Consider the following 72,089-nt stretch of genomic DNA (forward strand, 5'->3'; position numbering starts at 1 on the left):
TAGACACACACAAGAGAGAGATATAGAGATAGGAAATATGTATCAACCCTAACCCTAATCCAGAGCTCCCTCTGAAATTTTTTGTAACCCTAATGCCAAGAGAGGAAGCCTCTTCTTATAGGCAACTCCCTCTTGTAAGGCTTCCAAAACAAGCCATCCAAGAGGAAAATCCCTCCATACACGTGTATGGAGGGGAACAGAGTGGGTGCCAGCTATCACATCTGGCACAAAATATCTACTAAAAGTAGATGAACAGTGATCGGCCATTCAAAATTGTCATTTTTGGCAAAATAAATTGCCGACCGGCAACAAAGAGTGCCGACCGGCAATATACATTGCCGATGGCATAAAATCGCTGGCCGGTGGCCTCAAGCCATGGCCGGTGATGTGTGGGGATGCCTCACAAGGCATTCCCTGCCCCTCCAAGGCAAAACACAAGTGTTTGGTGCAAAACCAGACACAACACGGTCGAGTCGAGAGATCCTGAGGTAAGGCGTGCAACCGAGACCTCCGGGAACTCAAGACGAACACAAACAAGGGTAATCACCAAGTGTTCCAATGGTGACGTCCAAGTCTTGAGGACGGTCAAAAATTGGGTGTCTACAGGGAGGTTGATTTTTACCTGTTTAAAGACCTCCATCATTGCCTCCATAGATGCCGCCTTCTTATTAAAAGGGGACGATGTATAAAGGCATTGCGGAAAGGGTGCCTTAGGCACATATGGTGCCTTCGACTCAAGTGAAGTGCAAGGGACTAAGTTATCCCTCTTAAGCGTTTCCTCCTCACCCTTACTCTCATTAGGTGAACCACCGTGGTCACCCTTCCTAACTCTAGTTGCATCAGACGCAACTGACTGAGGCTCTAACGTCTTACCACTTCTTAAAGCAACTACCGCCTGCACTTGCTCATGTTGCTTACCATTCCCACCCGAACTCTCTTGTCCCTTAGGGTTGGCCACAGTTTGACTTGGTAATTTTTCCTCCTTTCTCCTATTCATGTTGATAGCCATTTGACCCAATTGGGTCTCTATCTTGGCAATAGAGTGAGTGTGGGAGTGAACTATCGGCGCTAACCCCTTAAGTTCTGAGAGAACTTCCAACACCTGAGTCTCAAAGGCAAAGTTGCCTTGAGGAACAGACGGGGGTTGTGGTTGCCGGTACGGTTGTGGGGGTCGATAAGGTTGCAGTGGTCGGTAGGATGATTGGTTGGCAAAATTATTGAAATTCTGCCTTGGTGGTGGAGGATTATAAGAAGTGCCTTGTGAAGGGGGTCTTCATGAGAAATTAAGGTGATTTCTCCATCCCGGATTGTATGTGTTGGAGTATGGATCATTACCCGAGTTGGAGAATCCTTGAGCTGCATTCACATGCTCTTAGACTAACTCAGGAAATTGTGATGCCGAAGGGCACTCACTCAAGTCATGAGCAGGGCTCGCACAAATAACACATTTCTCGTGAAATTGAGGCTGATCTTGCTGGGTAAGGGCATGTCCCGTAGCTAATAATTGGTCCATCTTGCGGGACAGGGCCTCTACTTGTTGGGCTAACTCTAGGTTTTGCCCGACCTCATAAATGCCCCCTCTTTTCGGGGCTCCAACTACTGGTTGCCGGACTTGCCGGGCTGCGGAGGCATGGTGAAGGGAATTATCACTTAAGTTCTCAAACAATTGCCATGCCTCGGCATCATTTTTAGACATGAATGTCCCACCACAAGACGAATCCACCATTTGGCGGTGTGGCTCAGTTAAGCCATAATAGAATGTTTGAACAAGTTGCCAATTAGGCACTTGGTGGTGAGGACACTGTTGGAGAAGGTCTCTAAGTCTTTCCCACGTCTCATGGAATTGCTCGCCATCCATTTGAGCAAAGTTTGTGATGGCTCGCCTAAGTTGGTTGGTTTTACCTATGGGAAAGTACTTCTCCAAGAACCGTTGCTGTAATTGGTCCCAAGTTGTGATTGAATTAGCAGGTAAAGAATTTAGCCAGTGTTTGGCTTTATCCTTTAACGAGAATGGAAACAATCGCAACATTAAGGCCTCATTTGTGAAATTCTGGATCCTCACTGTCGAGCAAATTTCCAGGAATCCATTCAAATGCTTATAAGGGTCATCATGAGTTTGTCCATGGAATGATGGGAGCATTTGTATGGTGCTGGACTTAATCTCATAATGAGCAGCAGTGGTATTGGGTAATTGGATGCATGATGGTGATGTATATGCAGTGGGTGTAAAATAATCCTTAAGTGTCCGGTTGGGCACATTCGGGACATTAGGATCTGCCATCTCTAATGACTCAATGTATGAATATGAATACTCAAGCCTAGGAACACGGGCAGAAGCCCTAAGTCTCCTAAGAGTCCTTTCTAGTTCAAGGTCCAAACTCCACAATTCAGGGCGACAAGAACGACACACGTGCATACACTACCTACACACACACAAAAAGTTCAACTCGGTGCACTAAGTTACGAAAGCAGAATGCTAAAAGAGAAATACTCACAGCGATTCAACGAAAACGCTTTACTCGTCTTGCGGATGCTTGATGTGTAGACGTTGTCTCCAACCTCTATTTGAGCTTTGACTTTTGTTTGAGCATTTTGGTGCTTTGCTTGTGAGTGTTTGCTTCTGTTTACTCACTTTGGTGCTGCGGTTTTTTTTTAAAGCTCGGCTGTGCTCCGCTTGCACTTCAATGATAGCTCCAATTTCAAATGCTCTGCACACTTAGCAACACAAAAGCATAAAATCCTAAACTAAAAATTAAAATAAGAATGTAACTTTAAATTAACTAATTTCGCCAGAAGTCCCCGGCAACGGCGCCAAAATTTGGTGGGTCGTTGAACACACCAAAATTAAATACTAAACTATACCAAATTCTATTAGAATAATGGCAAGTCCAGGTATCGATCCACAGAGACTATTGTGAAATTAAACTAATTTAATTGTCAAATTCCTAAATTAATTTTGATAAAAAGATTGGCTGTTTATAACCTAATTTAATCACGAATAAATTAAACTAAGGAATTAAATTATCAATAATATATGAAATTGGGTTTACTGAATTGGGGGAAAAATCCTAGGGTAGAGAATTCACCACTAACCACATAATTAGGGTTTCCAATTGAAATCAATTATGCTATGGTTTGAACGGATTAATGCTTCGCAACTACAAGCTCAAAGCATTTAACAAGAAAATCATCACATTCAATGTACGAGCACGAACCATCTCAAGTAATACGAATCGTTCACTCTAAACTAAAGTAGTGATACGACTCGTTCCTCGTAGTATGGTTCGTCTCATATCTTGAATGTGAAGGAATAGAAAACTCATGTATGAATAATATTCAACAATCACAGAAATTCAAATATTCGAAGAGATAATGAAAAATATAATAAAGAAACTCCTAAATCACCATACAAATGTTCAAACCTTTACATAATTAAAGATCAAAAAGAAAACAAAATAATTACATGGCTAGGGTTTCATCAAAACCCTAGAAAAGACGACTAGCCACTCATGGAGGAGTGGAAGGAGGAAGATGGAGAAGGAACCACCATGGGAGACATCCTTGAAACTTTTTGTTTTCTTCCTCTTCCAAACCCTAGCCTCCCTCTTTAGGTCAAAACAACTTCCGAACCCTAATCCAGCTTTTTACTTGCATTTTTATACTTCCAATCTCGTCCAAACAGGTTTAAAACGTCGGTTTGACTTTCCTAGAAAAAGTCAACGCACGTGCGGAAAAGTCAACTCTGTCCAAATTCTGTCTTTTTGCCCATTTTATGCTCCGACGATGTACAACCTGATTGACACTCAACACACATAAAGTATACAGCTTGACCAACAAGTGAAATTAAGAGATTCTAATTAACGGCCTCAATGATGTACATTTCGGCCTTAATCAACCCCATGCCTATGTGAGACATTTGGTCATTTATTTGGTAGAAAATTTAGTATTCCTAACATTACGCATTAGTCGAGTTGTGTGTAAACTAACCCAAACCCTATCATACAAAAAAAAATTCAAATAAGGGTATACTTTGGTAAGAAAAATTTAATAGCAAATATAATAAAGAACTACCAATTCTCCCTACACAATTTCTTTAGATCCCCCACCTCTCAAAATTATTTTTAAAATTTTTTCTTTAAACACCCACCATAATCCCAACTTTACCCTTTCTTTGAAACCTCACCGTTGCAACTCTGGTAGCCTCCCACCCCGTACCTTCATACAAGTGATGCGGATAAAATGTAAATTTTATTAAAGGGTAAAATTAGGAAAACATTATGCCACACCATTTTAAAGGGGGTATATCATATATATACCTTATAATTAAAGAAAAAAAATGACGTAATTTTATATTTTTTGAGTCATAATTATAAAAATATATATATATCATAATTAAATACAACATGAGGCATAATTAAATATCTCATGAGTTATAACTAAAATAATATCATAACTAAAAGGAAAAAATTAATCATAATTAAAAAAAAAATAGTGTCACTAAAAATACATATGATATACTTCTTTCAAAAAGTATGTATATTAAAATTTCCTCTAAATTTATAATTTTATTTTTGAATGGTGGGGCCAAAGAAATTTTGTGGGGACATTTGGTAGGTCCAATATAATAAATGCAAACGGCTGGAAAAAAGAAAAGAAATGGAATATCATGTATAAATTAATTTTTATGATTATGATTTTATGGATTATTGGTATATCACTCATGTTATGTACGAAGTAAAATAATATATTATTTAATAAAAATATAGTAATTATATTTAATTTTTTTATATTATAAAGAATAAAAGTTAAATGGAAGCTAATTAATTGAAATTTTTTTAATTGTTTAAAATTAAAAAAATCAAAAAAAAATAGTATGAGATATTAATCATAAAGTTTCTCACTAAAAATCTCATTTTGCTTATATAAATGGGAGTATAAGATTCATTTTATGTAAGTAAAATAATTCACTTTTTCTTTCTTTTCTCGATGTGAGATTATAAAATAAAAGTTACAAAAATATTTTGGAACTCTAATTTGTAAGCTCTAATAGCTCTAAGGTGTATGTGGGGCCCATCTAATGTGATGTTTTGGCCTTGTTGTTTTTGACTTTCCACCTCACTAGAGCTCAATTCGAGCTCTAGTTTTAGAGAGATGTATCATTGTTATAAAAGTTAAATGAAAGCTAGCCAATGGGGATTTTCTTAATTGTTTAAAAATTAACAATTGTTTGGGCGGAAAGTTTATTTCGAATTAAGCAATCTTAGCCGTTTAATCTTTAATTTATTTCGAATCAAACAAATTTAGCCAATATATTTTGATTAAACCGCTAAAATCATAATTAAACTAACGAATCAGTTAAACTGAAAACGGTTCACCCTATTGGCTTGGTCAAAGGACCGACCAAAGGACCGACCAACTTATACAAAAGTTAATTAATTAAAACTTTTAAATTTTATTTTAATTTTAAAATTTAAACTGTCTTGAACTGAAACATACATAACACTACAATATTAAATGGGAGCATAAAGTTTATATAGTGAAACAACTCATTTTTTCCTCCTTTTCCTGATGTGAGATTGTAAAATAAAAATTAACAATGGTTTGGACGGGAAGTTCATTTCTAATCAAGCAATATCAGTCGTTCAATTTTTAATAAGGTCAATTTTAGTTTATTTCAAATCAAACAAATCTAAACAATATATTTTGATAAAACAGCTAAAACCGTAGTTAAAGCAGTGAATCAGTCAAACCAGAAATGATTCAGCCTAATTGGCTAAGTCAAAAGACCAACCAATTTATAACAAAATTAATTACCTAAAACCTTTAAATTTTATTTTAAAATTTAAACCGTCTTGAACTGAAACATGCACAATATTATAATATTAAATGAGAATATAAGATTCACTTTATATAAGTGAAACAACTCACTTTTTATTTCTTTTCTCGATGTGGGATTGTAATTATTTTTAAGTTACATATTATGAGAGTTTCAAAATCTCATATAAAATTATTTTTAAAATCAAAATGTCTATGTGACATTGTACAATAAAAGTTAAATGGAAACTAACCAATGGAGATTTTCTTAATTGTTTAAAATTAAGAAAATCAAAAAAAAAATAGTATTGATTTTAGGATTTTTCACTAAAAATCTTCTTTTGCTTATATAAATGGGAACGTAAGATTCACTTTATATAAGTGAAACAATTCACTTTTTCCTTCTTTTCCCGATGTGGAATTGTAAAATAAAAGTTGAATGGATATGCACAGTGGATTGCAGATTGAAACTGTATTTACAAAAGCACCTTCACATTTCACCTTCATATAGCATGGGTGATATGCTAAGAGTATTGTACATGTATTCTGAAACAAACAAACAAAAAAAATTGATATTAATTATAAGACTTCTCACTAAAAATCTTATTTTACTTATAGAAATGGGAGTATAAGATTCACTTTATATAAGTGAAACAATTCACTTTTTCCTTCTTTTCTCGATGTAGGATTGTAAAATAAAAGTTAAATGGAAGCTAACCAATAGGGATTTTCTTAATTTTTTAAAATTAAGAAATTTCAATAATTTATATAAATTGAAGCATAATATTCACTTTATATAAATGAAACAATTCACTTTTTCTTTTTTTTTCTCGATTTGAGAGTGTAAAATAAAAGGTAAATGAAAATTAGTCAATGAGAATTTGGACCTTCTAGAATGCTTCTTCCTTAAAACTCTCTTTATAAGATTCATTTTATATAAGGCAAATTACACTAACAGTCCCTATAGTTTTGGGTTTGTGTCACTATGATCATTGACTTTTCAATTGTAGCACATTTGACCCTGAATTTTGAATATTGTTCCAAATAAGGACAATTGAAAGTACCATTGCTTAATTTCAAGAGCAAAATCGTCAATTTGATAAAATATAAACAAATTTGACAAAAATAAGGCCTGGTTTGGCATGTTTAAAAAAAGTCAAAAAGTCATTATCCTATTTAAGTCACATCATCTTATTTAAATCACATCACCTCTCTAACACATCACTTCAAATCCAATCCAAACCCAACCCATATTTCATAAAAAGTCAAAAAGTAAACTTATTTAGATCATCTCAAACAACTCTTTAAAATGTCAAAAAAATATTTTTGAATTTTTAAAAATTATTTCTACGCACTAAAGATAAAATTATGCAAAATTGATAAATCTTTAACACATTATTTATTTATTTATTTTACCAAATTAATTTTTGTTATGTGTTTAGATGATGATCATGTAATCAGTAGTTGTTAGCCTTTTAATGTGTAATCGATATATTTAATATATGAAATGTTTTTAGTTTTGAATTTTTTGATTTAATGGATTAGTTTAATAATGATATCAAAGTTGTCGCCATATTTGACTTTTAGAAAAATAGAAACTAATTTAATAAAATAAAAATAACCACACATTACATGATCACCATCCAAACACATAATAAAAATTAATTTGGTAAAATAAATAAATAAATAAATGTGTAAAAAAATTATCAATTTTTCATAATTTCATCTTTAGTGAGTAGAAATAAATTTTAAAAATTTAAAAATATATTTTTGACATCAATTTTTGTCAAATTAGTTTATATTTTATCAAATTGACAATTTTGCCCTTAAAATTGATCAATATTATCTTCAATTGTCCTTATTTGAAACAAAATTCAAAATTCAAGGTCAAATGTGTCACAATTGAAAAGTCATAGATCAAAATGACACAAGACTCAAACTATATGGACTGTTAGTGTAATTCACCCTTTTATATAAGTTAAACAACTCACTTTTTCTTTCTTTTCCCATTGTGGGATTGTAACGCTTTATATAAATGAAGCAACCCATTTTTTCTTTCTTTTTTCGATATGAGATTGTAATTATTTTAATGTTAAATATTATGAGAGTTTCAAAATCATACAAAATTATTTTTAAAATCAAAAATATATGGGATTGTAAAACAAAAGTTAAATGAAGACTAGCCAATTAAGATTTTCTTAATTGTTTAAAATTAAAAAAATCAAAAAAATGAATATGAGATATTGATCATAGGGTTTCTCACTAAAAATCTATTTTTGCTTATATAAATAGGAGCATAAAATTCACTTTATTCTAGCCAATGGGGATTATCTTAATTGTTTAAAATTAAGAAAATCAAAAAAAAATAAATATGAGATATTGATCATAGAGTTTCTCACCAAAAAACTCATTTTGCTTATATAAATGGAAGTATAAGATTCACTTTATATAAATGAAATAATTCACTTTTTCTTTCTTTTTCGATATGGGATTGTAAAATAAATGGTAAATGGAAGCTAGCCAATAGGAATTAGAGAGGCATAGTTTAGGTTGTTGAATTTATCATACTCGGTCATTTTGTAAACTCATATACATATTAAAAAAAAAATCATTCTAAAGTCATGTTCATGTGATTTAGTGTATTTGTCTTAAAAAAATGTAACGCCCCCAAAATAATACAATAAAGATAATTCATATGCGGAATAAATATGAGAAACAACATACTTTCATACATCAGAGTTTACTGTTTAACAAACAAATAAATGCCATAAAGGCTTACATCTTTCCAAGTCATTACTTAGTTACACAAATTGAGTCTCGCTCATTACATTTTAAGCCCTTGGCTTTACAAATACCAACAAACACACACAACAAATACATAATTAAGAAGCTCTTGCTTCCTGAAAGTCCATCCACGCTATTGCCTTGGAGGAAACATCCCATCTGCACCTGAAAAATGATATTCCCTTATAGGGTGAGCCAACAGCCCAGTAAAAATAATCTAACACAATTTATGAAGTTTAGCAAAGGTATAAGTACCACGTATATAAACAATACCGATATGAAAGCATCCACAAAGCCTACGTATCCATATGCCACTAAGGCCAATCTTATCCCATTTTCCATCAGTCCATTTCCAATTTATACATTCTACTCAATTCATGAGTTAAATTCATTATCTTTCAACAACCGAGATGAGACTGCAACTCAATGGTTTTCCAAATATGCAAAACACAGGTAAACACTTAACCTTTGCCATTTTACGGATATTTCGCTCTAGGGAACCAGCACCCATTTATATAATAGATTTCAGATCTTTCACCCAGGACACTTAGGCCAACTTGCCTTAAATAGAGTCCATCCCCTTTCTCCTCCTCAAACAAATATGCATATGCAATGTATTTATAAACATAATCATATATGGAGTACATCCCCTTTCTCCTCCCAATAAACATACATATACAATGTATTTATAACATGGTCATATAAGGAGTACATCCCATTTCTCCTTCCAATAAACATACATATACAATGTATTTACAACATGGTCATATTCAATGACACCAACAATAGATTAGCATTAAATCGCCTAATCCTCATACAATTTCTACAATAATCATAGCTATCCTCCACCGATAGCCCAATACGAAAATATATTCAATATCGGATTTAATAGTTTGTTCAAAACTTCCATAGGTGAGATAATGCATATCCAATATCACCATCTATATCAATAACCATCTAATTCAACATATTCAATGTTAATTCTAATTATTTATACAAAATAATCATTTTATCAAATTAGGGAAAATATTTCCCTTTTTCCAATATTGACTCAACCACCCAAAATCAACTATTTTGGTACACCAAGATCTTATATTCAAACCCATACATCTTTTATCTCTTATACATCAAAAACCCCTCTTTTCATATAACTCTCAAATCTTAGATTTGTCCAAACCACAACCAAATCTCATCATCTATACACAATAGCAAATAATTAAGCTAAAAACCATACTAGAGTGTAGAAACCCTACCTCAAGCTTAGAAGAAGAAAAGAGTTGAAACCCCCAAACAAAATCAACGGCAATGAAACTCAATCTTCACCGCACACAACGAATCTCTCGAGAAGTTACACAACTTTTACGAAGGAACTATGGCCAAAATCCCAATGAATTTAGAGAAATCAAAGAGAGAAGTTGATTTCTAGAGAGAGAGGTTCTAGATCTGCAGATTTTGAGACTTTTAGAGAGAGAGAGGAAGCTGAAAAATGATCTGAAATGTCACTTTCACGACCTGTTATAACACGGTCCGCTCGAGCGTGGAAACCCCCGCTCAAGCGTAAGACACAAACTCCCGTTCGAGCGTGAAACCCTGCGCTCGAGCGTAAAATACGCTCTCCCAGTATTTTTACAGACACCGTCCCCGCTCGAGCGCCCAAATGCCCGCTCGAGCGTAGAACACAATTTTGTGAATCTCGCTCGAGCATGAGAATGCCCGCTCGAGCGGAGGAGCCAAATTCTAGGCAACAAAAGCTTGGAAAAACAAGTAACCAACCTGTTCCAAACACATAACTACAACCCAATAGCCAACATTAAGGGGAAGACAAGGGAAGCAAAACATGAACCACCATCCAAACAAATACAAACTCGAGTCCGGAACACCACAAGAGATGGGTCAAAACTAGGGTCGCTATAAAAAATATATGATCTATTAATGAAATTATATATATTATTTATTTTAAAAAATTAAATATAATAAAATTGCATGCTTATAAATGATAGTCTTGCTCAAAGTAAATCGAATTTTAATTTTTTCAGAATGTTACTAATAAAAAATGAAAATAAATGAAAGTCAATCAACTGACCTTTTCTCTTCTCCAACATGTTATTTGTTACATTGTCATCCATTTGGTCATAATCGTGAAATTAAATTGCATCATTACATTTGGAGCAAAATATTGTTTTAAAAATATAATTAATTGTAGTCATGCAAGCAAGATGGACCCAATTAGGGGAGATAGGTGATGGCCTCCAAATTTCGAAACTCTTTTATTATAATAATAATAATAATAACATTAATTATTAAAAAAAACCTAAATTATATAAGTTGGCCTCTTATTATAGAGGCATATTTTCCACCGTACAGTTTGCTGAACCAACTTAAACTATGATAAAAGCTTCTAACCTAAACTATCACAACCTAAACAATTCACTTTTTCCTTCTTTCTTGATATGGAATTATCAAATAAAAGTTAGCCGATGGAGATTTTCTTAATTGTTTAAAATTAAGAAAATTAACAAAATTAGTATGAGATATTGAAACTCTCATAAAGCTCCTCACTAAATGGAATAGGAGTATAAGATTCTTTTTATATGAATAAAACAATACATTTTTTTTTCTTCTCTCGATGTGGGATTATCAAAATTAAACAACTCATTTAAAATTAAAAAAATCAATAAAATTAAAATGAGAATTTGGAGCTCCTAAAAGGCTTCTCACTAAAAAAATCTACTTTCCTTATATAGATAGATTTGCTCACTAGAATTAAAAAGATAGGAAAAATGATTCATTTGCATAATGTTTTATTCTTTTCAAAATCTCTCGAATCACGTGGGGAATAAAATTTGAAAAATTAATTTACGCTCTAATATTTTTTCAAAATTTTTTCTAACATGTATTGGCTTCGTTTGGGAAGTGAAAAGCGAGGTTTTTTTGGTTATTTTAGTCAAAAAAAAAAAAGTTTTTTGACCTAATAAGATAAAACATCACATCCAACTCATAATTATTACATTCTTTTTCTCACAAAAAATTCAAAAAAACCAAAAAAAGCCAAAAAACCCTTCTTAAATGAAGCTTTTTAGCCTCAGGTTAAAATAATCAAAAAAAGTCAAAACGACAAAAAACCAACTCACTTCCCAAACGAACCCATTATGTCTTGTCATCTTATTGGGGGATTATAAAGGAGAGAAATTATTCAATATGACACTGTTGTAAAAATAAGGATTTATTACATATTCTACCCCTAAATTATTACTAAATTGTCTACTTAATCTCTGAACTATTAATTGAGTCCACTTAGTCGCTAAAGTATATAAATTAAAATATATTTAGTCGCTAAACTATTGATTAAATCTATTAAATTTTTAAAACATTTAATTCAAACCTATTTAATTCTTGAAAAAATTACAAAAATAAAATATAAGCCCATAAATATAATAAATTAGTAAAAGATACTATCTAGTTAAAATTTTATTTCAAAAAAAAAATCTTAAAGTTTTATATTGTCTTCGAAAAATGGATGTCAGTTCTTCTAGTGAATTTTTTTTATAAGGACAAAGGTAATTATGTATAGTATTTTATTACTTATATACTACAATGGCTACTTGATTTCCTTTATTTAGTATTATATACTGAATTTCGTTTATAATTTCTTATTGATTGTTTTTAAGTTTTTCGATAAATTCATTTTATAACTTAATTATCTAATTCTACTTATTTTGTATGTCTAATACATAATTTTGTTGACAAGACTAAGAAATCAGAATCTAATACTAATTTAAACACGCAACAGGAAAGAGAAAAAAAAAAAAACCTTTTTAAGATAAAATAGAAATTTAAGATTTTTCTAGAATAAAATATTAACTTGGTAGGGGTATTTTTTTTAAGGTCCCTGATATTATGATTTTATAGTATAAAGGACATCAACTATTTTCATGATGTCTAAGGTCCCTCAACATCAATCCAGAGAAATTTCAGTCCCAGAGAAAATTCGATCCAGAGAAAATTCAACCAGAGAAAATTCAATCCAGAGAAATTCTCTGGTCCAAACCAGAGAAAATTCAATTCAGAAAAATTCAATTCTGTCTAAAATTTACCTCTCATTCTAGCTAAAATGAGGTGTACAGTTCTAGAAACTAAAGAACGAGAAAATGAAAAACATGAGTTGCAGAGATAAATCTCTCAACAGCAACGGTATACGGACACAGCTCGTTGCCTTGAAGGTGGCATGCACATAATCACCATGATGAGTATGAGAACAATCAGCATAAGAGTTGACTTGATATCTGGAGCTTCGTCTTCACCTTCTGCCATGATCAACACTTCTTGCTCAAGCTTTCTTCTTCTTTAGTTTGTTTCTCTGTAAACTATCAGTTTGATGCTTTTGCTTGTTCTTGTACTCTGCCCAAAATAAAATGTAAAGTTGTGGTTAACAACCAAGTTGACTTGTTAATTATTTTGTGCCTGAGTTGGGAGTGTACATTGAATTTGCATTTAGTTTCTTTGAATTTGCATTTAGTTTCTTTGAATATTTGACCTAAAATTCAGTTCAAATGAAAAAAAATAATCGAAATAGACGTTTTGTGAGCTAAATTACCAGAGAAATTCTCAATCCAGAGAAAATTTTCAACCCAGAGAAAATTCAGTTCCATTGCCAAATACTCTTGGAAGCTTGAACCCAGAGAAATTTGAATTTTCTCTGGGTTGAATCCAGAGAAAATTCTCAACCCAGAGAAAATTCAGTTCCATTGCCAAATACTCTTGGAAGCTTGAACCCAGAGAAATTTGAATTTTCTCTGGGTTGAATCCAGAGAAAATTCTCAACCCAGAGAAAATTCAGTTCTATTGCCAAATACTCTTGGAAGCTTGAACCCAGAGAAATTTGAATTTTCTCTGGGTTGAATCCAGAGAAATTTGAGAAATTCTACTACTAAGAAGGTGGAGAATTTTTAAAAACAGAAAAAGAAAAAAAACCTATTTTAACCTCCTTCACTTGTGCATGTGTTTGGTCTCCGAGAAACCGTGGAAAAATTATTGAAAATTTTTAGATTCAGTATTGTATTTTGGTTGTAAGTGGCTGTACTGATGTTTCAAATTTTCAGATTCAAAGCATCAATCGGAGCTCCGTTTGACGAGATCTGGTAACCCTTTCACATTGATTCCCTTTCCAATCTTCTTCTTGCCCAACAAAACCACCCACCTGAAATCGAGACAGAAACTTGATTTCTAGAGAAAGAGAGAGAGAAAAGGAGGGACAGAAGGGAGTAGAGAGAGAGAGAGAGAGAGATGTGGGTGTTCCATCTGATCTCGCTACCTCTAACATTGGACATGGTGGTATTGACGCTGTGGTACTTCGCTGGACCATATGTGCCTCGCTACGTCCTCTTCACCGTCGGCTACACCTGGTTCTGCTCTATCTCTGTATGTATGTATATATGTACATGTCTGTGTGTGTGCGTGAGAGTAGACAAAAGGAAGGGGCAGAATTTCTCTGTGATAAATGAGAGGGACCTTAGACATCAAAAAATAATTTTGTGGATCTCTTCCATTATGAAAAGTGGGAGAGGGACCCTAGACCAATTTTCCCTAGGATTTTTTACTAATTTATAATACTTATGGGTTTATATTTATTTTTTTAATCATTTCAAGAATCAAATAAGTTTGAATTAAATACTTTAGGAATTTAATAAATTCAATTAATAGTTTAAGGACTTAATTTATATATTTTAGGGACTAAATAGACTTAATTGATAGTTCAATGATTAAATAAATAATTTGGTAATAGTTTATAGATAGAAAGTGTAATAAATCCTAAAAATAAATTGTAAATCTCTTTAGTGCAATGCAAAATATTAATGTGTTATTCTGCCATTGGGTTAAAGTCATCTTTTTGACTTTTTAATTTTTTTTAATCATATTTTATTTTTTATATTTTTTTAAAAAAATAAAAAATAATAAAAAAAAAAGAGTAAAAAAATCCGCTTTTGTTACTCCTAAGTCTAATGAACCCAACAAAATCTGTGGATCCATACGTTATGACTTCCGCACCAAGTAAATATTATGCAGATTTTTTTGATAATTTATTACTCTCACACACAATATTAGTATTGAATAAAATTTTTGATAATTTTATTTAAATCTCTAATGTTGCTAAATAAATAATAATTGTTGTAACTAACAACTCATCAATTTTTTTGAGTTCTTATTATAACAAGGGCAATGATTGGTGGCCACAAATTCTGTGGCTCAAATGGTCCGAAAATATTAAAACGACGTCATTTTAGATATAAAACAACTCTGAAAATGCCAAAACGACGTCGTTTTAGCATTTTCGGGCTATTTGAACCACAGAATTTGTGGCCACCAAACATTTTCTTTATAACAATTATAATTTATTTAGTGATGCTAGGGATCTCAAATAATTTATCAAATTTTTTATCAAACCTCTCAAATGGATGTAAGACCTACACATGTGAATTTATGTAGGTCCCAAACCCATGTGAAAGATTTAATAAAAAAATTTAATAGATTATTTTAAGTTTATAGCATTTTTTTTATTTTATTTATGAATTTGTTACAGCTAACAATCCCATGAATGTTCCTCATAACTTAAAATCTGTCATTAATACTTTCTGTTATACAAAATGAAATGCATTTAATGGTAAAAGTAAAATGTCTAAGATGCGTGTAAACTACACTCTTTGAAATTTAGAAAAAATATAATAAAATTTATATATATTTTTTTTTTTTTGGGTAAACATAAAACTTATAAATATAATTATGATCCCCTTCTTAATAAAGTTAAATGAATCAAAATTAATAAAAATGATATGAAGACAAAAAAATAAATAAAGTAAAACATATATTTCAATGTAAAAAATATAACAATATTATTTTTTCATTTATATTACTAACGAATTTTTAATCAAAATGAGATTGTGTGAATTAAAATATTAAAAGAAACAAATATAATTAAGTCAGATTTACAAAACTAATTATATTTTATCCAGAATTTAAAAGAAACGGTGTAAATGACCCTTAAAATATCAACATCACATTTCAAAACCACCATCCTCAACACCTCTCTGACCTACGTTCTCTGTTTTTCTTTTTCCTTTTATATATATATATATATATACACTACTCCTTTTTCATATCTATTGTGTCTCTCCTCATTTTTCAAATTTATATATATAAGTATATGCATATATGCAAAAATATGCAAGACGTATGGGTAATGCTATGGGTGTATACTATATACTACAAGTTATGAAATTTGTGGAATTGATCATCACAAATTTCATAACTCAATCCTATGAGAATTATAACCGGAAAAGAAAAAATTGTATAACCAAACAATACAAGTATAATCAAATGTTTTTGGATCTTAATCAAATAATGTTTACAATAGATCATAACTAACACATTAATAAGTCATAATTGAGAAGTTTATAGAACTTCCTAGAACACGGGACATATTAAATGTATAGAAATTTATCATAGACAACAACTAAACCAGAAAACAACTCACATTTAAACTAACCCTACGGAGTCGAGATGACAATGGGGTAGGGTTGGTTTGTAATGCTCTACCCTTGTTCCTAATCATATCATATGCAGGATAAATTGGAGCGGTAGTGAAAGTAGGGACGAATTAATTTTATAATCTTAAAAATAACAGCATTAATAATTCCCAAAAAATGATATATTTTGAATATTAATTTGTAAGTGATAAGATATAAAAGATGTACAATGAAAACCAAAGGAGTAAAAATGAGTATTTGTAATATTTGTTTTATTATATTTAAACATTTTAAATTATATAAATTTATTTAATAAATTTAATCTAGATGGTGAGGAGATAAAACCGGATGGCGAGAAAAATCTGTTCCTACATGAAAAGATTTAAAAAATGTAAAAAAAATAAATAAATAAGCGAAAATAATTGTTTTAAGTGTACTAGTTTAACCTTTAATTTTATTATATTAAAAAAATAAATTATATAAAATATATATTTAATAAATATAATCAAGACTGAAACTGGATAAAATAGGCTGGGAGAAAAACCCATCCCTGCCTCACTTTTTCATTAGGGCAAAAAAAATCCATGCCGACACTTTTTTATTAGGGCAAAAAGAATTCATGCCGGCCAAAACAATGGATGCAAGGGCGGGACATCCCTACCTACAATTGTGGATTCAGTGATCATCTCTATGAAATGTTCTCCCAACATTACCACCGCCTACATTTCACAAAAAATATAAATCATAAAAAATAAAAGAAATTTCATTTTCTAATCCAAACTATACCCATCTAATCAATTTCACATACGAACTTTTGATATTTCAATTTACCACATAACCTATTTAAATAATGATCAATTTCTACCATCACATTTAAATGGAAAAAAGTTACTAAAAAAAATTATATTTTGGCCCCAAATTTCAAATTATAGATCCAAACTCACCCTCTCCTATCCAAACTCACCATCTCTTCTCTCTGCACCTCAACAACTCCGCCAACCATCACTGTCGCCGGCTAGCCCTCATCCTTCCATCATTGGACGAGGCGGGGAGGCCTTCTTGGTAACGAAAAGATTTGAATTTTGGGTGCTCGAGGCTCAAAAACGAAATCAACCAACAAGACTTGAAGAACCAATCACTAAAATATCAAGCATAGAATCAGTTTGAATCTTGTTTAATGCTGAATTAGTCGAACCTTTTGGGCTCTTGAGCTTCTTCACACTATCTTCCAACATTGCCAAGCACCCAAATCTTCCTTTCCACCCGTTAACACCAAATGTTGTTGCTTCAATTTCAACCCAGTCTAATCAATTATCGCCATTGAATTGGGTTGGTACGAAGACGAACAAGTACCAGGATTTTAAGAAGTTTGTTTCTGATGATTGTTAGAAGAAGGAGAAGCTAAAGGAGGTAGTACTATTGTTGTTGTTGGTGTTTTTGTGAGGAGGAAATGGGTTTAGCAATGGTGATGAAATTGGGGCAAGTCCCTCTCTTGAGATGCTCCGAAACAGTACAAGAAGGGTTCGAAGTAGAGAAAGAAGACTCGCACAAAGTGCACTTGACTTTGACTGCTTTAGGAAGGTTTTGGATCAAAATGGGTTCAAGATGTGCCCAGTACCAAGCTCCTTCCCCTTTAATCGCCTTGGTTCAAACCGTGACTAGACCTTCGTATCACTTGTTCAATGCTTTGAGGGCCAAGTCTTGTGTAGTTGAAGATTGTGGAGCTGAAAAAGTATCAGTTGGGGTCCATATAGCATTGTGAGCCATTGAAGATATAGGTTGGTGTGTGCGTGTGTATATCTGAGAGAAGAATCCGAAGCAAACCCAGAGATTGTTGGTATCTATCATTGTAGTTATATGTTTACGGGTGTTGGTGACTGGAAGCCGAAGGGGAGGGGGGGTTGTGGTGGAGGGAGGAGGAGGGCTAGCTGGCAGCAGTTGTGGCCAGCGAAATTGTAGAGGTGCTGAGGAGAGAGAGTTTGACAATATCAAAAGTTTAAATGTAACAATAAGGGACAAATTAATCATGATTTAAATAGATTAACGAGTGAATTGACAATATCAAAAATTCAGATGTAAAAAATTGCTCAGACGAGTATAATTTGCGAGGAAAAATGAAATTTCCTCTAAAAACCAAGACCCAGATGTAATAGAGATTCAGAAGCCAAGTGCATTTTGATCCTGAAGAAAAGTTTTATCCGTAGTACAACAAACATGAACACTTAATTCTACTACCTCAGGTCCCAAAAAAAATATATATATATATATATATAACATTTTTCTCCAACTTTAGGTAACACTTTTTATCTCCTCTTGTTTGAAGAGCTCACAAAGATATTATAATAGCAAGAATCAGTAATATGGAAGAACTTCTGGATATGTTCTACCTACAAACTTCAATTTGTGCTTGCACTTCAGACATTTGTGAATACTTCTGGAATTGATCCTCTGAAAAAGCAGATTCTTCTTTAATCGTAGAGCTGAGTCATTTATTTCCTCTTTCCTGTGCCGATGGTTAACAGCTCAAAGCTCCGAAGAGGATCATCACGGCTGGCCCTTGTGGCTGCAGCACGGGTGAAAGATGATGATTTGGACTCGAAACCAGGTTGAATCCTTTGGGTAGTAGACAGACGACCGCTGCCTGAAATCAACCGGCTTGGTCGATTCTCACTGATGCCACCGGATGAACTCGGTTGGCTGCTTGACGTGACAACCCTTTTCGAAGTACTTCCATTTCGAGAAATGCGACCTCGTTCAGAGTCAGCTTGCTGAAAGTAGAAGAGGCAAAGAACAATCAAGAATTGAACTTCCAGGGATGAAAATGAGCATCAGATATATATAAAAGTAAATAAATAAATAAAATATAAAATATAAAAAAAATTACTAACCACATCCTTTGATGATGGTACATCGTCCGAAGATCTCTGTCTAGAGTGATCAGTGTGCCTGGAGTGTTCACCATGCAAGCCGGGACCAGAACCATTCCTTCTAGCAAATGCCTCAACTCCGCCTGAGAATCTATCTCGAACCTCTTGCCTCACTGGATGAAATGCATAATGGCCAAAACTCAGAATTACCCTTCTTTTCATTATAAATGAAACAGGCTGCAGAATTTTTTATAAAAAAACAATTATATACACCACTTTAATTTTAGGGCAATTACCTGTGAGTTGCATTCTCACAAAAATATTACAAATTAAAAAAAAAAAGTTTTAAGAATTTAATTATTAATATAAATAAAGTTTATCATAGATTTGTAATTATTTTTTAAATTATACACTGAATAGTAATTTCCCCTAAGTTTTAAACCATACAAGTGCAACACCAAAGTTCCCAAGCTCCAACAACTGATTTCACTTCACTCCACCAGAAAAATTGCCGAGCATAAAATTCTAGTACTCAGATGCACAAAGACCTTAAACTACATCCAAAGATCGGCTATCAAATTGAATCAATTAAAACAACAAATTCATTAACTCATTGTGAAACCTTGATGAGATAAGAAACATACCTGGAGCCCTTTCAGCTCTTTCTGCAGAAGGTCCTGGGTTCAAAGCTAATTTCCCAACTGGCTGCAGAAGAAAGATGAGAGGAATAACGCAAGGATCATTTATTAAAAGAATATAAATAATTTCAAGCAAATGTGAAGTACTAACCCGTGCTCTGGAACTGGAACTGGAACTGGAACCAGAACCAATCTGTGGATACTTCAAAATAGTCCAGTCAAATACATAGTCAAACTGATAACCTGCACCGATTAGATCGTAACAAAAATAATAAGAAGCTACGATACCTTTCACAATTGAAATTAACACCAGCTTTCAGTTAGAACATTAAATGTCACAATGAAAATAAAAAATTAAACAAAAAAACAAAAGACAATTACAAATACAAATACAAATACAAGGATGGGAATTCAAAAGCAAAATTTTTAAAGGTGAATGCGTACCTCGAGATGTTAAACCCCTCACGAGGCGAGGCGTAAACCTCAGGGCATTGAGACGTAAGCATTTTAAATTTCAAATTTTAATATTTATTGAATAAATTAAATATTTTAAAATAGTAAAAAATAAATAAAAACTAAACTAAATATAAAAGTGTAAATACTTTTCGTTTTAAGGCGTTGGCATAGAATGAAGTTTTCCTTCATTGAAAGCGAAATTAATATTCTTAACTTTAGTGATTAAGCTTTTCACTTGACCATTAACTGTGTTTTTTCTTTATTGATCATTTACTTAATTTTTTATGCAAAATATAGTTTGCAAAAAGGGATTCTTTTTATTTTTTTATGTTTAAACAATCTAATAGACTAAGAGGGTGTTTGGGATGATCTAAATAAATGTACTTTTTGACTTTTTACGAAAAGATGTGCAAAAAAATAGAAAGGTAATGTGATCCAAAAAACATAAAAAGATAAAAATTATGTTTTTTTAGGTTATGCCAAATAGTTCCTAAGTTTAACAAAAGCTCAAGGCAACCTCTGCATGTGCGTACTCCTCCCATGCTCATGCGCAAAAAGCGTACAAAGCGCACCTAAGGCTCATGTCTCAAACTATGACGCGCAAGCCTTTCAGGAGTAATGCCTAAAAATCAAAGCCTTGATGCGTTTTACCTTGGCCTCGAGAGAAGGTGAGGCGAGCATTGAGGCAAGCCTCAAGAAAGCCTTTTAAAACTCTATTCAAAAGTACAGTATACCTTCTCGAATAAATAGGTCGCGGAAAAGCTTCTTAAGGTATGAATAATCTGGTTTGTCATCAAATCGCAATGATCGACAATAATGGAAGTATGATATGAATTCTGATGGATGAGATTTGCAAAGAACCTGCAAACATCATGTTAGAATTTCATTTAGATAAACAAAGCTATCAATGGCTAGAAGATTTTTTTACAAATGCAGATACCACAAATAGGACAGGTGATCTAACAACACAGTGATTATCCTATCCTGTATGAACCCCTATACCATATATTAATAATAATGAAATTCTGTCTAAGCAATTTGGCTCTCAATAGCAAGTGATGTTACCTCTATGGGAGTAAGCATCTTCTTTTCACTAATTTTGTCATATTTCTGCTTTTTAGTGCCAGCTTTCAAACCCTGCCAAGGAAGGCTAAGACACAAATCACATGAACAGAGTTAGATATTTAAAATATAAAATAAAAATAAAAAAGGGAAGAAGAAGAACAAGGGAAGTAAAGCTTCCATCAGATGTTACACCTTCCCCGCAGAAAATACATAAGAACGTAACCAAGAGATTCCAGATCATCCCTTCTGCTTTGCTCTGCATGTAATAATGCAAAATGACAACTAGGCGAAATGTAACTCTAATAAATGTGAGTATATGCTAGTATGGGACACCCCATATTTGGTCAAAAGCTTGAAACTAGTTAAATTCACTCACCAACTCCAAGGTGGGTGTTAACACTGGCATAACGAGCTGTGCCCGTAAGATTTTTATTTTCCCTGTAAGAAAATATTTGGGAAGTATCCATGACAATTATAAAAGCAGAAAACTAACAAAAGAAGAAAAAAGTTCAGTTAAAATCATGTAAACAAAGAAAGGCAAAAATGATAAAAATAAAGGGTAAACAGTCAAGAAGCAGGCATTCCCTGGATGTCATAGATATACATAGCATATAAATATCACAGGAAGCACCAGACCAGCCTATGGAAGAAAGAGATCATTGAGACTATTGAGCCAAGCTAAGGTTTGGAACCATAGTTTTTTAAATTTATATATTGATCCATATATGTACAAACTGTAAAGACATATTTGCCATCATGGCTTGGAATCAACCATTGGGTTCGCCTATACTTCAATTACAATTCCTCTTCGGATGCCAATCAGTGTGTTCGCCTATACTTCAGTTTGTTAATTTTGTGCGCGTTGCAATATGTTAAAACCTATCACCTACTTCACCCACTTAAACCTACTCCACTAAACCTAACCCACTACACCACTACCACCTCACCTACTCCACTAAACCTAACCCACTACACCACTACCACCTCCAATTCACCTACTCCTTACCTACTACACACTCACCCTCTTCTATATATAGGAATCATGAATCATTGTAATAAATATAACATTCAATCAATCAATAATACATTAATTTTTTACATGGTATCAGAGCAGATTTAGAACCTATTATTTTCGCTTCACCGGCGGGCGGCAACCTCACCTTAGCCGTCCGCCGGACCTCAACCAAATTCCGCTAAAGTTTTCTACACGCCCTCACTCCGCCGCCGTATTTCACCGCCGCTCATCTTCCTCCGGCCAAATTCCTCTCAAACTCCATGTCTTTGCCACTGCTAGGCAGTCGGTCTATGCTTACAGGAGTAAATGATGTCAACACCTCTGTATCAGAAGGAACTTGTGATACTGTCCATACACAAGTAGATTATGACACCACTCTGGAAGACTTAGTTGCTCAGGTGATGGTTCCTGTAAGATCCCCAGCCGTGGCACTTATTGTCACTAATGCCTTGATGTTGCGTATGCCTTTTGAAGCTCTGGCAGAAACATGTGAGGCTGATAGATCTGCTTTCGACATGCCCTTACTGCTATTTGTAGCCCTTGTAGGGGCCACAGTTGGAGGACTGCTTGCAAGACACAGGAGAGGAGAATTGGAACGGCTGAATGAGCAGTTGCGCCAGATCAATGCAGCACTAAGAAGGCAAGCAAAGATCGAGTCTTATGCCCCCACTCTGAGTTATGCTCCTGTTAGTGGTAGAATACAAGAAAATGAAGTAATTGTTGATCCAAGGAAGCATGAATTGATTTCCCATTTGAAATCTGGAAAGAATTTTCTGAGGAATCAAGATCCAAAGAAGGCATTTGTGGAGTTTAACGCTGCTGTGGTTGTTCCATCGCCATGGGAAGTACATGGCTGTGGCTGTTCCAAACAGATTCATCTCATCTCTCTCTCTCATCTTTGATGTGGTGCCCAAGGATGTCAACACTGCTGTGTTGTTTTTGAGAAGAGTCAGAAAACTTGCAACGAAATTCCTCTCTCTCACTTTACTTTTTCAAACCCACAGCTCCTTTTTCTTTCACCACATGATCCCCTTTCTTTTCTTTTCTTTATTTTCCACTTTCAAACCCACAATCCTTTTTTTAAATCAACCCACTCAACTTTCTTTTATTTTAATATATATCTATATATATATGTTTATTATAACATATTGCACAGATTCACAAACCCATTTTCTTTTCTTCTTTTCTTTCTTTATTTATTTCTTTCTTTTCATTCCTTTATTACATCTATACCCATATCCATCATCACACTCTTTCTTTATTTATTTCTTTTAATCACCTTTTGCACCTCCCTCACCGACTCCCTCACCACAAAATAGAATTTTTATTTATTTATCTTATCTTTTTTTTTGTGTTCCATTTTTCACAATAAAAAAAAAAAAAAAAAAAGCTTTGCACACCAAACCATATTTTATTCATCTCAGGGATCAACCCCGATCACAATTTCACACATACACAAAAAAAAAAAAAAAAAAAACCCAAAGAATTGTTTTCTTTTCTGCCGACGGCCACCCACCGACCTCACTTCTTCGCCTATTCCGCCGGTCTTTTCTTCTTGCCTCCGTCCTGGGCGGCCCTTGACAGTGCTGCCTCTGTGTTTCCCGCGCCGCCGGGCATGATCACTACTCCCTGCTCCTCCACTGCAGCATATGGCGGCCCTCCAAATCGAAACATCACGGTGGCCTTCCGCTTCAGCTCCTTGTTTTCTGCCTTTAGCACACTTATCTCTGCTCGCGCATCCTTATACATGCGTTGGAGCAGAGCCAGTTGGGCGTTTAACTGCTGCACCTCATTTGTCCTACTCTGCAGCCGGTGCGACAAGTTTGTGACCGCAGTCATGGTTTCAACACATGACTTCAAAGTATACTGATTGGCCTCAATATCAGTTTGCACCGCCATTTTTTGCTCCACCGACCGCATCGGAAAGTTCAACGGAGCAAAACCAGAGGCGCTTGGTTGAGGTTCACTGGCCACCGCACCAGTTATCTCTCTTGTTGACTCGTTGAGGTCGGGAAAAAGAGTGAGCAGACCACGGGACGAAGAGGCCATATTCTGGGTAGCTGAACGGGAAGACGAGGCCATGTTATGGGTTGCTAAGTGTTTCAGGGAAAGGTTGGTTACAGAATGGCAACAGAGTGTTCCAGAATCTCTTTCTCAGAAACGGAAGAGTTTTTTCAAAGGATTTTCGGCGGTTTCAGACTGGTTTGCACAGCCTCTGCCTCAACCTTGGTTAAATAGCCGAGGCCGACACGCCACTCTGTCGCTCACGTGCCTCGCCGCGTCTCCGGCTCACCTTTTGATGGCTCGACGCTTTCTGTCAGGCACGCCTTTTGATGAAGTGGGCGCGCCTTTTGAGGGCGCGACTTTTGAGGGCTCACTATATATATCCATATATATATATATTTGGGCAGCCTATATACACCATCATACAGTGTATTTTTTAAGGGTCCGACAAGACTCTGTAAACTGTTCCGACATTGATTCCGGTTAGCTCCTTCATGGGTCCGACAAGACTCTGTAAACTGTCCCGACATTGATTTCGGTTAGTTTCTACAAGGGTCCAGCAAGACTCCGTAAACTGTCACAACAACTATCACAACATTGTCTGCTACAACGGTCCGACATGACCCCATAAACTGTCTTCTACATCGGTCTGACACAACCATCCAGTGTCCTCTACAACGTTATGACACCACCATACAGTGTCTTCACCATCGGTCTGACACGACCATACAGTGTCTCCTATCCTCTTTTCTTTTATGTATTCGTCTATTTTCTTGTTTTGTTACTCTCTCCAAACTCAAGTTGGCTAGTTCCTATCCCCCTTGAGTTTGCAGGGGGCTGTTAAAACCTATCACCTACTTCACCCACTTAAACCTACTCCACTAAACCTAACCCACTACACCACTACCACCTCACCTACTCCACTAAACCAAACCCACTACACCACTACCACCTCCAATTCACCTACTCCTTACCTACTACACACTCACCCTCTTCTATATATAGGAATCATGAATCATTGTAATAAATATAACATTCAATCAATCAATAATACATTAATTTTTTACACAATATTTGTTATTGGACTTGATTTGCTCTTTATTTTGAATTAGACTGATTTATCATCCATATAAAAAAAACACGGAAAACTTCACTTTACCACCCGTAATTTCAGTCATGCACATAACCCTCTTGTCATTTGTAAATAACCATTTAACCCCAAATAGTTGAACTAAAAATACTATTTCATATATTTTTATTTGCCATGCCAAGGCCAGTCACGGACTTGCTAAATGCTTAGTGAGAAAAGAAAGTTCATTTGAAGTTTTTCCCGTGTCTTATATGGTGTGCAAAAGAGAAATTAGAAGAATCTTTGAAGATAAAGAACAGTTTTCTCAAGGCATAAGTCCATTAAGGATGTTCACCGAAACTCCTCATCTTTATCACCATCCTGCTTCCCCCTTCAGGGAAAATCATTGCCTGCATGTTGGGCTCCCCCTTTTCTTTTACTCATGTCTCATTATTAGCTATAACACCTCCTAAGTCTCTTTGATTTATCCCCACCAACAACACAACAGCACAAAGAACACTCACGAGTACCATGTATTTCAGGGAAATTGTGCCAAATTAAAAAAACTAAGACAACTGATGTAGGCCAAAAGGAACCACATTGAGGCCGCTTAAGTTACATTTATAATCTTTGAACTTCGTTTAATTGGTAGAGATGATATGTTTTGTGCATTTGTATTGATTTGGCAGGCAACACACAAATTCAAGCAAAAAGTGGCGCAAAAGCAAACTCTCCGTGCGAGTAGTGAAAATTTCCGACCTGCCACCTCACCACACGTGCAGCCAGGCTCCACCGCACTTGCAGCCCACCACTGCTCGAGCGGAAATTAGGGCCACTATAGGGTTGCGTGCACGAAAATTTCAGTCTGTTCTACTTGGAATAAAAGGAAGAAAAGAGGCTACTCTTAGGGTTCAAAAATATTTCAAGGAAAATGAGACGCTAAGGTTTGAAGAAAGGAGATTCTCAAGCTTCAAGGATAATTTCATGGAGGCTTCCTTTTCTTCTACTTCTTCCCACTCCTCCATGAGTGGCTAGGCTCCTATTTCTAGGGTTTTGATGAAACCCTAGCCAAGTAAATAGGCTTTCTTTTTTATTTTCTTTTATGTAATGATTTGAACAATTGTATGGTTCTCAAGAAGTTTTCAAATATAATTTTACATTATTTCTTCAAATATTCTTCTTTCTGTGATTATTGAATGCTTCCCATGCAATGGTTTTCTGTACTTTCATGTTCAAGGTATGAGACGAGTCATACTACGAGGGGACGAGCCGTGTTGCTACCCTAGTTTAGAGCGAACGACTTGTACTACTTGAGATGGTTCATGCCTATACATTGAACATGTTAATTTTCTTGATAAATGCTTCGAGCTTCTAGTTGCGAAGTATTATTTAGTTAGAACCGTAACATAATTGAGTCTCGAATTGAAGCTGTATTTATGTAACTAGTTGTAAATTCATTACCCTAGATTTTTCTCAAAATCAGTAAGTTCCAATTTACTTTTAATTGCTTAGTTTAATCTCTTAATTTATTTTAATTATTACTAGTTTATGAATCATCATCTTTTTAATCAAAATTGAATTAGGAATTTAGCAATTAAATTAGTTTAATTTCTTGTTTGTCCCTGTGGATCGATACCTATACTTACCATTGTTCTAAGGAATTTGATACAGTTTAGTGTTTATTTTTGGTGTGTGGACCCATCAACAACAATGCCCTGAGACATTAGTGCCAGTGAGTAGAAATAATTATGTGATAAATTGACAATCCATGTATGCAAAAACGCCTAGTTCTCTTTCACAAAGGATTCATGAGTATCATGTATTGTGGAATAATTGTCTAAAATATTACCTGATATTTTTATTTTATTTTTTTGTTTTATTTTGATAAGTAAAATATTTCCTGATAATTTAAAAACCGTGAACTTGTACTTATCCTCAAAAATAAATAAATAAATGACAAGCATTGATATAACATTAACTTCCCTTCACTTGCCACCCTAAACATCTAAATAAACATTAATATCATATGGCAAGCTTATATATAAATTGCATAAATGGATTCAAACACCTGAGCGATATAGTTGAAGTGGACAACAAACACCATTATATCAAACTCTCAAAACTCATGGAAAATCATTTCAATTACCTGTATGGTATGTGCTTGTGTGTTTGAAGATCTCTATACTTTTTTGCAAGGCCATAGTCAATGATGTATACCTGAAATTTTACAAAAAGGAACAAAAAAGAAAAAAGAAAGTTGAGGTATAGATGCATAAAGCAAATCCTAGGAGTTGCTAACTTTTACACATTAAAGAAGAAAAGCAATAATATCAGTCCACATTTCCATGTAAATGTCAGGTTGCCAAGGGACAGTGAAATTTCACAAAAGCAAATTTAAAAAAATATAATAATAACAATAATAATTGACTGCAGATTAGATAAGTGCAAGCTCAAATGAGCTAAATGAAATAAAAAGCCTATATCGGTCTTTTACGCCCTAGCCTCTTCCTCTTCATGATATAAATTAATTGTAGTCGTACCAAGGCTGATAAGAGTTGAATACATTCCATCATCACACAACTATATTTAAAATTTCTAATGTCTTTTTTATGTAATCCAAATCCTCCATTAAAAAATAAATAAATACCTAGGAATAAAATCAAACAATTGGCTGGTCAGAATCAAACATCAGAGTTATTCAACATATTGACTGTCAATCCTAAGTTAACAATCATTTTAAGCTTTTAATACTATGGACTCTAAATTAAAAATTGCATCAAAATGCCAAATCCAGACTTTCACAGTTAAATTTTCCTTAATAAAATAATGAATAAAATACTAGTCATCAAGAAAATCAGGGCTTCCAATCTACAATCAGAAGATACAAGAAAATGGAGGAAATGAGGTTCAACTACACTCAGCAGTGATAGTGTGGTAATAATTTCAAGAACAAATGGGCGAAGAGAAACATTAATTGTCCAACAAAGTACACTTCTTCAAATGGTCATTTATGATCCCATCCTTTTGCATTAGTTGCAGACCAAGACACATATATAATAACAGAATATGATCATATCCCAGGTTTGAACTTTAAAATGTGAAGCAATGGTTTAGAATAATATGATTTCAATCTTAACCAAGGAATAATTGGTGAATGATAAATCCATATTATTAGGTCCAAATTACAAGTTCCTCCTATTGTGAGACATGACACGTGATTCTCCTTCTGATAGCAATCACATCTCAGCTTTAAGATTCCCAAGCACAGCATGCTTAGCTCTTAGGTCCACGTGATAAGTTGATAACACTATTTTCTCCAAATTTCATTTAGATAGTTGAAGTTCATAATTAATTAAAAAGTGTCTAAATTTTTACAATGTTTGGTATTGCATTTAAAAGACATCTTGAGTTTGCCTAAAGCAAATTAAGTCCAAAAATTATTTCAAAATATCAAAAACTAACCCTTAAGCAGTGATGGAATAAGATCATTAAATCAAGAACATCCAATTTTTTAGGTCTTTCAGAACTTTGAGTATTACATGGTAATAAAAAGACAGCCTTCATGGGGCTAGAACCCCCACCATAGATTATAGGGAATTGACTAATATTAGCACAGTAATACATATTTTATACGCTGATACAATGGATATACTACCCAGAAAGAATTTTTCCCCTTTAGCTTATAACTTACTGCAGTCCAAATAACAAGTACAATATGCATGAACAATTTCTTCACATGAAAAGTTTCTAAGAATTCTGACAGTTGTCCTTGTCTTGTTCCTTCTTAATTCTACTTTTAGCCTTTTATCACCATTTGTTAATAAAGCATTCATAATGATCAAATAATGTCAAATCATATACTCCATCTTATCCCTTGGACTGTGCATCATAGGATCTGAAAGATTTTGAAAATATGTAACTCTTCAGCAATAAGAATGTGAATAAACGAAGTCCATTAATATGATGAATCAAGAAATATTTTCAACATTATCACTTCGTGATCCAGCATTGCCTTATAAAACCTTAATATAGGGTTGGTTTGGGATGTTCTAAAAAAGTACACTTTTTAACTTATTGGCTTATATGGGTTGGGTTTGGGTTGGGTTTGATGTGATGTGTTAGAGAGGTGATGTGATTTAAATAAGATGATGTGACTTAAATAGGATAGTGACTTTTTGATTTTTTGTATTATTTAGTAGATGCCAAACTTGGCCATAATTTCATATACAAAACAAATATGCATTAATTTACAGCCTTTACACATCCATACAAATAAATGTGTGTGCATTTGTATATATACTTGAAACATTTTCTTTACCTCCAACATGGAGGACATAAATATAGCCAATCATGTTTTCAGAATTTGTGTGATGAAGATATTCCCTTAGAGGAGTCCAAAATTGTGATACTTTTTAACTCTCCTTAAGTATACTTTTTATCTACTCATCTTTCTAAATCAAGTTCAGGTCCAGCTAACCTGTAAGTAAACAATTGATCATTCTTCAAAAATGCCAACATGATGACAGTGGCCAAGTATAGTACATACCATTTATTGTGTAATATATGCATGTACGACAATACAAAGTCAAAATGGGGTACATTATCAATATAGTATCATTTTGCATTACCTTGTATCCTATTGCATGTATTATAAGCCTTCAAAATTGGGACAGCAATACAAACCCGTCAAACAAGATCTCACCCAGTATTTTCATTCTCAATTTCAAAGACAAGTCAAACTTAGAATCTTATACTAGAACTAAATGGTTGAAAGCATCAATGCATAGAAGAGTCGCAATGCAACAAGCATGTAACACCAACATAAATACAAATACAAAAGCACCTCACAAAAGAACAAACCTGATTTGCTTTGCGCCCTAGACCCATTAGAAAGTTGTCAGGCTTTATATCACGGTGAAGAAAACCTCTAGAGTGCATATACTCAACTCTATTAATCTATGAAAAACATCAAGAAGAAGCATAAGTAGAGCAGATACAATAACTAGGCAAACCGATCACTAAATACATATATCATCACTAGGCAAATATTTCTTTCAGGCATTGTGCACTTACTAACTGATCCGCAAGCATTAAAACTGTTTTTAATGTGAACTTCCTATTGCAATAGTTGAACAAGTCTTCCAGGCTTGGCCCAAGAAGGTCAATAACCATTGCATTGTATTCGCCTTCAACTCCAAACCATTTGAGGTGGGGAACACCAGCTTCACTCAATAAATATGAAATACATACATACAATTATTTTGGTTCAGGAAATCATGTTCAATCACAAAAAGGAAAAACAAGAAGAGAAAACTCACTTCCTCCTTGAAGAAGCATGTACAATTTTGATTCATAGTGAAGCTGAGGATGCTTAGTCTTTACTGGTTCCTAAACCAAAAAATATCAAAAAAAAAAAAACCAAACCAAACCAAACCAAAACAAAACAAAACAAGAGAAGACAAAATTTAAAATATATATATAAAAAAAAAAAACTTGCTAGGTATCAAAAGAAATTTGTGGCTGAATAGAAATTTTGGGGAACAAAATTTCTTTTTTGTACGCACAACACCAATGGTTTTCAGTATGATGCACCCTCAACATCTTCCACATACAACAACACAAATGGGTATAAGCATACAGATCTAAAAATTGTACTTGGAAGAAAAGTGACAACACTTAAAGCCCAATAATGTCTCTAAGCGAGACTAGTGAGGTGTGTGCTAGCAATAATGTTATAAAAAATGAAAAATAAAAACACTAATTGGATAAACATTTTACCTTCACAGGCAAAAACAACTTCAAGACTCCCTTGGAGCAAGATATTGAAAAACTAAAGGAGAAATAACATGCAAAATGGTGTCTGTGAGGTAAACTAAAGGCTGAAAACATTGTCTAGTAAGCCCACACTGTGACTATAGAAAATCAACTTTCTGGATTCCATGTTGGTCAGCCAACTTACATAGCTTTGTTGGCCCACCTAGCGGGTATAAACCTACCTAGACCTATCCTAGTCGACCAACCTATACGGTCTGGTTACCATTGACTAGACACAAACCCGGTTGACCATGTTGACAACATGAACTATCAAGTCCTATCTTGAAGATATTCTTAGTCATAGCCTCATTGAGAGTCATCTTCAAGTTTCCTAGGCTCCACTCCATGTTTCCTTCATCTTGCGAAGGCCTCTAGGCTTGCCAATGTGCTTCCAAAGGTAGTGATTTAGGTTCTTACCTCAGGTCAGATAGTAGAAATGCCATGGATTTGTAAAAGAGCCATGAACATAAACAGTCATGAAATTGCCAACCTATGCTAATCCTAGCACTAATAAGCTCTGGGTCTAGAATTCCTCTTTGAAGAAAATAGTTAAGTCAATTACTTAAATTAGACTTGCAATTAAAACCAGAACCAACGCCAGCCAAAAAAAATAAGCATACCAGGGATATACAATTGACACCATGAGGGAGATAAGACAAACTGAATTTTATGATTTCATTTTACTATAAACATTGGCAACCAAGGTAGACAAAGATTTTCAACTCATACGTCCAAATATTATATTATCTCCCAAGGTCCTTCATTTCAAACTAAAGTCATAGGTTTCTTTCTTTTCACTGTTTGTTATCAATAGTTAACCATGAAACATACAAACTACTTTGGAACACCATTTTCCATTCAGTTGAAAAAACATTTGGCTGCTCGGAATACAAGTCCTCACATATAAATTCTGCTTCCAAACTTCATTGAAAATAAAAATAAAAATAAAAAGAACAAAGAAGAAGTCAATGCCTTCCTTTTAAATTTTAGTGGTACTTAAACCATCAACAAATCTAAAAACAAGTTAAATCAGAGCATCTGTAAAAAAGATATTTCTGGTCCTTGGCTTACAGGGATCAATCTAGGTAGAGTGCAACAACAATTGTTAGTGAGAACTGACAATAAACTGAATTGGCATGTACAAAAAGCAAATTCCTTCACAAATGAGAAGTGGTACTACAAGACAGAAAAAGTCACGAAAACATAAACGACATATCTATCATCAACTACACCTAGCAATAAATGGAACCATCCAAAGAAGAAAGATTTAGTACTCATACCATTAACAAATTCACGAATCATTTTGCATAACTACTAAATACAAAACATCCAACACCAAGATCAAGCAAGCTCTTCGCATATCAAAACACATACGTACCAGTTTCACAGCGACTTCCTCTCCACTTTGTACATTAACTCCTGAAACAAATTTTAAAATATAACATTATAACTAAGTTTTGTTTGGGGGGAGGGAGGAAAAAGAAGAACAGAATGCCAATTGAGAAAACAAATTGCATATACCCAAATACAGCTCGCCAAACGATCCGCTCCCAATCTTCCGCCCAAGCTTGAACTTTCCACCAATCACATGATCCATAGTTTGATCCCCAATTAAAACAAACTTCTTTAAAGAGCCCAAAATTTCAATCTTTTTCTTCTTTTCAAACTCGAACCCAATTCACCATCCCAAACCCCACAACACCCAAAACTCTGCCCCAATTAGGTGCCCAACACTAAAATCTCCAGACAATTTTCAGATCCACCAAAACCCACCATTCAAAAATCATCCAAGCCCTCCACAATCCCCCAATTATATATCAATAATAAAAAAAAATATTTAAAAACCCTTAATCTCAAAACAAAATATTATACGCGTTAATCTATAAACAACGTATTTTTATCATCAAAAGAAATACCAACAAATCAATGAATCAAAAAAAACCCTAGAATCTACGTCATCGGACATTGGAAACCCTAAATCTGAAACAAATGGTTACGAATCGAAACCCTAGTTTGAATATACATTAGTCTGCAAAGTAGATGAGAAAAATATGCAATGAATATACAGAGAGAGAAGGAATACAAAAAACCCGATTTGGAGGAATCGAAATGCTGGGAATTTGAAGTAAGAAATAAAGAATCCAAGAAAAACGAAATTGACGGGGCAAAATTTGTATAGATTTTTCAGAGAGAGAAGGGTTTGGAGAGAATTTTATTGCAATAATCTCAGGAAAAGAACAAAGGTTGGACGAGAGAGAGCCAAAGAGATGGAAAAGTAAAATAAAATGGCTAAAAGGGGCAAAATTAAGAAAAGATGTGATTATTTGGATTTTTTTAATTTTCTGCTACTCATATTTGTTACGATACATTCTTTTATTTTATTAGAAAATTATGTTTGTAATTATTTATATATATAAATTGTAATTTTTAAATGTTTTTTTTTATTTTTTTAATATTTTTTTATTATATTAAAGTTAATATTTTGATAATAATTATATGAGTTAGACTTTTTAAGAAATTAAATATCTTTTTTTTATTATATTATATTAAAGTTTAATATTTTAATAATAATCATATGTGTTGGACTTTTTAAGAAATTTTTTTTATGTTTATTTTTAATGCATGAAAGCGTTATTATGAGAAATAATAATCATATGTATTGAGACTTTTCAAGAAATTCATGTGTTGGATTTCAAAAAAAAAAATTATGCTTGTTCTTTAATGCATTAAAGTGTTATTTGAGGGTAAGATTTGGGGGTTGGGAGAAGTTAATAAATACTAAGATTTTTTTTTTAAAATCAAAAAATCAAGAAATTTAGATTGGGAGATTGGAGCTCTCACAAGACTTTGGGCCAAAAATCTCCTTTTGCTTAATATAAAGTACTAGCATGTCACTCGTGCTATGCACGGAATAAAATAATATATTATTTATTAAAAATATAATAATTATATTATATTTTTTATATTTTTTCTTTTGTAAATAAAATTTTATATATAAGTTTAAGAGTTTTGTTTCAAATGTTCCTTTATTATAATATTTACTCATAAACGTATATTAAAATTGTTGTATTGACAATTAGCAATTAAAATTATGCTTTATTAAAAAAAATGACATAGTTCTAATACTTTACTATTTTAGAATAAAAATATATGAATTTTAAAAAATTGATATATTGGTTTTTGAAAGGAAAATAATTTAAAAACTTAATGAATAAGAAAGAATTATCGTAACATATAATTTAAAATATCAAAAAAAAAGTTAAAAATGAATAAAGACTTTAAAAAGATGTGATTACAATTAAAACTAATGTCATATTTATTAATATGTATAATTTTATTTGGATATTATTTATATTTTAACATGCTTATTGAAAAATTAAATAAATAAAAATAAAAATATTAATAATTTTGAGTTTTAAAATATGATTTTGTAGACTTGCTATATTAACTTTTGGAATGAATATATTGAAATTTTTTTACAAAAATTGAATATTAGTCATTAAACAAATCTTATAAGATTTATAAAATAAAATTTATAATAGCAAGAAATTATTGATATTGCACCATATGCATTTTAACAATTTTAAATTTTGAAAAAAAAATAGATTAGGACTTTGAACTTCAATTATCGTACAACATTTTTATTTATGTAATAATATAAATAAGGATAGGTAATAGATAGATTAAAATTAATTATAAATATAGCTTTATTTAAGAGGATGTGGTTTTGTATAGCTATATTTTAAATTCTAAAATTTATTTTTTAACTTCCTATATAAAAAGATTCAAAATTTTAAATTACATATGATTTTTTTCTAAAAACATATGAACTCACAGTGGAGTAAAGGGAGAAGTACCATAAAGGAATAGAAGAGCTGCACATATGAAAGATAAATAATTAAATAATTGACTCATATTAAAGATAAATAATTAAATAATTGACTAATACCTTTAATAGTTTTGAAAAAATTGATTAAAATTAAAATTTTCTATTTATAAATTTGAAAAACTATTGTATGCCTTTGAAATAATGCTCTGGACCAACTGTCATTAAAAGTAATTTTTTTTAAAAAAAAAGTAATGATATACAAATATAAAATCAATACAAAAAACTTATTAATAAAGATTTTGTTTGGATTTTTATTTATCACTTTATAGTGAGTGACATATTTTTTTTATTATACAAATGACTATCATGCCATTTTAGTATAAAAATTCTAGGAAAACAATATTAACTAACAAAAAATAGTTATAAACAAAAAACAGATAATGGTTGGTAGAGAGGATGAAGAAATGACACACAAAATATGAGACACAAAAAAAAAAATGGTCATAGATAAAAAAGAAAAAGAAAAAATGATGTACCAAAAAGATAAAAGAGTCTGTTAAAAGAATAGAACAGGTTAAACATAAACTAACCTCTAATTTGTCTCATAAAAATAAAGTTAAAAAACAATGAGCTTCATTGTTCCATGAATATAATATTTGTAGAGCGAGCAAGACATGAATGACTTGGAAAAAGTATAATGTATGAGGGCTAAGATTTTTGTATAGAAGAAAGAATTGTTAGAAAAAAAAGTGCATAAGAATAATTTTTTCCATCTTTTCTTTTCTAAATTATAAATCATGGAATCATTATAAAAAATAATAAATTATGAGATTTTTCTAAAATATTATATATAGTATAGATATGCATAAATTTGTTTGGGAATAAAATTGTGTTTAATTATGGAATAGATAGAGAATCTAGATATAAGGTTTAATTTTTGTTTTATGTTAGGCTTAATTTTAGGTTTATATAGATTAGACCAGTTGTGAAATATTTTAATAGTATACATTTTATGGGAGGTGAGAGAGTTTTTTTTTCATTAGATTCATTTTAGGAGAGAGAAGATTGTATGAGATTTATATTATTTATAAAAAAATTATATTTAAGGTTTTAAAACACTTAGGGCCTCTAAGATAAAAAGTCACTTTGGTATAATATATAGCATATATAGATTATGAGATTTAGGAAAGAGATAAATATTAGAGGAGAGATTTTAGAAACTTGTAATTTAATTTTTTTTTTTTTTAAATATATAGTTACTTTGTTAGCCAATAATATTATTTTTAAATATTTTTAAAATTACGAAAATTAGCAATTTTAGTTTTTTTTTAATCTATAGTTATTTTGTTGGCCAATCGTACTATTTTTGAATATTTTTAAAATTACAAAAAATAGCAATTGTGGTTTTACGTTTTTTTTAATCTATAATGTTTTTTTTTTTAAATATATAATTACTTTGTTATGAGATGAGATTTGTGTGTGTGTATGTGTGTGTGTGTGTGTTTTTTTTAAATGTATAGTTACTTTATTATGAGATGGGATTTAGGAAATAGAGAAATATTGAGGGGAAGAGATTTTACGAACTTGTAATTCAAAATTTTAGGTAGTTTTTTTTTTTTTAATCTATAATTACTTTGATAGCCAATAGAATTATTTTTAAATATTTTTAAAATCACAAAAATTAACAATTGTGGAATGAGAGTTTAGAACTCTCACAAACCTTTTCTTTATATAATATAGATAGATATAGATATTTATATTTGTTTTAGATATTTTTTAATATGTAAATTATTATTTTTAGATTTTTTATAAAAATAATTTAATAATCTCATCACTAACTATAGTGTATGAGAGAAGTTGAAAAGGATGCAGCAATAACTATAAGAGAAGTCAAAAAGATTTGTGGATTGAGAGAAGTCAATAAATATTTAGATTATTATTTTTTTTTAAATCAAAAAATTAGAAAATTAATATTTGAATATTAGAACTCCCACAAGACTTGGTAGTTAGAAAACCCCTTTTTCCTTAGAAACCCCTTTTAGGTGGTTTTTTCTTTTTTCTTTTTTTGAAAAAAAAAATCTATAATTACTTTGTTAGCCAATAGAATTATTTTTAAATATTTTTAAAATCACAAAAATTAACAATTGTGGAATGAGAGTCTAGAACTATGACAAGCCTTTCCTCTATATAATATATAGATAGATATAGATATTTATATTTGTTTTAGATATTTTTTAATATGCAAATTATTATTTTTAGATTTTTTGTAAAAAATAATTTAATAATCCCATCACTAACTGTAGTGTATGAGAAAAGTTGAAAGAGTAATGCTAGAGACACCAAATTTTCTACCAAACAAATGACCAAATGTCTCACATGGGTGTGGGGTCCGCAATTTTGTGACCCCACACCCATGTGAGACATTTGGTCATTTATTTGGTAGAAAATTTGGGACCTCTAGCATTTTTCAAGTTGAAAAGGGTGCTGCAATAACTATAAGAGAAGTCAAAAAGGTTTGTGGATTAGGAGTCAATAAATGCTAAGATTATTTTTTTTTTTAAATCAAAAAATTAAAAAATTAAGATTGGGATATTGGAGCTCCCACAAGATTTGTTAGTTAGAAATCCCATTTTCCATATATATAGACTAGCATATCACCCGTGCTATGCACCGATTGTGTTTACAATTATCTATATATGTGAATTGTGATTTTTAAATATTTTTTTTTAAATGTCTTTTTTTTTCCTTTTTTATATTATATTAAAGTTTAATATTTTAATAATAATCATATGTGTTGGACTTTTTAAGGAATTAAATGCATTTTTTTTATTATATTATATTAAAATTTAATATTTTGATAATAATCATATGTGTTGGATTTTTCAAGAATTTTTTTTTATGCTTGTTCTTAATGCATTAAAGTGTTATTATGAGAGATAATAATTATATGTGTTGGAATTTTTCAAGAAATTCATATGTGTTTGATTTCAAGAAAATTTTTTTATACTTGTTCTTAATGCATTAAAGTGTTATTATGAGAGATAATAATTATATGTGTTGGAATTTTTCAAGAAATTCATATGTGTTTGATTTCAAGAAATTTTTTTTATACTTGTTCTTAATGCATTAAAGTGTTATTATGAGATATAATAATTATATGTGTTAGAATTTTTCAAGAAATTCATATGTGTTTGATTTCAAAGAATTTTTTTTATGTTTATTCTTAATACATTAAAGTGTTATTGGTCTTGTTTAGTGTAGCTGTTAAAACAGATTATAGCTTATAGCTTAACAGATTATAGATTATGATTTTAATCAGAAGCTGTTAATCTATTTGGTATACTTGTTGGATTATAGATTTAAGTTGTTGAGTAGTGTTTGTTAAATAAGCTATGAAATAACTTTTTCAATTAACTTTTATCTTTTATTATTCACTATTTGTCTACATTTCTCATAAAAAATAATAATAATATTTTATAATCCATTTGTGTCTTTTTCTATTTTTAAAAAAATAAAAAAAAATCTAAGAGTATAATCGTGAATTAACATGTTCACAGCAGAAACTGATAATCAGAAGTAAGGGGTGAGCAGCTTCTCAGAATCAGCTTTTTTGACTTAAAATAAGTTGTTAGAATCAGAAGCTGTTTGAAATAAGTTTAACCAAACAGTCCAAAACAATTTTTTAAAAGTTAGAAGTCATAAGTTGGCTTAAAAAAGCCCCACCAAACACCCGCATTATGAGGGTAAGACTTGGGAGTTGAGAAAAATTAATAAATGCTAAGATTTTTTTTTTTTAAATTAAAAAATCAAGAAATTTAGATTAGGAGATTGAAACTCCCACAAGGCTTATGGTTAAAAATTCCCTTTTACTTAATATATAGTACTAGCTTATCACCCGTGCTATGCACGAGATAATTTTAGATATTTGTATTTGTTTTAGATTTTTTTTAATATATAAATTATGTTTTTTAAGACTTTTTATAAAAATAATTTAACAATCTTATCACTAACCATAGTGTATAGGAGAAGTTGAAAAGGGTACTGCGGTAATTATACACGGATTGTATCTATAATTATTTGTATGAGGTGATTTTAAATGCTGATCAGGAGTTTTTGACCAAATCAATAAATGCAGGCATGTGAAAAGACATGTGGATTGAAAAAAATTAATAAATGCTGATCAGAGAATTTTGACCAAATTAATAAATGCTGAGTTTTTTTTTTTAAATAAAAATTTTTAAAAATTTAGATTGGGATATCGAAACTCCCACAGGCCTTGAGATTTAAAAACCTCATTTTGCTTAATATATAGTACTAACACACCCGTGCTATGCACGGATTGTGTTTACAATTATCTATATATGTGAATTGCGATTTTTAAATGTCTTTTTTTTAAATGCCTTTTTTTTTCCTTTTTTATATTATATTAAAGTTTAATATTTTGATAATAATCATATGTGTTAGATTTTTCAAGGGATTAAATGTCTTTTTTATTATTATATTATATTAAAATTTAATATTTTGATAATAATCATATGTGTTGGACTTTTCAAGAATTTTTTTTATACTTGTTCTTAATGCATTAAAGTGTTATTATGAGAGATAATAATCATATGTATTGAGACTTTTTAAGAAATTCATATGTGTTGGATTTCAAAGAATTTTTTTTATGTTTGTTTTTAATACATTAAAGTGTTATTATGAGGGTAGGACTTGGGAGTTGGGAGAAATTAATAAATGCTATTTTTTTTTTTTTTTAAATCAAAAAATCAGAAAAATTAGATTGAGAGATAGGAACTCCCACAAGACTTGGGGTTAAAAACCCCCCTTTACTTAATATATAGTATAGATAGATAGATAAAAATATATTCAGCGGGTTTTGATTTCAACTTTGTGAATTTTTTGAAATTTTTTTTTTTTCCGTATCTTTTTTGTTTTTAGAGCTTGGTTGGAAAGATATTTTGGGCTTAAATAATCATATAAGAGAAAATAAGTTATTTTAGTCAAATAAGACAAAATGTTACCTCTAATTCATAATCGTTTTATTTTTTTTCTCAAAAAAGTCAAAAAAAGCTATCATAAACTAAGCTTTTTAACTCGGGTTAAAATAGTCAAAAAATCAACCCGCATCCCAAACGAGTTTTTAGTGAATATTTTTTAAATTTTAAACATTTTTTTTTATTTTTTTTGATGTACCTACTTTACTTAGATGTATCTAAAAAGTAAAATATTTATAAAAAAATATTTTAAAAAATTAATAAATACACAAAAATATGAAAAAGATTTTTGATATTTAATGAATTTTTTAAAGATTTTTTTCACAAAAATTATAGATTTTTAAGTATATTTATGTTATGTCTACAAATTAAAAATTTTGCTTAAAATATTAAAAAAATCAGTAAAAATAAAAAATTATGAAAAATAAAAAGTAAAATTTTTTGAAAAGTGTTTTCAAAAAATTAAAAACAAACATGGTGATTATTTTTTCAATTTTCACTGCTAAAATAATTAAGGAGAATCTCATAATTATCCTTTTACTAATAATAAATTTAGCCAAAGCCCTGCACTCTTGTTTGGTGAAAATGATAATTTAATTTATTTAACTTCATAAATCACTTAAGGAGGAGGCGTATAATTGAATAAGAACAACGTAAATTTTTTTTTCCTTTGATAATATTGCCCATGCATATATATCTCACAGAACTCTTTTAACGATGAATATTTTTATTTTATTTTATACAAGTTTTAAAATATTGTGTATATATACTTTTTGTTAATTCATCTAGTATGTACTCTATTTTTGTAACAGTAAAATATTACTGTGAATCAAAATAATAGGTTATTGTGAGACAGAATAAAATATTACTAACAAATAGAGTAACATGTTACTGTTTACGTCAATTTTAATGATTTTTTTTTTTATTTTTTAAGAATTTCATAGTTAACATGAATCTTGTTTGATAGATCTTGATGATAAGATTCTAAAAATACTAATTTTATTAAAAACTGACATCTAAATCAAAAGTTATACTATTTTAAAGTTTAAAATATTAAATTACTCACTAAAATATATTTTGGTAATGGTGGTATGCATTGTACATTTCAAGAATTTTTTTTTGTATTTATTTTTAATGCATCAAAGTTTTATTATGAGGGTATTTTGACCAAATCTTCCTTTGTTAATGAGTACTGTTATTAGCACCCCATTAAGCATTTTAGACCCCAATTTTTTAGCTCTTTTTTATTACAATAATAATCTCAAATAAAATTATTAAAAAAGACATCAATAATTTTGGGATACCCCATCTCACAATTAAGCTCACACACTCACTACATCATGAGTTAGGGTTTACGAGAGTATCTACCTCCATCACCACCAATCCATTATCCCCAAATCCCGCCCTCAAAATCTTAAAAACTCTTTGGTGGTAATATTTCGACGGTAACGATGACAATCATTTGATTACCTACACTTTTTCAGCAACGATAATGAGCGAAATTTTTTTCGACAACTACAACTCCATGAGACGAGAGGAGTACAACAATAAAAGCTTAAAAGATGTTTATAATTTTGATGGTGTTCTTAGTTCAAAGGAGATTAGCTTTATAAGGGTAAATTTTTTGGAAAAAAAATGGTAAAAATAATAATAATTGTTCGCCATTTTTTCGAAATTGAACTCCCAAACATATGACCGAAATTGAGGAACATAGAACCGAACATTGTTTATTTGTTCTGCAATAGGTAATCAAACATATATTTTTTGAGGTCATAAACAAGTATGTGGAGATGAATTGAACTGGTGAATTTAATTGAGATGTGAGAGTGTGCATTTAATTGAATGGATGAAATATTTTCACAAGGATAATTTTAGTATTATTTGAGAGAATAAAAGAAATTTTAAGAGTTTTAGAATTTATATGTAAAGGTCAGTTTTGTTAAGGTTTTTAGGAGAGAGATTTTTTTGGGTGTGAGGGTATGTATTTAATTGAATGGATGAAATGTTTTCACAAGAATAATTTTTGTATTATTTGAGAGAAGAAATAAAATTTTAAGGGTTTTAGAATTTATAAGTAAAGGTCAAAAGAAATGGAGGTCTAAAATAATTAATACGATACTAATAACTAGAGATAAGCATGGTCTGGATTGGTCTAGATTGGAGTAAAACCAAGACCAATCACAAACCAAGACCAATCCGTTATTTACAGTTCCTGAAAAATTAGAACCAATCCAATCCGTTTAAATCTTGAAACCAATCTGAACCAATTCGTTTAAACACGGATTGGATCGATTTAGGACCACAGATTCACATATTTAAATAACAAAAAAATATAAAACATTTTAATTTCTAAAAACATAATCATAGCCGAGTTCTCCTGAAACTAGATACACATGAATAAGGAAACTGTAACAAACTATTTTAGACAACAACAAAACAAAATCAATAAGAAAACAAAAGCAGCAATGTTGATGTTTTAAACAAGAACAAACAAACAAAAGCACGAATGTAACACACTCCATAAACATGGGGGGGGAAGATAAATTGAATATTGGAAACCACAGCAGCACATTAGTAAACTTAGAAGCAACAATGAAGACAGGAATGGCCAAAATATCCCTTGCAACTTGAGAAATAACTTTATATCAAATGTGACAAAATCGAACAGAACATTCATCAAATGTGACAAAATAACAGATCAATCAGATCAAAAATGTTATTCCCACAAAATAAAACAAATAATAGCACAAAAACAAACAGATTATATGAAAAAATAGATGAAATCAAAATGGATCTGGGGCTGGAAAACAAAATATAATACATATAGATGATGATCATCAAAGACATCAAACAGATTTATTTCCACAAAAATAAAATATAATATACATATATATATATATAGAGTGAGAGAGAGAGAGATGGGAGCTTATCGAGAGAGAGGGAGACAGAGAGCTATAGTGTGAGTGAGTGAGCTAGGGTTGATCTGAGCAGTGTGTGATGGATGATCGAAGATGGATGATGATCGAAGATGGATGAGAAAGAGAAGAGAGAAAGAGAGATGAGAGTGTGAGAGGCAATGTGAATAAGTGAGCTAAGGCTGATCTGAGCGACGTGTAATGGATGATCGGAGATGGATGAGAAAGAGAAGAAAGAGAGAGAGAGTACTGAGAGAGAGATGGAAGTGTGAGAGGCAGTATAAGTGAGTGAGTGAGCTAGGGCTGATCTGAACGACGTGTGATAGAAGATCGGAGATGGATGAGAAAGAGAAGAGAAAGAGACAGTACTGAAAAAGAGAGATGAGAGTGTAAAAGGCAGTGTAAGTGAGTGAGCTAGGGCTGATCTGAGCGGTGTGTGTGTGAGGTGAATTAGGGTTAATGTTTACCTTTTATATGATACCAAAAATGATATTATGTGAGAGGGTATATGGTATAAATATAAACTAAATGTATATGATCCGGATCGGTTTCAATCCGGAACCGTGAGATTCAATTCAGAACCAATTCGTGACCTATGGATTTTCAAATTCCTAATCCGGAACCGAACCACAAATTCAAAAAACCAATCCAATCCTACCGGATTGGACTGGATCGAATCGAATTACAGATTATACGAATTCCTTACTCAGCCCTACTAATAATTGCACTCTTTTTAATACATGTGTTAAAAAAATTATAATTTTTTGTACTATTCACTTTCATGTAAAAAAATCATATTTTGGTGCATTATGTTATATTTTTATTTCATTTTATTTTTCGGTTAACATGGGTTAGAATATATTAAGGCCAAGTTTGGCATTCTTAAGAAAATCCAAAAAGCTAAAAAGTCACAAAAAAAGAAAAAAAAATTATACTATTTACCTCTTTTGGCGGGAAATCTGTCAATTGAAAAAAAAAAAACAAAACAAAACAAAACAGCGCTGCATTCAAAGTACGCAGCCACACATTCCAACAAATTAATCCAGGTGGCACACTTGTAGCTACACATGTCGTATAAAAAAAAAAAAAAAATTGAAAAGTGACAGATTAGGCACTGCGCAATACTGTTGCTCAGTGTTAGCAAGGGCAGTTTCGAAATTTTACAATTTTATACAATATTTTAATACACATTTTTTCATGAAAAGTCAAAAAATTAACCCAAATATCCATATTTTTTTTATTTACTTTTTAGTCTAAAAAAATAAAAAGTGCACTTATTTAAAACACCCCCAAACAATCCCTTAGGTCTAATATATGAAGTTCTTCCGGCATCCAAAATCAACTGATTGATAATACAATGTAATAATAAAATACTGAATTCCTAATTCCACTTTGTTTCCGATGTTTTTTTTTTTTGGGGTTATATAGGGTATCTTAGACTAGTTTATTCGCACCAAACTAAATTCTTACGATCCAAACATTGAAACTTGAGAGGAAGTAAACCGCCAAGCCTTAGTCATCACCCACTAGGCCAACCACCTTCTGTTTGTTTCTGATGTTGCTCTCAATAAGAATGGGGGACTTTGGTAATTCCCAATTTGTTTCAAGCTTTGTCAAATCATTTGTCTTTTATTATCTTTGAACAAAATGAGAGTCAAACATATTAGCCTCTTTTGGAAAGATGATTAAAACTTAAATTTTTACTTTTAATTTATTTTAAGTTACATCATCTCTTTATTTTTTTACATATTTTTTTTAAAAACAAAAAAATCAAGTTTGAAGTAACTTTCTAAAATAAATTATTATCTCTTAACAAGATACAAAAAATTTAACGATTTTAAATTCACTCGTTACCTCTAAACCAACTTTTTACTTATGATTTGAAAAATTATCAAGGCACACAAAAGGGTCATTTGGGAACATACAAACTCATTTTGAGTCACATCACCTTTTACATAAAAAAAAAGTTTAAAAAGTAAAAAAAAAAGAAGATTAATTTTTAACTATCTTTCCAAAACACTGCAAAGTAATTTTGGGCTTTTAACATTTTTAGTTTCATAAAACAGAGAAAACTGCCAAATTTTTTTGGTTCAACAGTTTTTTTTTTTTTTTTTTTTGGGATGCTATAATTAATGCTCTACAAGCATGAGATGAAACTAGTTGAACCAACTCTATCTATTTGTGTAAGAAACTTGATATCTGTAGTTTACACAAGAAGGTGATCAATGGCTATGAAAGTAGGTGATCAATGGCAACCTGAGGTCTATAATATTAACTAACTTTGAAGAAAAAAAAAAAAATGATTTTGAGAGGATACTTAGATGTTAATGTAAGGTATCGTATTCAGATGTAAGGTCTCATAATGTAAGGATACTTAGATGTTAATGTAAAAAAAAATCAATTTTTTACATGATTGATAATGTCTTTTTATGCGTAGACTTGTGTAATAATTTAGTTTTTTCTTTTTGGAACGGTGTAATAATTTAGTTATTAACTTGTTTAATCATCTTGTATAGCATGTATGAAGTAATATTTGATACAAATTTCTCAAACTTAAATTTGATAATAATTTTTTTTAATGTATCAATTCTTCCGATTTTTAGATAATTAATTTTAAGTTATTTTAAAAATTATAAATAAAAATTATATCAAAAACTCTATTACAAACTTTTAAAATAAAATAAAATAAGTTATAAAAACTTCTATAAATTGCACCAAGCAATTTCTACTAGTATTTATTATTTTATATATTTTTATATATGATATTGGAGAAATTTTTGCATGCCAATAAGGTATCATATGGCACTATCTTTCACTAATCACAAAGGTATATGTCCACTATTGTTTTCTAAACACCCAACATAAATATAGTAAATTTTATTGTCAAAGTCAATCATAATAATAAAAGGTATCACATAACATATATCCTATTCCCATACAAAAATTTCTCCCGACAATGAGATAAAAACTGAGTTGGTTTTGTCAGGGAGAGAGAGTTGCCTTAGATTTGTTAGAAAATGATAGGTCCCAACAATTGGAAGAGTAATGATGTGGAGATGGTGCTTCCCATTGAAATACAACAGTACCTTGTTGTCCATGACCCAAACCTAAATTTGTCTCACTTGTTTGAAATTTTTATACACAGAAAGAGACAGAGAGTTTAAATAGTTGGTGACCACTGACTACCAGTGAGGAGAGCAATTAACCTTTTGTCTCCCCTTCACAGTCTTTGCCTAACTCATTTAATTGTGAGACCACTTGTTTTCTCTCGCTGCAAATAGGGGTGAGTATGGTGCGAATTGAATTGGATTGAGATAAAATTAAGATTAATTTGTTATTTATGGTTTTTAAAAAATTAAAATTAATCCAATCCGTTTAAATCATAGAACCAATCTATTTAAATACAAATTAGATCGGTTTAGGAATACGGATTCACATAATTAAATAACAAAAATAAATATACAACACTTTAATTTTATAAAAATATAAACATAGCGCTATATTAGTTCTACAATAGCAATATATTTTTCTATAATAGTGACATACTGTTCTAGAATTTAAACAACCATAAGAAAACTGATTTCACCATAAGTACTTAAACCATTACAAATTAAAACTAAAAACCAACAAACAAAAGTAATAAAAGAAGATATTATACGGTTTTAGGTTTGAGTTTAGATTTTATATAGAATAAGAGAAGATACTATGAGGGAGGATGTATAATAAAAATATGGACTATTTGTATACGGTCCAGATCGGTTCCAATCCGGAACCGTGGGATTCAATCCGGAATCGAACCGTGGACTACAAATTTTTAATTCTTCAATCCGGAACCGAACCGTGGATTCAAAAAATCAATCCAAACCTATCGGATTGGACTGGACTGGATCGGATTACGGATTTCACAAATTCCTTACTCAGCCCTAGCTACAAAGATATTTAAAGCATTTGGTGATGATATTCCATCTCTTATCTTTAAATCTCTATCCCACAATCTTCAACAATCATGATCATTAGATAATACTTTAGGATTAATGTCTTTAATTTTCACACATAAATCAATAATTCGTAGATAATATTTTAGGATTAGTGTCTTCAATTTCTACACATAAATCAATGATTATAAGTATTTTACAAAATCTTTATAGTTTGTTACTTGTATCAATATAATTCATTACTTATGTCAATTTGATACTCATTGTTATAATAGTAACAAATTTGCCCATTACATTTTCACATTATGTCAATTAATTCAATTATTAACATTCTTAGAAATCAAACTGAAATTAACAAATAAAATAATCTATTAATTCTTCTTAAAGTGATTGAGGGGTCGATATTTAATTTGAAATTCAATAGTAATAGAGAGCTCTAGTAGAGCTACTCTAACAGCAGCTCTACTATAGAGCTGGTGGTATAAAAAAGAAGAAGAGAAAAAAAAAATGAGAAAAAGACAAAACATAGTAAAGAAAAAGATAAATTAGAGCTCTTATTTTAAAACTCTAAAACATTTTCCTTTAAAATTATTCATTCTAATATGGACCACTTTATTCAATTTCTCAACTAAAGTTACCACTTAGACTAAATTGACATAGTTTGAAAAATTAAAAGACAAAATTAATACAATTGACATTATAAAGATCAAAATTATATAAGAAACAAATTACATGAACCACATATATAATCTGCTCAAAATATTTTGAGATTAAAAAAATAATAAAAAAAGACAAAAATTTAGCCATAGAAAGAAAACCTTGCCCCTGATGATGATGACCATCAGATTCTCCATTTGGTCATGAATGGAGACTGAAAACTACTTGCACATAGCTAGGCAACAATTGTTTTTGTGCTTATATGAAATGTTGCTTTCGAAGGATTTACAAATGGTTAGAGAGTGGGTAAACCAAGATGACCTAAACCACTGTCAAGTCAAGCTTGCCATCCATATTAAATCCCGAGCTTGTCTTTTTTAGACTATTATTTATGGACACCACATATAACCTAACCTAACTTGAAAGAATTTTTTTTTTTTTTCCTGATTTGTCATTTGTTTGGAAATTTTGGGTGATGGACATGTAGCATCTGTAACTTGGAAGTCTGGTGTGCCTGTCACATGCTTACCAAACAAATGATTCAATGTGACTAGGGCTTTAGGTGAGAAAAGTGTGGGAATGCTACCAAGAGGAGAGAGGTTGATCATGTTCAAGAGGGCTTTGCAAAGTTGGATAGATAGATACTCCTCATTACATAATTATGAAAGAGATTTTTGTGGCATTATTTAATAATTATAAAAAAAAATCATTTTAATAAATGTAATAGCTTTAAATTCATATTGTAATTCAAATAGTCAGAGGGTACTTAAGTATTAGTTGTGTTATTCTAAATTGGCAGCTGGGGTTGTATTGGATTATTAAAAATAATTTCACAACATTAAAAATAATAATCAAAATATTCAAATTTCAACAAATAAAATAATAGAGTGATAATAATCAATATAAAAGTAAAAGAGATAGAAAAAGAAAATCAAATACACTGATTTATAGTGATTCGACACGCCAGGCCTACGTCCACTCCTCAAGTATCCTCCTCTAGAATTTCTCCACTATTCTTCAAATAGTAATTACACCACTAGCTTCACGGGTGCTTGTGAACATTTACAACAAGTAACTAATCCCGATCACTTCAACTAGTTGAGAATCCAATGACTAATCACACCTAACACAAGTGATTTTATCTTGAAAAAATACTAACAAAAACTCCATCTTTTTAGAAGAATAATAAGAGGGGTGTAAAAACCCATTTACAATTTTTGCTCAAAATTCTCTTACAAAAATATATAACTACATGAACAACACAAGAGAATATTTTCTCAATATAACAAAACTTTATTTCAATATCTCACTTTACTTGATCTGCTCTCTGCCTCCTTTCTTTTCGGAATGCTTATTTTTATAAAGCCAAAAATCAATCTGATGAAGGAGAGACGCTCCATATCCGTTGGAAGAGACGATGACACACGGAACACAGGCCAGTTTCTTCTTTTCAAATTTAGCAGGTGGAGGAATTGAAAATATAGGCTGAAGTCGTTTTCAATAAATAACAATAACAAAATTTCAAAACAATTCCCGTAAAAACAAATGATGTATAGTGACTGCATAGTAACTTTTCTATTAAAATATTTGATTACACAGTAACTACTCCATTAAAATATTTTGTATGCATAGCAAAATCTCTTTAATTAATAGTTATATCAAATATGAAAATATATATCCCTTTTAAAATCTTGGTAGTAATTGTAGAGATTTTAGATACACTCTAATAAAAATAACCAACCATCCCATGTGAATATGTCAAGTTTTGTCAAAAAGAAAACAACTCACCAATATAACATTTGTCAAAAAAATACAACTAATCAAAATCAAATTTGTCAAAAGATAAATAGTGGCTAATCGGATTTTTCAACAAGTGAATAGTAAATTTTCCAAAATATTTTCGTAAAATTAGATATAGCACAGTAACTTCTATTTAAAAAATATTTATAATAAATATATCATATAATATATATTTTAAATAGATAATATTTTGTATCCAAAAATATAAAATATGTATATTAAAAAATTATAATTTATCTCATAATATTTTAAATATCATCAAAATCAAATCATATAATTAATGAGTTGAAGTTTCAAATTTGAATCAATGGAGTGGCATTAACTTCTTATGGTAAATATAATTCTACTAACTTACATAATCTTACCGAGTGGCCATAAAAAACAAAGGAAAAAATTGGTGATCAATTCAAAGAGGGGAACACATGGGACATTAAGAATAAAGTCAGATCTTCTGTAGTTGACAATTTTTTTTACACTCATTGGGTGAAAAGGACACTTGTGACAATTTTATCTTTACATTTTTTTCTATTTACAGTGTTTCTATTTATTTTTAAATACTACTACTGATCATTGCCGTCAAAAAAAAAAAAGTCACTGATAGCAGACACGTAGGTTGACATGTAGAGAAATAGATTAATAGATAAATGATATATGAATATATTATGACAGATAGATAGATGCACAAGCAGACGTGAGAAAGTTGTGGTGTTTACCGTGGATTAGGGCTTTTATCACGCATCCATTTGTTGAAAATGTGACTTCTCTAAATGTGGTAAGCTCTTTTAACGATCACTGGTCATAGACTTTTTTTTTTTTTTTTTTGGGTGACTAACACGTTAAAAAGTGCATTTCAGAATTGGTAGTTGTCTTTATTTTCGAAAATCTTCGTTACATTATTAAGCATTTGTTTGAAATGTGAGTTAATTTTTTAATTTTTTAGTTTGGGTTAAAAAGTCTTGTTTATGATAAATTTTTTTGATTTTTTTGACTTTTATAAAAAAAAAAAAAATGAAATGATTATAGTTTGGATATGTCATTTTATCTTATTGACTTTTTAGTTCATTTTATTTTTTTTATGACTAAAATAACCAAAAAACCATATGCCAGACATAGCCTAAGGTTGTGAAATATCTAAAAAAAACTAATGTCACTACCATAACTTAAAAGAAGAAAAGATCAAGCAAATAAAGAATAGCACTTCAAAAGAATGTAATATATGCTCTAATGATACAACATTTCCATTGTACAATATATATTTCTCAACATAACAACAAAGCATTTCTTCACAAAAATGGCCTCATAAAAAAATTGAAGCTCTTCAGCTCCTCTTTCAAACTCTGCACCTACCCAAGGTTTTTAAATGCCTGCTAGGTATAATTATGCAAGTACATAATGCCCTCGCGATGAAAAATGGCATCATAGTAGGAGCAAGATCCTCTGCCATAATTTTCCTAGCACAATCTTGCTCTCATTTTTATCATAGCAAGACACGTTAGCAAAGATAATTCATAATACAACGGGCTCGGGCTAGGGCTATTTTCTTAAACGTACTCCTCAGTGCATGTATTGTATTCTCAACTGTGTCAATCATGAGGGTGAGAGGGTGAGATTCCTCATATCCTCTTGCAATTTATCCCAATTCTATTGCATTCATGTTTCATACCATGTCACCAATAATCTCCACATGAACACTCCCCATCCCTGAAATGGTGAAATCGGCTATTATCCCTCACAATTATCTCTCTCCCAACAATCTTTGATATGAACTTTGTTGCTACGTGGCAGTCAACGCATACGCGAAGATTCTTTGTTACGCGGATTGTCATCCCAGCAGGAGTGGTAATGATACCAAATGCTATGGCAAGTCTCTCACTGTGGCTACACAATAAATCTCTCTTTTGCTCCTCCTCAACATCATGAAACACCTCATTTGTGTCCGGAACATAACCTTCCCTCTCCATTAGCTCTAAAAGAACTTTAAGCACCTCATTAATTCTATCAAAATATGGGTGAGATTCATCTCCTGCCACAAAAGCATGTACCTTGTTCTTTACTTCAATCCAGCTACAAGCTGGTTTCTTCCTCATGCCCTTATCCCTCATGGTAGTTCTCAACTTCGCCGCATCTTTCCACCTTCCAGCAGCTGAATATGTGTTTGACAAAACGACATAAGCTCCCATATTATCTGGATCAGCTGTAAATATTTTTTCTGCAACTTTCTCTGCCAATTCAATATTCTTATGGACTCTACAAGCAGCCAACAATGTTGACCAAACACTCCCTGGTGGTCTAACATGCATGCTAGAGATGAACTCATAGGCTTCCTCCAATCTTCCAGCTCGACCAAGAAGGTCTGCAACAGCAGCATAGTGCTCCAAGCACGGGGCAATCCCATAATCATGGATCATACTGTTAAAATATTGCCAAGCTTCATTGACTAATTTGGCATGACTACAAGCAGTTAAAACGGCCACATATGCCACGGAGTTGGGTTTCACTCCCTCCGTCTCCATCTTCTTAAACAAGGTGATTGCCTCATGGGCATGTCCATGCAAAGCACATCCCATGATCATAGCTGTGCACGATACCATATCATGTTGTTCCATGCTATTGAAAATCCATCTAGCTATCTTAATGTTCCCACATTTGGCATACAAATCCAATAGCGAGCTAGCTATAAACATATTATCATCAAAACTGCCCCTAATTATGTAACCATGGAGTTGCTTCCCCAAATGTAGTGTCGTCAAGTGAGCACAAGCTGGCATTATGCTTGAAAAGGACACGGTGCTAGGTTTAACTTTAGCCAACAACATTTGACGAAACAATTTCAGGCCTTCATCAAACAGACCATTTTGAACGCATCCTGCAATAATAGAATTCCACGAGACACTATCGCGGTGAGGTAACAGGTTAAATAATCGACACGAATCTTCCACCCTTGTACAGTTTGCATACATATCAATCAAGCTGCTTCCAATATATACATCTGTATCAAACCCATGTCGAATGGCATACCCATGAATTTCCTTTCCCTTCACAACATCCACATATTCTGCAAAAATAGGGAGGACACTGGATAATGTAAAGGAATCGGGCTGCAAATTGGCATTACCCGTCTCCCTAACCATCTCTAGAGCTTCCCCATACATCCCATTTTGCGCATTTCCTGCAATCACCGTATTCCACGAAACAAGATCTCTATTTGGCATCATTTCAAACACTTTTCTAATACTATCCGCATGTAAAGCCCCTTTTTGTCCGTTTCTCATCACCATATCATTTTTCCCATGCAAATGATCAAAAACCACCCTGTGTGTATTATTTCGAGGCAACGTATAACTCATATTCTTTGAACAACATATAGGATCACCATCATCCACATGTTTTTCAAATTTATCGATCAGTTCATATGAATTACTACAAGAACTCTCATTATGCATGTCATTGCCATTCAATTTGTCAAAATCAACAAAACGACTCCCACATTTGTCAGTCTTCCTTGAGTTGGGACTTTTATCAAGCACTTCAGCTGCAATATTTCCACACCCACCATGCTTATCCAAACTTTGCAATTTCGAATACATATTCATGAGTGCATTACCCGTATATAAATCGAAATCCATTCCAAGATGAGTGATACACCCATGAACAGACTCACCAAACCTCAAATCCATCAGATGGGTACATGATTTTAGAACAGAAGGGAACACATTATGATCTGGGTATTTCCCCGAAGCTCGCATTTCCACAAAAGCAGCCAAAGATTTGATGAAAAGACCATTAAAAGTGTAAAATCGGATGATGGATTTCCAAGCAAGAGTGGGAGGTGAGTGAAGTGTGTTGAACAAAACGAGTGATTCATGATAGAGATTCAAGTTTGTGTAGATGGAGAGAATGATGGAAAGGAGAGAAGCAGAGTTTGTAGTGGGTTTGGTTTTGATGATTTGGGCATGAAGTTGTTTGACTTGGGATTTGGATGTGATGGAAGATGGGTTTTGGAGGAGTGTTTTGAGGAAAGTTTGAGTTGAACTCATTGGCTTTGACTTCTATGGAAGAGAATTGAAGTGTATGATTTGCAAGCACATCCCATGATCATAGCTGTGCACGACACCATGTCATGTTGCTCCATGCTATTAATGTTCCCACGTTTGGCATACATATCCACTAGCGAGCTAGCTATAAACATGTCAGCATCAAAACCGCCCTCGTTATGTAACCGTGGAGTTGGTTCCCCAAATGTAGTGTCGTCAAGTGAGCACAATGTCCCATACCGGCTCATTGGAACCAAACACTTTATAAATGTATTAGTTTATGAGCGGCAAGATAGATAGGATAGATCCCTATCTCATCATTTAAGTTGATCCTTAGGCATAATGTACGGGGTACGCAGTATTACTCGTAGAGCTGGCTTTTTGAAAGGATGACAAGCGTCCAGTGTGTAACAAGTGGTATCAGAGCCAGCCTAGGGACATTGTGTTGGGACAGTTCGTGGGTCTTATACCAAGCACCTTCACTGTGGGGACTGCACCAAGAGTGGTGTCCGAGCAGGGTGAGTTTTCCATGGGTATAGGAACGGACAAGTATGGAGGTAGGCAGGATAATGTCCTCCTAATGAGAGCGTCAAGGATTGACTGTGGTAGCATGTCATGTACTGACTCATTGGGGATGCAAGTTCTACATGAAGCATCTTGCAAGCGCATTAGTTTGTGACCAACAAGACAGGCAGGATAGATCACTATCGCATCACCTGGGTTGGTCCTTGGACATAATGCACGGGATATGCAATACCACTCGTGGAGCTGGCTTCTTGGGAGAATAACAAGCGCCCAGTTCGTGACAACAAACTGACATCATGTTTGAAAAGGACACAGGCCTAGGTTTAACCTTTACCAACAACATTCGACGGAACAATTTCAGGCCTTCATCAAACAAATCATTTTGAACACATCCTACAATAATAGAAATCCATGAGACACTATCACATTGAGGTAATAAGTTAAATAGCCGACATGAATCTTCTACCCTTGTACAGCTTGCGTACATGTCAATCAAGCTACTTCCAATATATACATCTGTATCAAACCCATGTCGAATGGCATATCCATAAATTTCCTTTCCCTTCACAACATCCACACATTCAGCAAAAATAGGAAGGACACTGGGTAAAGTGAAGGAATTGGGCTACAAATTGGCATTACCCATCTCTCTAGAGCTTCCTCATACATCGCATTTTGTGCATTTCCTGCAATCATTATAGTCCACGAAACAAGATCTTTAATTGACATCATTTCAAAAAAATTTCTAACACTATATGCGTGTAAAGCCCCCTTTTCACCCTTTGTTGTATCACTTTTCCCATGCGATTCATCAAAAACCCACCTTTGTGTATTATTTTGAGGCAACATATAACTCATTTGCTTTGAACAACCTATATGATCACCACTATCCACCTGTTTTTCAAATTCATCGATCAATTCATATGAATTACTACAAGAACTCTCATTATGCATGTCATTACCAATCAATTTGTCAAAATCAACAAAACTACTACTATATTTGTCAGTCTTCCCTGCGTTAGGACTTTTATCTAACACACCGGCTGCAATATTTCCACACCACCATTCTTACCCAAACTTTGCAATTTCGAATACATATTCATGAGTGCATTACCTGTATATAAATCGAAATCCATTCCAAGACGAATGATATACCCATGAACAGACTCACCAAACCTCAAATCCATCAAATGGGTACATGGTTTTAGGACAAAAGGGAACACATTATGATCTGGGTACTTCCCAGAAGCCCTCATTTCAACAAAAGCAGATAAAAAATTGCTGAAAAGACAGTTAAAAGTATAAAATAAAGTCATAGTTTCTTGTCTGAGCCTTCTTCTCCTCCAAATCCAAGCCTTCCAGACGTTCCATTAATTCGATTAACCAAGGAAAGGGAAATGGCAAAGAGGAACGGGATCAAGAATCTCATCACGACTACCTCATCCGAGCTGTTGAGCAACTTATTGCCTTCCACGCCATCTGCCAGGCAAAGTTAAAGTTCAACTGTGTTGGTTTTGGCCTCCACTGCCATCCAATCCACCAGCACAGAATTGCGCCATGAAACTTCCTCACCGCAGCGACTGATTACTTCACCAAATTGGTGGAAGTTGAGCCTCCGGCCACCATTAAGGAGAAAGATGAGCAAGAAACCCAGGCCTTCCATTTAGTGACTCTTGTTTTCTACCATGACATCTCATATATGATCTTGCCCACTCCTTGTGGAACACCATCAAAATTACACTCTTGATGTCATGATTATTAACTTAGACAAGTATGGAAGATAGGTTTTAGGAGGCTAACACTAGAAATAACCATCATGTGCCATTTAAAGATTTTTTTTTTTTTTTGACTGAGAGAAAGTAATTCTGGTACCAGAATTGCAAAAGCTTTGTGAGATAAAATGGTTCCTAATGCTTAGGCTAATATTATAGCACGCCAGTGTTCTCATAACTCTAGTAGGGGAGTTTTCCACACACTACAGTCTACAACAATGAACTAGTAAGGTTGTTCGCATTAACTAAGTCAATATGAAAGATTTCAATCACCATGAAAGATTTCAATCACCTTTTTTGAAGTTTCAGGAATGTTTAATTGAGAATATACAACTTGAGAAGCTTTCTTTAGTAAGTGTGATAACCTTAACTCTGCCATTAGAAATGCTTAAGGAACCAAATATATGGTTACCTTAGTTTCTTACTTCCTCAACATCATTTCGTTCTTTATCTTATTTATTTTCTTCTTTTCTTCCAATCATCTGTACTTCTAAATTTCCTAGTGTTAAATTCTGATCTACATTTAGCTAGACTAGAAAAAACCAATAATACTATCCCCCAAGCCATCCTCAACCAAATTTTAATCACCCTTACAAATCTACAACCTACATTAGCAATGCTCACAATTATTACATTGAACTCTAAAATATTTGGCATCAATGTTAACTAACATTCCCTTGATTCAGTTTCAGATGAACTCCCCTACACTAACGAATATTAGAATCATTAACCAACAAAATTGTGTGGTTATTGTCCATGCCTAAAACAACAGGAGCACCTAAATAAATCCCATTGTCAAAAAATTTCCACTGTCATAAGGATTTAATACAGCTTATAAACTTCTTGTTTTGCAAAATTAACACACATTTATCAATGTTCTGGAAACTTTTTAAACAATTTGCCACTAGTTTGACAGGATTTCTAAATATTACATTTTTCCTCACAATAACTTACAATCATCAAAGTCAGAGCTACTATTAGATAAAAAGGAAACCCAACTTGGCCCAACCTGTTAGGGTTCTGGAATAAAAAAAGCCACAGCCTCTAGACCTAGCGAGAGGCATAAATCAAGAGCCTACCATCCCCAATATATATATGCATATATTCTTTATGAATTTATTTTTTCTGCAGCATAAATATAAAGTAATTCAAAACTTCTACGGAAAGTTAAACCAAGTTGTGAATGATGGTGAGGCATGCCACCAACTAGATGGGTCTCTAAACATATACTCTCAAATTTCTAGTGAAAAAAGTCCAAATCATCCAAATATATATATAAATTTACAATCTATTTGATCGTTCAAACAGTTGAAAGTAGTAGAATAAAAAGGAATCGATTAGAAATGGATTGATAACCAAACATACTGTAGACACCCCATTTTTGACCGACCTTAAGACTCAGACATCACCGATTGAGCGCTTGGTGATATTTCATAATGTGCTTGTTCAGAAGTTTCAGAGTCGCGGCCGTGAGCCCTGCCTCCGGACTTCCGAACCCTTTTCTGTGCCTTGTCTCGGTTTGCGAACCAGACTCGATTTTCTCTGTTTCTTTTTCCGAGGGAAGGGAGAGGTCCCGTAGACCGTCTCTCAAATTTCCGTAGGCTACATTTGGTGGCCGTAGGCCATTTTGCCCATTTCGGAGTCCGGTTCCCGGTTTTCGGAGCCGTCAGGCCGTGTGCCTCGGTTCGGGACCGCTTAACCATCTCCTATTGCTCTGATTTTTGGCATACATCTTATTTCATCCCTTTTGAGGGACACTGGGGGCTAAGAAACCCACTTCGAGGTCGAATACCATTTTCGGTGCTTAACAGCCCATTTTCGAGACCCCGAACTGCGTGTTTGGCCCCGGAACATTCGTTTTGCAACGGTTTTCGTTCATTTTTGGCAGGTACCTCTGTTTTATCACAAGGAAGGTCACTGAAGGGTGGGAGGCCAGCAATTGTTGCAACAACCAGTTATCTCTCTTCCGGAGCCTCCCGGCGCCCGTTTTTCGCACTTCCGGGCTAATGTTGAATACCTTGGAGCTAGTGTTGCCAACTTTGAACCACATATTTGTGATCTACACACCTGAGAGGCCCCTAAAAGTTGGTGGCCGGCCATTAAGGTCACCTGACCCTTTTGACCCCTTTCTTCCGGGCTAATGTTGAACCCCTTGGACCCTTTTTCTTGAACTTTGAACCACATATCTGTGATGTACACACATGAGAGGCCCCTAAAAGTTCATGGCCAGCCAGTAAGTCAACTTGACCCTTTTGACCCCCTCTTTCCGAGCCATTGTTGAACCCCTTGGGCCCACTTTCTTGGAATTTCAACTACATGGTTGTGTTGTACACATATAGGGGTACCTCTCCAGTAGCTGGCCGGCCAGAAAATCACCTTGACCCTTTTGACCCCTAGCCGGCCGGCTAGGGGGTGTGGCCGGCCGGCCACCTCCAGCAAAAGTAAGAGGCCGGCCTACTTCCTTGCACTGTGTACTTTACAGCTATGGGGCAATATCCCCCAGATATTTCCTGTATCCGGGGGATATTTTGTGGGGGAGTTTTGCTCTCCTTCTCCCCCACCTTTACACCCCCTTTTTGATCCTTATAACCAGCTGGTGGCCTTCTTTGTAAGGGTTAGAAAATTTACTCTTCAAAGCTCCATAGCCAACACTATCTTCTTCCTTCTCAATTCTTCAAAAAACCCTAAGTCACTAACCATCATTCCTTCTACACCACCAAGCTCTACCACCACCATCTCATTTCCAGCAACAAGGAGGGATTCTTGAAGGCTAAAGAAGCTGCAAATCCATCCAAGAAGCAACAAAAGCTTGAATCTTCAAGGGTAAGTAACAATTTTACCCTTTTGAACCTTTTTCTTGATCTATTTCTAAGTCCCACTTATTTTTGGTTTCAAGATCCGGCCCTAACTGAAAAAGGCCATATTTTGAGCTCATCTTCACTTTTCATTAAGGGCTCAACCCTGTTTGAGCCCTCCATAATACACTTGCTTCATTGATCATCTTATATGTCATAGTTTTGCATGCTATTTTTGACCCATGAGAAATTTATTTTCGAGCATGTTGTAAACTGATATTAGGCTTATTTTGAGCCCCTCTCCAACATTCAGGAAGGGCTCAACCTTGTTTGGTGTCTCCATGTGTCACTTGTAGTTCAATCCCTTATTTGGCCCCATTTTTGCATAAATTGATAGCCCTCTTTGCTTCTGTTTTTGGACCTTGGTCCGAACTGAAAGTGGCCTTGTTTTGGCCTATACTTCATGTTTCATTCACACTTATTTTCTGTTTGGTGATTATTTTATATACTTCATGTTATAGCACCTTTTGAGCTTTGTTTTGCATCACATTTTTAGCATATTTGTATACTGATTTTGAGGCTTCCATATACTGTAAATGTTCATATTTTTGGTCCATCTTCAGTGTTGTAGAAGGAAATTTTTTAGTTTGGGTTTTGCTTATACCACTTGCTTCATTACCCCTCTTTTGGCCCCTATTCTTACATGCTATTTTTCCCTACCTATACTTGCTGTTTGGCCATGTTTATAACTGTGAAAGTGCATCTTTTGGGACTGTCTAGCTTCTGTCTTTGCATTGCATGTCCATGTTGTGCATGTTTGGCATAGCTATAGGCCATTTCGGGTGCCTAATGTTGCATTTCGGGACATTTCCTTGCATTTCATGTCATTTTGCTTCATTTCGGGACTGTTTTCCCCCATATTTTAGTGCTGAAATTCCATTAGTATGCTTGCATATCATTTTTGCCATATTTCATCACATTTTAGCATCGCCTCGATTTGCGTGCCCGTGTGCACGCATTTCGAGGCACTTCATTTTCTGCCATCGGCATCTTATGTGAGTGTGGCTGAGGCTCTCTCATATTAGTATAAGTCCATGTTGCATTTTCCATGTCATTCGCATCATTTTACCATTGCCTCGGTTTGCGTGCCCGTGTGCACGCATTTCGAGGCACTTCATTTTTATCCGCCGGCATCCGATGTGAGTGTGGCTGAGGCTCACTCATGTTGGTATAAGCCCATTTGTCATTTCCATGTCATTTTCATATCATTCTGTCATCGCCTCGGTTTGCGTGCCCGTGTGCACGCATTTCGAGGCACCTCATTTTTATCTGCCGGCATCCGATGTGAGTGTGGCTGAGGCTCACTCATGTTGGTATAAGCCCATTTGTCATTTCATATCATTTTACCATCGCCTCGGTTTGCGTGCCCGTGTGCACGCATTTCGAGGCACTCCTTTTTTATCCGTAGGCATCCGATGTGAGTGTGGCTGAGGCTCACTCATGTTGGTATAAGCCCATTTGTCATTTCATATCATTTTGCCATCGCCTCGATTTGCGTGCCCGTGTGCACAAACTTCGAGGCACCTCATTCGCATTGCTTCTGTCATCGCCTCGGTTTGCGTGTCCGTGTGCACGAACTTCGAGGCACCTCATTCGCATTGTTTCTGCCATCGCCTCGGTTTGCATGCCCATGTGCACGAACTTCGAGGCACCTCATTCCTGTTGTTTTTGTCATCGCCTCGGTTTGCGTGCCCGTGTGCACGCACTTCGAGGCACCTCATTCGCATTGTTTCTGTTATCGCCTCGGTTTGCGTGCCCGTGCGCACGCACTTCGAGGCACCTCATTCGCATTGTTCATATCATCGCCTCGGTTTGCGTGCCCGCGTGCATGCATTTCGAGACACATATCATTTTCTCGGTTTGCGTGTCCGTGTGCGCGCACTTCGAGGCACCTCATTTTCATAGCATTCTGCCATTTTCTCAGTTTGCGTGCCCGTGTGCACGCACTTCGAGGCATTTCATTTTTATAGCATTCTGCTATTTTCTCAGTTTGCGTGCCCGCGTGCACGCATTTCGAGACACATATTATTTTCTCGATTTGCGTGCCCTTGTGCACGCATTTCGAGGCATCTCATTTTCATAGCATTGAGTATGTTAGGATTGTATCTTAGCTGCATTTCATGCATATCATGCATATTGCATCGTGTTCGGAATAAGAGTTAGCCCGGGCACGGGAAACGAGGTACATTTCGTACTCCGAGTGACGGAATGTGTCTCAATTCCCCCAGTCACCGACACTCCGGATTATCCATGATGGAGTTAGGTTTTAGCTGTAGCTTCATGTGCATTCATCCTATATTGAGTTGTGCATTTCGACTCCTCGGCCATCATGCCTCGGTATGCGTGATTGGTGGCACAAGGATCGAGACATGCATATATCTGTGCAAATACATTGCTATGCCCCTTTCCTGCTCTCTGTTGCAGCAAAACCAGGAATCAGCAACTTTTTGGGGCTTGGCACGCATTTCAAGAACAGGTGTAAACAGAGGCTAATTGGGGCATTCCGGTGGATTTCCGCGCAAGACAGTCCGGACATGCATCATCCATCAGAAGCAAGGCAGTCCCTGGCTTGCACGCCAGATTTATTTGCTTTCTTAATTAATTCATTAATTAATTAGGATTCTGTAATATTTTGGACTGTAATATTCTTTTATTCGGGACTGTAATATTGGGACTGTATATTTATTCGGACCCTCTGCGCGAGGGCAACGCTGTAATAAGTGTGCGTGAGTGTGTTGTATGTCTTCCAACCCCACGTCTTTCTCCCTTTTATTTATCCGCTTTTGATGGTTAGATTAGGGCATGTTCAAATTAGCATACAGTATGACAGCATGTTTGCATCATTCATCTGTATTGCATGCACCGGGCTTGGCGCATCATACTAACTGCATTGTACTTTCAATTCCAAATTGAATACATGTTAGCTGTAGCATTCCATATGCCATGTTTAGGATAGCCAAGCCTGCTATAGTTGCATTTTGCATGTGTTGCATTAGGCATTTCTGTATACTTAGGATTCATGCATGATTTCTAATGAGTTGCTATTTTGGCTTGGAGTACTCGGTAAGCTTTATGCTTTAGCATCCTTGCATGCGTGTGAGTGACTGCCATGAATAGCATGCTTACCATGAGGCTATGTGCTTATGTGATATAACTGCCTGAATGCCTGTGGGTGAAGGTTGGGTTACTTAAATTGGAATAAATCATCAAATGTTTTAAAGCTTACCTGCGGGTAGCAAACCACTTTCAAAAACAGACATGAAATGTTTCGTTCCAATTTGGGCGACCCAGTCTATACTTGTATGCTGTGAGCATCACATAGTAAACTAGGCTAATAAACCGGTTTAAGAACATACAAAGTTTTCAAAAGTAGATATCATGGTTAGTAGAGGCCGGTCTTTGACCGGGCGAGCGGGGGTGCTCACGAAGTGACCTTCCCCAATCGTACCCAAGTTCCCGAGCCGAGGCAACTTTGGTGATGACGGACACGTGGCCTTTTGGCACCGAGTCAGGGTTTCCTAAATTTCCCATTAAAAAATATTTAGGTGGCGACTCTGTATCTGGCAAAGCAGTCCATGTTTGGCACTTCTTTCAAAAATCTGTTTTTCTCAAAACGATTTGCCGGATTTGGACTCTTTGGTTCAGATTAGGAACCGTGATATTTTTAAGAGTCCGAGCTGTAGTGACCCCAAATGAACAGAACGGGAGCTCGTTCCTCCCGGGGCGTTCGGGGACGTCTACACATACATTTAGCTAGTTTCTTTTCCTTTTTCGAGCAATTTCTTAGCATCCAAACAGAACGAAGAAAAGAATTAGGTAACTTTTTTCTGTTCGAATTAAAGCCAAGAATCACAAGAGTGATGCCAGAAATCGTGGCTTCCTTATGCATTAATGAATTCCCATGCATTGCCAAGTCATTTGCTTTGCTAATGCTATAATATGTCAACATCATTAAATTCAACTGTAATGTCTCTCTCATTTGGTTTTCTCAGCATAATCATACAATCACACATACTTGAAAAAAAAACTAGTTGTAGACGCGCCCGAACGCCCCGGGAGGGTGAGTCCCGTTCTGTTCATATTGGGCTTACTACAGTTCAGACTCTCAAATTATCACGGTTCTTAATCTAAACCAAAGAGTCCAAATCCGGCAAATCGTTTTGAGAAAAATAGATTTTTAGAAAAGAAGTGCCAAACATGGACTGCTTTGCCAGATACAGAGTCGCCACCTAAATATTTTATTTTGAGAAATTTAGGAAACCCTGACTCGGTGCCAAAGGCCACGTGTCCGTCATCACCAAAGTTGCCTCGGCTCGGGAACTTGGGTACGATTGGGGAAGGTCAGCTATGAGCACCCCCTCTCGCCCGATCAAAGATCGGCCTCTACTAACTGTGATATCTTATTTTGAAAGCATTATGTGTTCCTATTCCGGTTATTAGCCTAGAATTACTATGTTATGCGTACAGCAAACAAGTATAGACTAGTATTACCAAAAATTTGTTTGGATTTACAAACATCCATTGACTATCAGATACGTCAGCTACATGTGAGCTCTATATAACGAAAAATTATTTGTTGGTGACCAATCACAATTCACCCTCATGTTCCAATCACCCGACACAAAAGCGTGAACCCTACCATTTCTACTAATCACAACAAACCTACGTAGCTATGCCCCAGGACCACCAAATGACTTCTCCTATATCACTCATTTCTTTTCTGATTAAAGGAAAAAAAATTACCCCTTCCCGTCTGGGCAATGAGATGATAGCAATATAACAGTTGCATATTGGGAATTTGGGATACAAAATCATGACAGTGAGATGAAGAATACCTTATTTAACAAAACTTTACGTCGTTATTGAATCATGGAGATCCAAATAATTACTATTAATTATTCTGTATTTTCCCTAATAGCACAATTTTGTACATCTAGTAAATAATATGGAAAACTACAACAACAACCAAAAAAAAAAAATCACCAAATTTGATATTATCCATGGTCTGTTATTTTCTATGTCGTGTACTTGAAGTAGCTTGTAACGACCCTGATCCCTGATTAACATTAATCCGTACTTAATTATGCCTAATCAATAATTGAAGAGGAATTCTGAATTAATTTGCATGTATGCTTTGCGTTATTGTGTTTATATTTGTCTACTGTAGAAAGATCTGTTCATGTTTTGATTTCGAATTGTGAATTGAAAGCCTTATCGGCATCCGACTCAGAAATTGACTTGATATATATGTTAATTAGGATTTATAGGATTTTATGGTAAGTTTAATTAAAAGTTGATTTGGAACGATTAAATTAGATTTTTATTTGGTTTCAAATTAATTACACTTTTGTCCAAATCTAATTAAGGCTTTAGTGGACTTCTTTGAGCACCAAAAACACTCCCAATTCATTCCTTTGAGGATACAAACATGAGAGTGAGGGAGAGAAGGGAGAATTGGTCCAAGACTTGAGAATTTGAATTCAAAACTAAGGATTGCTAGAATTGTTGTCAAAGTGATGAAGATTAGAGGGTTTCAACTTCAACTCTTGTAGATTCAAGCCTCTAGGTAAGGAATTGAACTCTTAATTGAGTAATTGATGTAGATTCTACAAGATTATTGGTGAATTAAGTGAATTCATGTGGGAATTGCACTAGAATTGGAAAGAATTGGGCCATACCATGCATGCATGTACATTTTCTCACAAATTGAGCATGATTTCAAAGATTTCTTTCATGCATATGTTCATCTCACTTACATTTTGGGAGTTCATCATGTTTTCCATTAAATTGCCAAGTTTGGTGATGGTTTAAAGAGGTTGGATTCAAGAAAAATTGCATGCATGTTACGTTCATGAATTATTCTTGAGTTTCAAGTTGAATTTTTGCACAATTGGCAAACCAATGAGCCATGGTTTCTTGAAATGATCTTTAATTCATGTTGTTTTAAGGGTTTTCATGTATTTTCTCAAGTTTTGGCCCAGAAAAATGAGGTTTGATGCTTTAAAGGTTGAGTTTGAGCTTGAAGATCAAATCTGAAAATTCTAGAAATTTGATCCACGCTCGAGCGGGGGACTTCACGCTTGAGAGAGAACTCTGAGTACGTGCACTTTCGCTCGAGCAACGTGAATCACGCTCGAGCGTGAAATGCATATACCCAGAAGTTCATATGTTTTACAGTTTGCTCGAGCGAGGGAATTCATGCTTGAGCGAAGGTCTGAGTCTTACGCTCGAGCGGGGATCGAGCGTCCATCGAGCGTGAAAAATATACAACCAGCACTTTTTCCAAGTTTACAGTCCGCTCAAGCGTGGAAAGTCACGCTCGAGCGAACCTTCACATCTTGCATGTACGCTCGAGCGGGGAAAACCACGCTCAAGCGTCAACCCTATTTTTAACAAAATTTGAGAAATATTTTCAAGTGCATTTTTGCATCCTCATTCCATCTTAGGCATTCCTAGGCCATGATTAAGACCCCAAAATGAGGATAATGACGTAGGTACACACTAGAACAAGAAAGGACCAAGTTATCATTTACGGGTGTGTAATTCGGGATATGTTCGTTTTGTAACCATGTAGGTCAAGCGCCACAAGGAAACTGAATTGCCTACTTGCGACACCTATTGTCTGTGAGTAATAACTTAGTAAAGCTATGTTCAAATCTATGTATTTTCTACATACGAAATAGGATCTGTTGAAGGAAATGCCATTTACTACTATGAATGATTGTCTGACATAAAAAGCAATTATGATGCTATGCTATGATTTAAGTATGTTGCAAGTGATGTATGCCACGGTTCAAGTACGTTATAAGTGACATGATGTTAGGATTCAAGTATGCTATAAGTTCCCGAACCGGAGGTTCCTAATGGAACTGACAAGCTATCTATACCCGGCTCAAGGTTCCCAAGTGGAACTGACAAGTTAACAAGTTCCTAGCCGGAGGTCCCTATTAAGGACTGACAAGTTATCCTTACCCAGCCGAAGGTTCTCCTGTAGAACTGACAAGTTTGATTGAGTCACTCTGTGTGCAATCTATTAGCACTGATGAATGTGATATGTAAGATTAAGTATGAACTCTGATTTATGTATACATATACAAAGCAAGAATATGAATGTGAACTTTTATTTCAACCACGTATATTGGGACATCATTCATATACCCCTTTACTCTGTTATTATTCACTGGGCCTCCGCTCACTAGTTATTTATTATGTATGTAGGTGAGCAGGCTCGTGATCAGGCCTGAGACGATGCCTGTAGCGATTTTGTGTTATCAGCCACCTTTTGCGCCTCGCGAGGAGGTTCCAGACCAAGTCATGTTTCGTGGCTATGTTTATATGGGTGTATAAGACTGATCTTTTGCTCTATGAACAAGTTTACTTTTATGTACATGAAACGATGCGTAAATGCTGTATCTTTGAAGTCACTCGTATGTTTATAAAATTTTAGAATTATCAGTCTCATGTATGTCTGCACAGCTCGATGGACTATATTTATTTTATGTATTTACTTCTGTAGCCCCTATCTATATATTATTATGTTAAGAAGCCTTCGGTAATCCAAGGATTACTGATCGGTTACGTCGCTGAACTCATAGGGACGGGTTTGGGTCGTGACATAGCTTCTCTGAATCAACAAACAAAATACGACCCAGAATAACAAACTCAACAAAGGATCAAAACTCAATTTGAGATGATGGACCACTAAAGCTCCATCATAGAACTACAATCTTGAGAGAGAGAGAGAGAGATATATATATCTTGAAAAAGAGCTAGGATTTTCAAAGAGACTAAATCGATTGGATATGATCAATTTTCACTACAAAAAATTACATTTTTTGCAACGAAACAAAATATGTTGCTAAAAGGGAAAACTCGTCAGCAAAACGCTTCGCCGGCACACAAAGCTATGTCGGCAACTCGTAGGTAAAAGCGAGTCAGCAAAACTTTTTGCCGACGAAATTATCATTGCGTTGGTAAAAGTAATGCCTTTAACGACAAACATAGTCGTCAGTAAAAACCTTCATCCATCGTCGACAATTTACCTTGCATCGGTAAAAGTAGTTCAAATATGATGATTGTGTGACACTTTTCCGGTCACAAATTTGCGTTGGCAAAAAATATATTTTTAGCAACACAATATGAGTCGGCAAAAGTAAACTTTTGGCGACACATTTATGTCAGTAAATGTTGCCATTTGCCGACGATTTCTTAGTCGAGAAAACTTTACTTTTGGCAATGACAAATTTGCATTGACAAAAAATACACTTCTAGTAACACAATATGAGTCCACAAAAGTAAACTTTTGGTAACACATTTACCGACAAGTTGTTTGATGGGAAAGCTTTACTTTTTGACAACGATAAATTTGCACAAAAATAATTGAAAATCATTTATATTTTTTATAAGATTTACAGATTTACAAGAATCATCATCCCTTAGGCACAGTAGTTTATAAGATATATTTTGGACTAAACATAAAGCTAACCTCAGCTTTTTGAATTGGCAAACTTTATACTAATACACTTTTGAATTTAAGACTCATCCAACAACATACAACAGATGAAGCTGCTCAAGTTTTTCATTTGTCTAAAAATTCTTATCAAGGGGCTCATTAAGAGAAATTGACATTTGCAAAAGGAGTTCTATTATTAGGTGATGCTCCGAGACATAACCTTTGTTGATGTTGTTGGATCTTGCTTTTAGTACAGCCCAAATTTGGTCTGGTAAAATTCGCCATAAGATCTCCAACTGCAGGCATTCTCATCTCCTTGATGGATGCCAAGCTACACTACTATTATCTTTAACTTTGGAGTTGTACTAGTATGCTGATCAACCTGTCCAGAATTACACTATTTAATAACTCTGCTTTTTCCCACTACTGCCCAGAGTAATTGATCATATTTGTGCTGCAAATTCAAAGGAAGAAAAAATTACTTGGAAGAACTACTAAATGCATTCAAATGTAATGAATAACTTGCAATTTTAGTCCAAAGCCTTAAGTCATGCAATACTCAGGGTGCTAGAAATACTCTTTTTTTTTTTAAAAAAACAAAACAAAACAAAACAAAACAATTCTTCTGTAATGTAATTTGACTTATTTTCAAATGCTTTAATTAGTTGTGCATTTTATCTGATGTTAGCAACACTTGTCAATATTTTGATATTCGTGTTACTTTACTAGTTCAATCATTCCTCTGCATGCCTTTCTCAAATGCAATGCAAGCCATCATATAAACCTGATCATCATATTGTTACATTATTTATGCTTCTTATTTCTCAGTGCAGTTTGTTTTCGCCCTAAAAAATTAATCAATTCATCTATTTCACAAAAACCAATCAGAATCAGATATAACTTTCTCACATGTGTGTAGGTCTCACAAAAAGGTAGGACCCACCTCATGTGAGAGGGTTTGTGTTCAATTGTGTTCCTAAACTTTTTCAAAATTAATTCGTCCTGCACACCAAAATTTACAAACAGAAAAATATAAGCATACCATTCCTGGAGGCAACTTTCCATTGTAGCTTTAGTTTCAGCAGATGTAAATGTGTCTTCCAAGAAATGTCTTTTCACCATCTCTAGGTATACATTCATCTCCTCCTTTGCATCACCTGAAACTTGTTGCATACTGAAAATTTCTTGCAGCAATCTTTTATTCCCTTGTGTAGTGGAGTCCTCAATGTTCCTTGAGGCCTCCAAAACCTGATAAATGGTTCTTACATGTCAAGCAAACAATTCTACCTATTAATTTTGGCAAGCAATGTAGTTTAAAAAGACTCACCATAGCTGTTTTCTTAACTGTAAGAAATGCTAATATTGCTTGAATTTTTTCCATTGCCTGCTTCTCTTCTTTAGCAGCCTCTTCCTGTTTAACAGCAAAGAAAAAAACAAACAAACTCAATATACTTCAATCCCAGAAAATGCTTTAGACCCCTAAAACATCATCCCTAAATTTAGTTTATGAATCAACCAAACAAGGTCCACATCAGTATGAGAAAACGATGTAAGATTAACAAAATTGACTGACAAGTTTAACATATGAAAGAGACATCAGCTTTCAGTTCATACGTCATATTTACTAGCAAGAAATGAAGAGACATGTTCCTTCATACATCTCAATTGTTACTGTTGTTGAAAAACTGACCCCAAGATGGTCTTGTGCAGGTCTTTTAATGACAGAAAATCGCAACAATGGAAATAGATAGTTCAACGGTATGAGTGATGACTTTGACCAAAACAAACTGTTGAGCTAAAATTACCAAGAAGTGGCATAGAATTACCTTTAGAAGCATGGACTAGAATAACAATTAAAGATTTCTCCTTTTCCCATTCAAGAAGTGTGTTTAAGCAAAAATACAAAAGAATCAAGTTCCAACATTTCAATTGACAATGATGAGGGGGAAAAAACTTAAACTTAAGAGAGAGAAATAAAGAAATTTACCTGTCTGGAAAAGCAGTAGAGTTGAAAGGGCACATATGACTGACCTCTTTCAAATTTACATTGTTGTATAGTAATTTCTTATTACTACTGTAAATGACAGTTGGCCTATCTGATGCAGCAAATACATGTGTTGTATTCTTTGATGGGAAAGTGCAGAGTATTATAGGTTGGGTCCCAATGGACACCTTTTTCCTATCTGTCAACTCTCCAGTGCTCAAAAGAAATCAAGCAATGGGGCATGAAGTAAGGATAAACTGCGTAAATATATTTTACAATTAACATGTTAATGAAAGTGGCACACACTCAGTTCCAAAGCCATCCAAGCTTCATTTTTCAAGAATCTAAATGCCAGATTGGTCCACATTATTATGGTTCAAAACAATGCTAAAATAAAAAGGATCAAAGATCCAAAAATTTAAGTGGTTTATAATGGAAGACCAAGTCTAGAACGTGTGCCATTTTCATATATTGTAGTTGTAGAGCATTTTGAATATATAATAGAAAATCTTACATTCCCTATCACAAACAATTTGCATGTATGCAGATCAAGATAAATACAGAACATAGAGGCCCATAAAGCTTACGCATAAAACATATCCCTTCAAATGAACATAAAAGAACAGAGCGTGGTATAATCTCTCCCCCCAAATTTTCCTTCATAATGAGATTCAAGTCAGGGGAGAAAATATTCTAACACTTGTATCAGTCCACATTCCCACTGGAACTAGCTGACTATAGTTAGGATTTTCACCAATGGGATTTATATCAAGGCATGATATATTATACTCCAATTGTGCATGTTTTGCTTCTGTCAATATCCCATCACCAATTTCTAGGTACACTAAATGACCACCACCAGTAACCAATAAAACCTGTTAGAGAACATATAATGAGAGATCAAAGCTTGTAACATAACACTATATTGGATTAAGAGAAACTAATGGCATCTAGACTATATGGGAATTACACAGATAAGACAATCTCTGGAAAGCACACAAAATAATGCATTCGAAACCTCGACATCCCTCCATGAGTAATGGCATCTAGACTTTGAAACATAGAAGTTGAAAGAGCAAAAACAAAAACAAAAAAAAGTAATAAATGATATCTAAAGCTTGAACTTGTAGAATTGAAAAAATAGAAAATAGTGTAATTTTTTCTAACCAAACAGAAAATGGATATCAATATGATTGTTTCATGCAAATGCTAATGGTTAAATCAATGACTGTATAAGGTGGCAATTGTAGAAAATAAAAATGGTCCAATTTAATAAATCCCTAATAACATGAAGGGTAGTCAACTCATTCTAAGTCTGAAAAATTTGTGCTTAGAAGTTATGCTAGAAATTGAACTATGTAATTTGATTAGAACATCCTAGAATAGGGTCTTTGTTCATCGATGTCATGACCATGTGATCTCCAAAACAATAAAACAATGTTATAATATTATAATTTCATTTCAAGCTATTTCTTGTTAACCATGGCTTTATTAACCCTCAAAGGCTGGCATGGCAGAAAACCAAAAACAGAATATGTAATTTGTCCTTGTTTTTCAATTGGTTCACTTTCCTATGATAGTCAAAACTCCTATATTTCTGTGTAAAATTATAATCAGCAAGTAGCTTTGGTAACTAGTATCCATGTTAAGCTAGATTACCGCTCCTGCAGCATAGTAAATGAGAAAAACCTTGGTCAGCATCTTCAGTGGATTTTAGCATAGTTGCCTCTCCAGTCAAGTCCCTTTGTTCAATCCCTTTATGGCTGCCAGCTATTGTTTGCAGAAAGGCATGCATATTGTTACACAATCTTCGTCTTCTTCTACAATTTCTTGTATACACAGCACACCACATGTTGCAAAAGTTTCACGTATCACAAGTGTTGATTCAGCATGTTCTTCATCAGATAGATTGGCAGTATGCACGCCTCATAGCAACATTACAGCAGCAGCAGCCCAGCAAGCGTCAGCCACCAGGGCAGCAGCAGCAAATCAGCAAAATTAAAGATTAAGAACATCTAAGCAACAACGCAATCACTATTGTAGTGTGTTATCGAGTGGAAATAGTAAAGATGAAGCCATTTTTTCTTTCTTTTGGGAACAAAAAATGAATTTGAAAACATGTTACTGCAAATGAACATAAAAAATGCAAGATGAAATAGGACACATTGAATTGAAGACGTGAAATAAGACACATTAAATTGAAGACATGAAATAGGACACATTGCATTGAAGACATAACACAGTTTTGGGCAAGAAGCTTGTAACTTGCCCATAATAGGTGGTAAGGAGCTCAGATAGTACTTGCCTATTGGTATGATTCCCAATAATAAACATGATCCAAGATGTCATCTTAATATATGGTACAAAAGTATAGAATGTTCATTCATAATAAAACAATAATATAACTTTCTAAACATATCATATGTTTGCATTTCAAATCACAACTTTAAAAACATAACTTTACTACACTACTACTACTCACAGTGGGCTTGGTTTTGATAATGCTTTCTAATAGTCCGACCTACACAACACATACATACAAACTCGATAAAACAAGAGTATTAAATTTTCTTTAACTTCCTTCTGTGACACCCGAATTTGTAAATTTTATTCAATACTGCAATAAATAGAATTCCTTATTATTATAAAAATAATAATAAAATAAGGTTTCGATGGGCCAAAGATTAACATGGCCCTTGGTAATTCCTTGAGGTAAACTTAAGGGCCAAAGACATATGGCAATAGGGGAGAGAAAATTTAGGGCCAAGGACAGATGGCATTAAAGGAAATTATCTGCGTGTATGCTTTGTTGCTTGGGCCTCACTCTTGGTTCTATATAAATAGGATAGGTACTGTAGGAGAAAGCATCCGAGCAAGAAAACACAGTCCTATAGTAAAGAGCATTCGAGCAAGAAACACAAGAAACGGGGAGCAAGCCAAGAATAATTTAGGAGTAATTTTAAGGTGAGTTATATTATACCTTGAGTTACCATAATATGTTTTCTATATGTCTTGAGTTACCATAATATATTTTACGAATGTTTTGAGTTACCACAAATTATTTTATATAATTTATGTTTTATGGTTATGTTAATGTTTCAATTACGTGGATTATTTTCTGAACTTTATTTGCTTAAATTGAAACCCATGGATGTTTGTTTAAATTTTAGAAATTATTTGACAAAGATTTTATAAACAATTATGTTCTGTAAGTACCACCACGGGAGTCCCATGCCTTGAGAGACTTAAATAAACCATTGGCCCTTGTTTGGTCACCTTGTGGTCCTC

At 33.6% G+C, this 72,089-nt stretch overlaps 2 protein-coding genes, 1 long non-coding RNA gene and 1 pseudogene across 5 annotated transcripts; 1 reads left to right on the top strand and 3 right to left on the bottom strand.

The window, feature by feature from the left end:
* Positions 1–12,576: 12,576 nt before the first annotated feature.
* Positions 12,577–14,172, bottom strand: LOC145793078 (uncharacterized). Its single transcript, XR_014333576.1, has 2 exons — positions 13,910–14,172; positions 12,577–13,795 (listed from the first exon to the last, which is right to left on the bottom strand). It is a non-coding gene; the product is annotated as an uncharacterized LOC145793078 (long non-coding RNA).
* A 4,093-nt stretch (positions 14,173–18,265) lies between these two features.
* On the bottom strand, positions 18,266–33,396 carry CKL10 (casein kinase I-like 10). Of its 2 annotated transcripts, none has more exons than XR_003636746.2 (14): positions 32,568–33,396; positions 32,425–32,465; positions 30,551–30,620; positions 30,306–30,454; positions 30,093–30,188; positions 27,379–27,449; positions 21,521–21,582; positions 21,337–21,400; positions 21,145–21,229; positions 20,814–20,940; positions 19,775–19,866; positions 19,630–19,690; positions 19,007–19,222; positions 18,266–18,886 (listed from the first exon to the last, which is right to left on the bottom strand). XR_003636746.2 is itself a non-coding variant. In XM_028226839.2 (14 exons), exons 1-14 carry the CDS (start codon positions 32,641–32,643, stop codon positions 18,608–18,610), a joined length of 1,425 nt encoding a protein of 474 aa, XP_028082640.1. In that variant the 5' UTR covers positions 32,644–33,396; the 3' UTR covers positions 18,266–18,607. The 2 variants fall into 2 exon arrangements, 1 of the variants encoding a protein (XP_028082640.1); XM_028226839.2 differs by having other exon boundaries at positions 19,007–19,158.
* On the top strand, positions 21,395–25,304 carry LOC145793079 (protein FLUORESCENT IN BLUE LIGHT, chloroplastic pseudogene; annotated as a pseudogene). Its single transcript, XR_014333577.1, has one exon. The product of XR_014333577.1 is annotated as a protein FLUORESCENT IN BLUE LIGHT, chloroplastic pseudogene (transcript).
* A 16,968-nt stretch (positions 33,397–50,364) lies between the features above and the next one.
* LOC114283966 (Tetratricopeptide repeat (TPR)-like superfamily protein) lies at positions 50,365–53,435 on the bottom strand. Its single transcript, XM_082875509.1, has one exon. It carries the CDS (start codon positions 53,214–53,216, stop codon positions 50,847–50,849), a length of 2,370 nt encoding a protein of 789 aa, XP_082731635.1. The 5' UTR covers positions 53,217–53,435; the 3' UTR covers positions 50,365–50,846.
* Between the last annotated feature and the right edge of the window lie 18,654 nt (positions 53,436–72,089).

Source organism: Camellia sinensis, chromosome 6 (genome assembly GCF_055761805.1).
Source record: "Camellia sinensis isolate YWXY chromosome 6, ASM5576180v1, whole genome shotgun sequence".
NCBI classification, from domain to species: Eukaryota; Viridiplantae; Streptophyta; class Magnoliopsida; order Ericales; family Theaceae; genus Camellia; species Camellia sinensis.

Excerpts from the sequence above, each read along its gene's own strand:
- LOC114283966 (XM_082875509.1), bottom strand. The coding sequence starts at position 53,216 with ATGAGTTCAACTCAAACTTTCCTCAAAACACTCCTCCAAAACCCATCT.
- CKL10 (XM_028226839.2), bottom strand. The coding sequence starts at position 32,643 with ATGGATCATGTGATTGGTGGAAAGTTCAAGCTTGGGCGGAAGATTGGG. Across the intron at positions 21,583-27,378 it reads CACAAGCACATACCATACAG|GGAAAATAAAAATCTTACGG; the intron begins GTAATTGAAATG and ends ATTTTCTTACAG. Across the intron at positions 21,401-21,520 it reads TAACACCCACCTTGGAGTTG|AGCAAAGCAGAAGGGATGAT; the intron begins GTGAGTGAATTT and ends TATTACATGCAG.